Source organism: Acomys russatus, chromosome 5 (genome assembly GCF_903995435.1).
Source record: "Acomys russatus chromosome 5, mAcoRus1.1, whole genome shotgun sequence".
NCBI classification, from domain to species: domain Eukaryota; kingdom Metazoa; phylum Chordata; class Mammalia; order Rodentia; family Muridae; genus Acomys; species Acomys russatus.
In genome coordinates, this window is record NC_067141.1 from 19070613 (window position 1) to 19142701 (window position 72089).

Below are 72089 nucleotides of genomic sequence, written 5' to 3' on the forward strand. Positions count from 1 at the left end.
ATGTTCTGTAAAGTACAAGAGCACCCAACCGTGCAGAACACAGACAGAGGCACTCCCTGACACCCAGAGGAAAGCCGGTGACGCCAGGCTGCTCAGAGAAGGCCCATGCGTTGCTCTTATCTGGCCTATTTCCTCTCAGTCTTCCTCGGTCTCCTCCCTCATTTCTTGTGCTGAATTCCACCTTCCTCTCTTCCTTTCTGTGTGCACACCATTTTGCCACTGTTCTTTGCTGTTTTAATTAGGTTGTTCCTTCTTTGATTCAATCATTCACTTCTTAAACTTTTTGATCTTATAGTGTAATTACAACCTTCCTCCCTCCCTTTCTTTCCTTCAAACCCTCCCATATCTCCCTCCTTATAACCTCTTTAAAATTCATGGGCTCTTTTTTTCATTAGCTGTTGTTTAATACATATATGTATGTATCTGTATATAATATACAAATATATATATATATATATATATATATATATAATATATATATATATTATAGATATATTTCAAGTATAACCAGGTTGGTCTGTATAATGTTATTTGTATGTATGTTTTCAGAGCTGATTATTTGGCACTGGACAGCCAACTCCCAAGCCCTCCTGGGGAAGATTATTTCTCCTGCTCTCAGCACTCCTTAGTTGTCTGTAGTTTTGTTTTGTTTTGTTTTGCTTTTTTTCCCACTCATCAAAACACTCAACCTTCTCCTCATTAATTATTTCAGAGTCTGAACATATTCTCCCAGGAAGGCAGCCAGGCCCTGGCATCGTGTGTATCTAGCTATGTGCCTTCAAGCTGGGTTCCTGGGCTGGTTCAAAGTTCAGATGGACAGGCCCTCTCTGCTCATGTCCACTTGTGTAAACCTCCTAAATCTCTTTCGTTGTGACCCCCTTCCCTTGGAGAACTGCTGATGGCCATCTCTCTCAGCTGTGCTCTCCTCCCAATGCCAGGCATGAGGTCGGTTCCATTGCACTCCGTGCCCCGATGCCTTGCCTCAGCCCCTGGGCTCCAGCAGGCTGTACACTGTATTACACTTGCTTCCAGCTTCCAGAAGCTACTGTGGGGCTGGTATTCAGAATAGCAGTGGCCAGCTTGGTGGGAACAGGGTGATCTTAGCTTTCCAACTACAGATCCCTAGTGGGTACTCTTTCCTTCCCTCAGCCCCTGGTCACTGGGCAGAGGACAGAAGCTACAGCCCTGTGGGGGTCTGTGAGGATGAAACAAACCCTTATAAACAATTCCTCCAGTGTTGGCACTTAGAACTCATGTTTAATAGCAAGTACAGATGAAGGGCACTTCAATTATTTAATGCCTCTAAACATAGATTTTTTTATTAAGTATCTGTTAAAATGTTCCAACAAGGCCCCAGAGCCTGGGCCATTCTTAATTTTGGCTAATATGAAAATGTGCATGTCCTTGGTGATGGACACAGCTCTAGTAGATAAGACCAGGTGGAGATGGGACTGGTCCACATCCCAGTGACACAGGCTTCTTCTAGAAGGGAACAGGTATCTAGTCCCTGGGGCAGTTCCTGGAGCAGACCATGGCTTCAGGTCAGCATTTTGATCCCGTGTTCTGGCCGTTCAGTGTGTATGCACCCTACCTTCCTACACAATCTATCTATGTCTTACCTTAATAGTTGCCTAAGCAACTCAGCAGTAAAAGATTTTAAAAAACAATAAAGCTATAAAATGGAAAAGCATCTGAAAGAGATGAGCACTCCCTTTGTCACATTGGTATATTTCACTGTCACCAGAACGCTAGCTGTCACCAGAGAATCAATCTTAGCAGTCTCAGTGCCTCAGAACTCAGAACTCAACCTTGTCTCACCAGCAGGTCTTCATGGCTTATGCTGTTCTGAGAGGAAACAGCAAGCCCTCTTCCCGATGCAGCGCTCCTGGAATGTGGCTCCATGAGGTCAAGATGCCAGAGGGTGACATGGAAAGGCAGCCTGGGAGGCAATGCACTCAGGACAGAAAGTAGCGGCTCCCACACAATTACTTGAATCCACCGTAGACATGAGCCAAATGTGCCTCTTGTGTAATTTGACACCTTGCTGAGATTCTAGTTATCCACAGCAGTCTTCACAGACCTTTGCCACAGAGACAATGGTGACCTTGGAAAGGTTTTTGCTGGATATTTCTAGGAGCCAATGGTCAGTTCTCTGAACAGCAAGCTCCATGCCAGCCATGGAGAAGGGGACCCATTCTAGACTCAGGCTGAGGAGCTACCCTGCATGGCTCTGTGAGTCTACATGGGTACACTGAGGGGCACATGCCTCTCTAGAACACGACCATTCCTCACATGTAAGAGAAGGCTGAGCTAAGGAACCAAGCCATTGGAGCCCAGCACCAGGCCAGGCTGTGACCTTCCACTTATTCTGCCTACAGGGATGATGTCCTAGCTAGGTGACCTGGAGAGGAAGTGGGCCTATCACAAGCACCTGCCTGTCACAGCACCCTGCCTGTGTCATCGCCTGATTGACAAAGGGCTGGTCTCTGGCAACTCAGCTGGTCTTTTCTTGACTAAACACAACCAGAAGAGGGTTGCTTGCAGGTACCGAGGCCTTTGGGATAGAAACTGAGTCACCTATGCTGAACCAATGGAAGGAAGGAAAAGATAGAAAGAGGGAGTGAGGGAGTGAGGAAGAGACAGAGGGAGAAAGGGAGGACAAAAGAAACAGGCTGCAGGGAAAAGAAGAAAGGAAGAGACGAAGGAGGAAGGGATGAGAAGGAAGGAGAGAAGGAGAGTGGCTCTCTCCTTCCATTCTGTCTAGGTAAACTGATGACTGCTTTTGGCTAAAGTCCCAAACAATGGGAAGGTGGGATCTCATAGCTACAGCTACAGGCCTCACTCCCCTGGTGGTGGGAAACCCTGTGAATCCTACAGGAAAATGGGAGAAGAGCAAAGAAAGGAGACGCTAAAGGCCAGGTGATGGAGGGAGGGAATGGCAGGCCTGAAATGACATGAATTAAAAGCAGGCTTATGCTGACGTCCAGGCAGAGGCATTACCCAGCCAGACAGAAACGCTAGGAATGGAGGCAGGCTGCGAGTTTGTCTTGTGCAATTGTGCTAGGATACAAGAAGGGTGCTTAAATGTTAAGCTGGAGCTGTAAAGGACAGAATTCACCATATGGGAAATGTGTGGTGTGTACTGGTTCATTGATGGGCTAGCCTGTATTGGCTTCGAGCCAGCACTTAATGTGGGCTCAGGATATTTGTGCTAAGCTTCAAGTCCTGTGCTGAATAAGGAGAATGCGAAACCTAATGAGCCTGGGCCAGTGGGGCTCAAAGGGGTGAGAGCCCACCCCCCACAAAGAGCCAAAGCAGTGCAGCATGTGGCTGAGGAAGCTGAAACTGGCTGGATGGGGAGAAAGCAGATGGAAGATTCCGTTCTGGATTTGAGCACTGACATGTGAGCTGTCTGATGTGCACCATAGCCCCCCTGTCACTTGTGCGCGCTGAAAGCTGAAAAAATAGACTTAGGGTTCTCAGACCACACTTTAAACTTAGCTATATTCTGCGCATTTGAGATTTCTTCGTCGGTGTTTTGTGTGAGTGATTGGGACAGTTTCCCTCGGCACACGTGAGGATTGGGGGCTGCCGTGCCTCGGGGGTGGGTCAATAGTGGGCATTAGGATGGTGAGGTTTGTGCCCCACTATCTGCAGGTGAGCTGCTGCTGGCTGCTGGACCTCAAGCAGTGGGCATAAGACAGCAGAGCCCAGCCTCACAGAATCCCCTTCCCCGCAGCGAGCATTGGTGCTGTTTCATTATCAGCACAGATAGATTGAAAGCAAGTGTGTCTCCCTGGCAGCCTCGGGAATCCACGTACCTCCTTGCCGTGCATCTGTGGCATCCTCGCTCTCTGCCCGTGCAGCCTCTGGTTCCCATAACTCATTACCAGAGCCTGAGTCAGAGCCTTGACTTTGGGCCCTAATTCCTCATATTAAAAACAAATGCAGCTAATTGCATTACTTGAGATTCAGCTGGAAAATTGAAGAAAATGTAACGTCTGCAGTCACCAGTTCGGAAGGAAGAAGAAGAAGAAACAAAAAAAGAGGCCATTTCTAAGTTCCAGCTGCAGCCTCATGACATGTTACTGGGGCTCACCTGCAGCCCCACGTGAGCTAATTTAAAGGCTTAATTATACTACTCAATGCAAAGTGGAAGGTTTTAGGTATTCTGCCTTCACATTTTTATTGTTTGAGAATTCCGTGTGTGCCTATACTGCAAATCCACCCCCCATCCCTCCCCTCCAATTTCTCATCTACTCTCTACTTTGCCCTCCCTTTTCCCCAAAAAATAATGAGCTTTTTTTTTTTTTTTTTTTTTTTTTTTTTAGTCCCTTTAGTGTATGGATATAGAACCATCTACTGGACCACTTTTAGCTTCTCCAGGATCACATCCTTGAAGAAAACTGACTCCCACTTGTCCTGTAGCCATGAGCTGCCAATAGCCCCTCAGTCAGGCGTGAGTCTGCAGGAGCCCCTCCCCCATCTGCACATGGACTCTGTGCAAATGGTGCACAGACATGCTCGCAAACAAAACACCCAATACAGAAAATAAAATATTAAAAAATAATAATAATAAGAGCGTAGTTAATAACTATGTCTGCTTAACATATTAATACTATTAGTCTGTCCCCTGAGGCCTAAGATCTAGCCAGTCTTTTGTTTGGTTTTGGTTTTGGCTTGCTTGATTTGAATTGGAGTTTTTGCTCAGTTTACTATAGTGGCCATGAATTCTCCCTTGTAGAGAGGGCTCTAACGCCAATCAGAAAGTGGTTGATTACTCCTATAACATTTGTACCATTACTGCAGCCAATGATTACTGTAGCTCACAAGGTCCGCAGCTGCCTAAAACCAATGATAACCACCCCTAGCCAAATATACAACATCATCCAGCACTGTGAGAGCTAGCCAGTAGGGGTGAAGCTTCCAGGTCTGTACCATCTTGATTTCTCAGTGTCCTGTGACTCAAGGTTATGGTGTCTTCAACACTAGGGTCTTTACCATCAAGTTCACTAGGGTTGTTGTCTAGAATACATAAAGAACAGTAACAATAAAAGGAACCTAAACACCAAGAAAAGAAACAACCTCACTTACAAATGAGGCATAGAACTAAACAAAGAGTTCTAAGAAGAAGAAATACAAATGGCTGAGAAATATATTTTTCAATGCCCAAGACCCTTAGCCATCAGGGAAATGTAAATTAAAACTATTTTAAGGTTTCATCTTACTTCAGTCAGAATGGCTAAGATTTGAAAAAGAAGGGGGGGCAAGGGTGATAGCAAATGCTGGTGTGGGTGTGGGGAAAGGGGGTCACTTATTCACTGCCAGTGGTCATGTAAATTAGTGCAGCCAATATAGAAATAAGTGTGGAGGTTCCTCAAAGAGCTAGAGATTGATCTACTGTATGATCCAGCTATCCTTTGGGGCATAAACCCAAAGCACTGTGTATCCTAGTCTAGAGATATTTGTTCACCTATGTTCTTTGTTGTTCTTTTCACAACAGCCAGGAAATGGAAACAGCCTACATGTCCATTGACAGACAAATGGATAATGAAAATGTGACTCGTATGCACAGTGAATTATTATCCAGCTGAAATGAAATTATGAAACTTGCAAGGATATGTGTAGATCTGGAAATAATGCTTCTGAGTCAAGGTAACCCAGATGCAGGGAGACAAATATGCGGCATACTCTTCCTCACATATGTAGCTCTGAATCTTTAGAGATGGATGCTTAGATTGACATTACCCCAGAGAAGTCAGAAACTAGTAAGGGACCATGGAAGGAAATTGCAAGGGAAGTGGAAGAGAATGCAGCTAATATGAAGAGGAAACAGGAAATAATGAAACTGAAAGGTTTAAACGGGGAGCCATGGGAGGACAAATACAGGAATCGATACCTAACACTAATGACATTTAGAAATTATATATGGAATCCTACTACTATAGAAGCCAGAGTATTTGATTTAATGAGATTTACACACACACACACACACAGAAAGTGAGGGGGGGGATTTAAATAGAGTTTTCCTATAATAGGTTATGTCTTTTTGAGTTACTTGTCAGTGTGGTCCCACAGACAACCACCAAAACATTACAGGCTATTGTCAATGTATATTTTGAGATGACAATCCCTGCTGAGAGGCAGAGCCCTCTCTCCAGTGGGAGCTGACTACAGCCAACACTTCCTTTCCATTCTCCTGTGGCCAAGGAAGGATCATGTGTACTCTCTATGCTGTTGTTTGATTTCTCCTTGTGGCATGAAAGGATGGCAGTCCAGAGTAGTACCTGCAGGGCCAAAGGCCACAAACCCAGTGTCTTAGTCAGGGTTTCTTTTGTTGTGATAAAACATCATACCCAAAAGCAATTTGGGGAAGAAAGGGTTTATTTGGCTTATATATCCTGAATAATATTCCACTGAGGGAAGCCAAGGAGTAACTCAAATTGGGCAGGAACCTGAAGGCAGGAGCTGATGCAGAGGTCATGGAGGAGTACTGCCTACTGGTTTGCTCCTCAGGGATTTCACATCCTGCTTTTTTACAGAACCAAGAACTACTAGCCCAGAAGGGTCTCCACCCACAATGGACTAAACCCTTCTCTACTGATCACTAATTAAGAAAATGCCATACAATCTTGCCTGCCTACAGTCTGATCTTATGGAGGCAACTTTTACAATCGAAGTTCCCTCCTCTCAGATGACTTTTGCGTAAGTCAAGTTGACATAAAACTAGACAGAATACTCAAATCATGGGGCAGAATGGCACAGGCCTAAGGCAAGATGCACAGCCCCATGTCTTCTTTCCCCTTTTCTCTCACCTTCTAGCCTTCCTCTTCTCCTCTATCTGCACTCTCTATGCTGCTGGCTTTTGATTTCCCTTCTTGCTATGAAGGCAAGCTATTCTATTCAAATGAAGAAAATGTTATTTCAAAGACAGGAGAAATCAGAATCTACCTTTAGAGTGAGTAGTGGTGAATTTGGCCCGAGACCTGTGTGCTTTAGACGATGACTGCAAAAAGGACTAGAAAATGGGGCACACCTCTAGGAAAGGCGTTGAGGAGAACAGAGAGGACAAGAGCTCAGACTCGAATGCATGGCCACCAGAAGGTGCTAGCAGAGGAGGAACCATGAAAAAGAAGAGCCCAGAGGAGAAATACATGGTGAGAGAAATGGGGACTCTTAGGTGGCTAGGAACAATATCACAGGGTTGTCATCTACCTGGACTGCTGGAATAGCCATGTTCTTCAATCAAAAGACACAGAGCCAGGGCTGGCTCCAGGCTCATGTTACTCAAGTGCACACTCAAGGGTCGTGACAAGGTGTATCTGGGGCCATGGATTCTGGAAGCTGTGTCCAGAACTGTGGCTGAGCTCCAACATGTGCTGAGCAACAGTAGCTATGACAGGTTTCATCGGAGGTCTGTCAGAGCACTGCAGGCTGTGCGAGAAGTGAACTTGTGAGACCCCACTCTATCTAGAAAGGGAGATGGGGAGCAGATCACTAGAAGCAGCTCTGCCCTGAGAGTGAAGAAGCAGGACCCAGTTCCCTACACAGCAGGTAAACATGGGGTGAGCTTCACACCAGAACAGAACACAGGACACATGACCCTGGGAAACAAGAAGTCACATACCCAAGCCCCTATATCTATTGCACTGGATGGAGAACATGGGAGAGTGGTCAGAGGATAGGCATGTCTGTGCACAGGGAGTCATCAAATGTAGCTAACTGTATTCCCTTCCATGTGGCTCACATTCCCCACTGTCATAACTGCAAATGGAACATCCAGCTGACAGAAGGAGCATCAGGACAAATAGAGCTCACATGGTGAGAGCCAAGCAAGAGATGTGACCAAATGGGTACTGGAGGTCCAGTCCTCCAGATATCATGGAACATTTCACATCCATCAAGTGTGCATGCGTGTTGGAAGTGACTTCTTCTTCTTCTTCTTCTTCTTCTTCTTCTTCTTCTTCTTCTTCTTCTTCTTTTTCTTCTTCTTCTTCTTCTTCTTCTTCTTCTTTTCTTCTTCTCCCCTCCTTCTCTTCTTCTTTCTCCTTCTCCTCCTCTTCCCTCTCTTCCTTCTCTTCCCTCTCTTCTTCATCCTCCTCTTCCTTCTTCTCCTCCTCTTCCTATTCCCTCTCTTCCTTCTCTTCTTCCTCCTCCTCTTCCTCCTTCTCCTTCTCTTCCTCATCCTTCTCTTTCCTCTTTCTCCTCTTCCTTCTCCTCCTCTTCCTCCACCTCTTCCTCATCATCTTTCTCTTCCTCCTCATCCTTCTTCTCCCTTTATTCTTCCCTCTGTTTTATTTTCTTGAGACAAGGTTTTGATATGTAGCGCTGGTTGGTCCAGTACTTACCTACATAGCCCTCACTGCCTTTGAACTTGTGACAACCACGCCTCTTCCATGTACTAGGATTATGGGTACATATCACCATGATGCATGGATCCCTATTTTGTCTTGATGCTGGTTCATGTGGTGCAGTGTCCTAAGCAGGGACAAGTGCTCATGATCTGCCACCTTGGTGCCCCAACTATTGAGGCCCACTGTCATCTCAGGCCAGCACCACTGATAGAAGTTATACAGAATGCAGCAGAGCTGGTGGGCCTCTACAACTGGAGTTAACATGAAAATCAATGGCTGGAGAACAAGATGGATGGGTATAGTCCGAGCCACCAGGCTTCCTGGGAAGGACTGAGCACAATGGGAACCCCTTGATGGTCACTGCGGGCTGTCTCAACACTCCCTGAACCTTGACCCGCTCGCTCTTCAAAGCCCAGTGGGAACAGACCCCTGTGGCCACACCAGTGTGGTGGGAAACAGGACAACAGCACAATTCTCCCCTCTAAAATCCTGGCAGATAAGGCCAGCTACCATGCACTGGAAAATATGTTTAATAATTATCAGAGCAGGAACTTATTGGAGGTGATCTATGAAAATGTCAACCCCATTCATCTTTAATGAGAAAACAAAACCTTTCAGCATTATTACTCTTTGGAATTATAGAACACATTGGCTGGTGTTCTGTCATTTTCAAAACCAAATGAGAAAAGAACATTAAGAAACTGAGTGTGGTCTAATTGGCCTGGCCTGGGTCTCCAGGAAGGCGCTGCCACCATCTGTAACCAACACTCGCTAGTGAGGCCCGATGTCACAAGCATGATGTATGGCTCAATAATGCCCTGCCAGCTGGCAAAACACATTTTGTAGATTCAGACTGTGTAAGTTAGATCAAAAAATTATCAAGATAGATGGGGTGATCAGAAACTAGAAGAAAGATTAGACAGAGTGATAGGTACTCTGTGTGTGTGTGTGTGTGTGTGTGTGTGTGTGTGTGTGTGTGTGTGTGATCAGCAGATGGTGCTGGTACATGGAGGAGGGCAACACAACATGCAGGTGACATCGTGGCTGGAGTTAGAAGCCCTCAAACATGGACTACCATGGAGCTTTCCTGGTCTTTAGCTACTCTGAGCATTAAGCCCAAGCCTCAGTTTACCAATCTGTCATTAAAACAGCATAGCCCCTTACTCTTTCCAGGTTTTGCTGCGACCCCTAAAGAGCCAACAGGATCATGGGACGTTGTACACAAACTTCTATCGCATTCTGCTCACGCCCATGGCATGTGTCCTAACTGGTTTTATGTCAACTTGACACAAGCTAAAGTCATCAGAAGGAAGGTGCCTCAGTTGAAAATGCCTCCATAAGACCCAGCTGTAAGGCATTTTCTTAATATCAATGGGGGATCAATGCAGGAGGGCCCAGCCCATGCTGTGCAAGTCATGTGAAGCAGGCCAGTAAGCAGCACTCATCCACGGCCTCTGCATCAGCTCCTGCCTCCAGGTTCCTGCCCTGTGTGAGTTCCTGTCCTTACTTCTGCCTATAATGTACTATGTTCTAGAAATGTAAACCAAATAACACCCCCCCCCCATGTCTTGCTTTCAGTCAGGGTGTTTCATCACAGCAATAGAAACCCTAACAAAGATAGTATGGCAATTTAATAAGAGCTAAAGACATTCAAATAGAGTTTGACTAGTGTGTGGGGCTGTCCCCAGGCCTGTGGTGTCCCCACTCAGATGCTTATGGTTCATGGAGCACATGACATTTATAAGCCACCATTAGCAAAAAGGCACCTGCTTCAGGGTAGAGACTACTGTTCAGTATGAATAATTCCAAGCAACCTCCTTGGGTTAGGCACCATCACCATCTCAGTGCTAGGAATACGATTGTCACTTCAAGTATGGGCAGAAAAAAAAAAAAAAAAAAAAAAAAAAAACATCCGCCAGGAGCTATAAACTCTGAATATTTTGCAGAATTTGTGGCCACGTAGACATAAATACAAAAACATGTTTAGATATAAATTTGCATTGTTACAATTATTAAAACAATTATGATATTTATAACTGTATTGAATTTTGATAATATGTGAGGGAAAGAGGCAAAGGAAACACTGTAATGAATCTGCTCGGTCATTTATGTTCCCATGAGAGTAAATGATCTCAAAGTCTCTGATTCTCCGTCTCCCCCCACCTCTGCTATGGCTTATCTCTTAGCTCGGAAAGCACATTTCTTATCATATCCCTAAGTGACTGTGACCCGAGAGCTTTTCCCAGATATCCCCGAGACACAGGCTTGAGTCACATCAACTTTATTTGGCTTTTTTTTTTTTTTTCCAAAAATTTCACTCTGCCTCTTTATTGCTCCAGAAAGGCAGTGTTCTCCAGAAATAAATATGGTGGGACTGCAGTGGTAAAGCCCCCACACAGGCAAAGCCAGAATGCAGACCTCATTCTCACACATGCAAACTCCAATAAGTAATTGAACGATGCCTTATTTAAGCCTTGCATTGCCCTTAGAATGTGCCCTTGGAATGAGTGTGTCAGCTGCATGTAACACTAAGGAGTCAGGTGTTTTAAAAAAAATTTTTTTTTCTAACATGGAATGTAATTATAAGGGAGGCTGCACATTCTTCCTAAGTCTATACTTATAAATTCTCCTCAATAGGGCTCTCAATTGGAGGGCATAAGCCACCATGGTGGGAAAGTCATGACAGTAGGGACATGAGACATTTGGTCCCATTGCAGTGGCAGTCAGGAAGCAAGGTCTGAGGTATTAAAGTACTCAGCTCATGTCTCCTGAGATGCCAGGACCCACAGGGTCTTCCACCTCAATTAATCTAATCTACGTTACCCCTCACAGACGTGCTGGGCTGCTCAGTTTTTGTCAACTTGATGCAAACTAAAGTCACCTGGGAAAGAGGGGACCTCAGTTGAGGAATTGTCTCTGTTATATTGACCTGTAGGAAAGTCTGTGGGGGGCATTTTCTTGATTAACGATTGATATGGGAGGTCCCAGCTTGCCATGGATGATGCTACCACTGGGCAAGTGGTCCTAGGGTATATAAGAAAGCAAACTGAACAAGTCATGAGGGGTATGTTCGTAAGTGGTATTCCTCCCCGGCCTCTGCTTCAGTTCCTGCTTCTAAAGGTCTGCTTTGAATCCCTATTCTAATTTTCCTTGATGGTAGACTGTGACCAATAAGCTAAATATCCTTTCCTCCTCAAGTAGATTTTGATCATGGTGTTTATCACAGCAACAGAAAGCAAACTAGTACATATGCCCAGGAATTTGTCTCCCGGGGGATGCTGGGACCTATCAAGTTGACAGTCAATGTAACACCACACACACCTCCCCATGTGAGTGACAAAGTTGATGCAGGCAGCTGTTCTATCACTGTGCAGAGACACCATGACTACAACAGTTCTTATAAATGAAGACATTTTATTGGGGCTTGCTTATATTCAAAAGTTTAGACCATTATCATCATGGTGGGAAGCATGGAAGCACATGTAGACATGATGCTGAGGTAACTGAGAGTTTTTACATCTGGATCAGCAGGCAGCAGGAAGAGAGAACGACATCGGGCCTGGCTTGGCCTTCTAAAACCCCAAAAACCCAGTGACACATTTTCGCCAACAAGGCCACACCATCTCCTGTCAAGTAGCACCACTCCCTAATGACCAGTCAAATATGTGAGCCTATGGGGTCATTTCTACTCAAACCATCACGTTCCAGTCTCTGGCCCCCAGATAGGCTTCTAGTCATATCATTATGCAAAAAAATGCATTCAGTCCAACTTCAAAAGACCCCATAGTCTACCACAGTCTCAACACTGTTTAAAAGTCCAATGTTTGAAGTCTCTTTAGAGACTCACATAATATCTTAACTATATAATCCCCTGTAAAATCAAATGTAGATCACATACTTCCAACACACAATGGCACAGGATATACATTACCATTCCAAAAACAGAGAAAAGGGAGTATATTGAGGAGCTATTGGACCAAAGCAAGACCTAAAACTGTGGGAACTGGACAAGGACTAGCTTCCTTAAGCAGAAGCCCCTCCCTACCCTGTGCTTAATCACTTAAAGTCAACTTCCCTGGGAGCTAGATGAGGGGCTCACTTCCCTGAGATCCAAACAAAAGCTCACCTTATCAGATTAGGGCCAGCTTCCCCTTACCCAGTTGTGTGGGAGACCCACAGTGTAACAGCTACAGTAGGTGAAAAATTTAGATAAGACACCCCCCCCCCCCGGAAGCCAGGCGTGGTGGCGCATGCCTTTAATCCCAGCACTCAGGAAGTAGAGGCAGGCTGATTGCTGTGAGTTCGAAGCCAGCCTGGTCTACAAAGTGATTCTAGGACAGCCAAGGCTACACAGGGAAACCCTGTCTCGAAAAGCAAAACAAACAAAAGCAAAAAAAAAAAAAAAAAAAGAAAGAAAACAACAAAAAACAAAGAAGAACCAAAAGAATCCCCACCCCCACCCCCGAAGACTAGTTTCCTCTATGCCCCTTACCCAATTACATAATGCCAAGGCTGGGAAAGTTCCACTGGCAGTTTCTGCCTTTATAACCCTTGTTTCTCAAGGAGCCAAGGCTCCCCACCTTCCTCAGCCTCTGGGGAACAGACAGTCCTTGCTCCAGAGCAAGATCAATAAAAAAGACCCTGTGTGTATTACATCTAGCTGGTCTTTGGTACTCTGTGGAGGTTTCGTGACTTCGGCATTTCAAAACCAGCAGGGCAGACCCCAAACTCTGCAGCCTCATGAAGGATGTCGGAGTGCTCATCACATCTCCAACTTATTTCAGCTTTGTTGACTGCAGCACACATGCCTGGCCTCAGTGGCCAGTTGAGGAGAGAGATTCCACAAACCCTTTTTTGTACCCTTGACTCTAAAGCCAGAACCATGCGGTCAAAGCTGCCAAATTTTGTTGCTTACTGAGGCTGGAACATGGCCCCCTCATTCAAATGCATTTTCACCAGCTTTATGTTTTTGATGATTTCCTTTACTGTCTAAGCTTGGCTGTCCTGAAACTGAATTTGTAGAGTAGGCTGGCTTTGAACTCAGAGATCTGACTGCCTCTGCCTCCCAAATGCTGGGATTAAAGGTGTTTTTCACCAGGCCCCAAGCCCTAAATTTTTCGGTAATCCCCTTTAAGAAGTTAGAAGCTTAACTGGGAGGGGTCTTGTCCGAGGTAGACACTCCCTTTATTCCATTCAGCGCTTTCTTTAATCCATTTATCTCCTTGTTCAAGGGAATTCCAGGTGTTTTCTTTCTCCTCAAACTGTAGTTTGTTTGCTCAGCCTGCTTCTTTTCATTATAGCGTTGAGACCTGTTTTAACTACAGCCCCTCTGTTGAGACCTACATTAGGTTTTAACATAACTGTAGCTCCTCTGCTGACACTTCTGTCTTTAGCATAACTGAAGTCATTTTGTCTTTAATCTCCATTTTGATCATAAAGTGAAATTGAGTTCAAGTTCTCAAGCTCTGGTGGCATGACATAAGAATAACCTTTTATTTACAATTCAATACTTACTGAATCTTCTGCTTCAATTAATAATAAATGCATGTTCTACTTAAACAAAACCACAATACTCTGCTATGTTCCTTTCTCCCACAACAGTAAGGAGCTGGAAAGCCCCTAAGCTCCCCTACCCTATATCCCAGGCAATTAGTTTAAATTGCTTTGTCTAGCTACCTAGATACAGCATACCTGGTTCGTCTTGCCTGGTTATGGTCTTTTCCCCTTAAAAACCTTACTTGAAAAATGGCTTGACATAATAGTCCTGGTTCTCAAGTCCAGATCATGTCCCTGACCAGTCAGACTTTGCTAAGCATTCAATAAACTTCCATCCATCTGAGTTCAGTGTCCAGTGGATATACATGAGACTAGCCACTAATAACCTTGCAACACAGTCACCACTAGGTTGTCTGGGAATCTCTGACAGTGCCCTTAATCCAACACTCTTAAATTTAACCTCAGGTGGACTTTTTGGTGTAGACTTTATGGATTACCATTTTTAGAGGAGACCCTCTCTGTGCACTGCAGCCCCTAGGATTTCTCTCTCTCTCTCTCTCTCTCTCTCTCTCTCTCTCTCTCTCTCTCTCTCTCTCTCTCTCTCACACACACACACACACACACACACACACACACACACACAAGAAAAAAAGAAAAAGAAAAGAAAAACCAATTTTTTTCACAGAAACTTAGCTCATAGCACACGAGCCATTATTGGTTTGAAGCCAAATACTAATTCAAGAGATGGGTGTGATCCTGAGGGGGTGTGCCCCAAGGAGACACGAGGACTGAATGGGTAACTCTTGCCCTGGTTTCCAGCCATCTGTGTTTAAAATGAAAAGAAAATCAAAGGCACAACAAAGCACCACCAGCTCTTCCCCAAGGATAAACTCCCTGGGAATATCAGAGACCTGGCTCCGGCTCCGAGGCCAACAGGACACTTGACAGGATCTCAGCACTCAAAATGTCATTCAAAAGACTCCTTGCATCATTTACTGCTCCAGTCCTAAAGAGTACCCTAAGAATACTTTCTGTGCACAGTGATCTGGAACACACATTCAGCCCACACCCCAACCCTGCTGAGGTCATCATCTGTGAGCACAGGCTTGTGCTGGGCTCCAGGAACTGAGTATTTGAGAACTCAGGCATATGCGGCATCCTTCCTCCCTCATCTTGCCCTTTAGGTCCTGTGTGCACCTCTGGCCTTCTATAAGAATAGCCCTGGGGTTTGAGAGGCCAGTCCCTTCTCCCATACAGACTTGTGGCCTAGCTTCCTAGTGCAGTTCTTAGTCTCACACAGGGAACTGGGAACAAGGAAAAGGGTGACACTTGTCTTCATGTTAAAATCAGCTCATTCAGGATAAGATAAAAAAAAAAAACTCAAGTGACAGCACATGCTGGCAAGAATGTGGAGCAAGGAGAACACTCCTGCATTGCTAGTGGGAGTGCAAACTTGTACAGCCACTTTGGAAATCAATCTGGTACTTTCTCAGAAAATTGGGAATAGTGCTATCCCAAGACCCAGGTATACCACTCCTGAGCATATAACTGAAAGATGTTCCACCATACAAGGACATTTGCTCAAGTATGTTCATAGCGGCTTTATTCATAATAGCCAGAATCTGGAAACAACCTAGATGTCCTTCAACTGAAGAGTGGATAAAGAAACAATGGAATACTACTCAGCTATTAAAAACAAGGAAATCTTGAAATTTGCAGGCAAATGGATGGAACTAGAAATGACCATCCTGAGTGAGGTAACCCAGACCCAGAAAGACAAGCATGGTATATACTCACATATAAGTGGATATTAGGCCAACATAGATGTCCTGTGAGAGACTCCACCTAGTGGGGGGATCTGGCCAGATGCTGGGACTCACTGCTGGTCTCCAGGTGGAGCAATGAGTGTGGTATGGAAGAATGGGGGTAATCAAGATGTAATCTGATTAAACTACGATACATTTTTTTTTAAAAAACTCAGCTCATTTGAAGGCTGGTGTGTTCCAGCCTGTGTGTTCCCCCTACATGTGGCCTGTATCTCTGTGGTTTGTGGCAGTGAGAAGCTGCAGGCTTGAGCTTCTTAAACTATAGGTTACAGCCCCATGATTCATGTGATTAAATGCTGAAGGAGTACAATTGCTGACAGTAAAATGTCTCTGAATACACAATAACAAAAAATCAATTAAAAGTCTATCTGAGGAGCCTCTGTCCAGTGCTCATGCCTCATCTTGTCCTCTGACCTCGGCAGCTTTGTTTTTTGATACACAGCGTGTACACATCACACTGCAACTGCCTTTAGGCCAAGAGTCACTAACTGGCGCAAGCATAAAACTCAGGCCTGAGACCCAGGACTTCCCTTTTCTTTGCAGTGTTTTTATTGTACATACAAAGTTCTCTGCTCTCATGGAAGTAATGGTTTGATTATGGAAAACAAAGACAATATATTCCTACTGTCATTCCTCAATGTAGCTTTGAATCAGTACATCTTTGGATCTTTGGATCCAATTGCCTTGAGATTAGCATAGAATTTCTAACAGTTTCTGAAATGACCCTAAATGTACTTCTGCCATTTTATACTATTTATTCATGGGATCCTCTCTGGTCTTAGCAGTGACAATTATAAAGTCAAATATTCATCAACTTCACTAAGAGGAAGCAGAAAGGTTGTAAGATAGGCAAAGGTTGTGAAATGTCATCTTCTGGGCAAGACACAGACACGGCAGTCAGGAACTCATAGCAATAGTGAATTCTCACACTGGGGCTACACAAGAAATGGGCCAGTCAGCATGGACATAGAGGCCCGCAGGGGCTCTCTGAGCTGAATTGTTTCCTACTGATAGACTGGGAAGGAGGACAACCATGGCCTTCAGTTGTGTACACACAGGTGACCGCAGTGGTCACACAGAGGGCCCTGGTTAAACTAAATGAGTCACAAAACCAAACCAACAGTCATGATCTGGGGAAATAGATTGGTACCGAGCGGGGAAGGGGTGTGTAAGGAATAATAAAAATGTGTCGTATACACATATATGAAATTGTTAAAGAACTAACTTAATTAACAAAAAGAAAAAGGGGGAAATTTTTGAAGATGCTCTATGTCCCGAGGTATTAAATCTTTAGGCAAGATTTAATTCTCTATGTAAAAATAAGCAAACCATCTCATTAGTATGCAAATATATCCATCTCATTAGCATGCAAATTTCCTTTCATCCTTAATAAATGGTAAAATTGTATCTATACAAAAGAGCTGTTTTGAAATAAATTTCTTTATGATTTATTATCAGTAAATGTTTTATGTGTGTATCTATTTTGTGTTCCGTATATTTGAGATTGTGTTAAAGAGAAAAGAGGTCACAGGAAGAGAAATATTTTAAAAGCCCTGATAGGATACATGTTTCCTGGGAACAAGCACTGATGGCCCTACTTACCAAGTAACTCAGATTTTATTTCAGACTTAATTTGTCTGCGAGTAACCACAACCGTGTTCTATAAGGGTCCCGAGTAACCCTTACTCTGTGGGGTGAAGCCCTGTGGCCACCTCCAGCCTCTGGGAGGAAAATATCGTTACTTTGTTTTGAGATTGTTTTAGGGATTTAATCAAATTGGGCAAATCTTATCCAGATTTCTCCAAAATCAAATCCCAAGGAAGTCTAGGCTCCAGCTACAGAAACACCTCGGCAACCATTGTAGCTTAGTGTCCTCCACCCGCATCTGCAGCCACATGGAGCTACCTGCAGAGAATGGCAGGCAGTCGTTCTCAGTTAACTATTACACACACACACACACACACACACACACACACACACAGAGAGAGAGAGAGAGAGAGAGAGAGAGAGAGACAGAGACAGAGACAGAGACAGAGACAGAGACAGAGAGACAGAGAGAGAGAGAGATGGATAATCACAGGCATGCACACTGAACACACATGCACGTATGCAAGTGGTTCGTGCATTCGTATCCACGTATACACTCTGCACACTCATGTGTATGCACTTCATGACCACACCAATGTGAAACCTTAAAGGTGAGGAGATTATCTTGAAGGAAGTTCACTGAGACTAGGACCACCATTATAAAGGTAGTTTCTACCCTCTCCTCTTGAGAAACAAAAGTCATTGAATGTGTCTGAGGTCTGAAGAGCTAAAATGCTATTTTTAGCTAGAAATTTGGTCCTGGGCCATGCAGAACCAGGAGAGTCTCTGTGAAGGCATCTCCACATCTCTGGAGCCTATGGTCACCTGTCTGGTTTTACTCAGAAGCCAGCCAAGTGAAGCAGGGCATGTGTAGTGACAGGAGTTAGCTCCACCAGCAAATAGCATCTCCAGATTCCTTCCTGTCTGTAGCATTTGGTATCCTATAGGCATGGCTCTTCTCCACCTACACTTCTTTATCTGGGGCTTGGGTCTTCCCTAGCTATATAGCACTGAAGAAGGGAAGGGATCCTTGGCCCAGTGCCCAGCTCTTTGGACTGTCCCTGTGATGATGTGACACCTCTGGGCTGGGGTCTCCTCACCTTCTCCCTAGCAGCAGATCCCACTGTGACCAGATGACCCAGGGTTGAAGAAGTGTGGCTGAGGGGGCTGGATGTTGCCTGATGTCTTTTCACTGCTGCAGTATTGCACCACCCACCCTGTCCCCCCTGAGACTTGTGAGTTGAACAGGAAATGCAACCCTCCCTTCCCTCCTCCAAGAAGGCTGTACCTCTGCAGTCTGTACCCATGGACTTCTTTCACTCCCTAAACAATTAAAAATTACCAGACTCAAAATGGAGTCACTGATGTCAACCTTCCTAGAAAAAAAGTCAATAAAGCCATGGGATGTGATGGGAAGGGTCCTAAATGTGGCTACATGATAGGAGCTTCTGGAAGGGCTCTGCCAAAAACTCAAGGTTCCACAACTTAGACCAGATATCTAGAAAGACAATGGCCCACACCCACATGCTCCACCTCAGACTGGCACCATCCTTTTGAGCATTATTGATCAGATGTGAGTGAGGCACTTTTTCTCCTCTCACCTCTGAACCCATGCCTCTGCCTTCATCATGTGGTCTCACTGCAAGGATCCACTATTCCCAAGAAGTCTGCAGCCTCCTTTGGGGAACATCTCCCATTTGGTCCACTTAGGCCAGCCCTGTTAAGTACATGACACTAGAGAATCAGGTTTCTTCCTGCCCTAAGAGCAACCCAGGAGAGACAGAAGGCCTGCCCCAGAGATGGGGACCCAGAAAGAACTCCCAGCTATCACCGGGCAGGCCTTTCTCTGACAGTCCCTGCCTTTGAAATCGTGTGTCCAATTGTGAGATTGCATTTGAATACCCAAGGTTGTGTGTTAATTCTGTTTTTATTTTCCTTCTATTCTCTGGAAAAATCCTCACTCTCCGTCCTTCACCCCAACTCAAACAGAAGCTCTTTCTTTTGAACAGAGAGCCACTCATGTATTTAGAAAGGCAAGCAAGGAAAGCACTCTCCAGCACGTCAAATTGTTTATATTTATATCTCCTTCTCTTCATCTTCTTTTTGACACTGCTTCTTGGATATCCTAGGCTGACCTGGAACTTCCTATGACTTTGAACTAAAGATGACCTTGAACTTCTTCTCTTACCTCTACCTCCAGAGTGCAAGAGCTAGAATTACAGTGCTGGGATTAGACACAGGGTTTCTTGCTTGCTAAGCAGGCACTCTACCAACTAATCTAAACTCCAGCTTCCCTCCTTCCCTCCCTCCCTCCCTTCCTCCATACCTTCCTCTCTCTCTCTCTCTCTCTCTCTCTCTCTCTCTGTCTCTCTCTGTCTCTCTCTCTCTGTCTCTCTCTCTCTCTGTCCTCTCTCTCCTCTCTCTCTCTCTCTCTCTCTCTCTCTCTCCTCTCTCTTTGTCTCTCCTTCTCTTTGTCTCTCTCTGTCTGTGTGTGTGTGTGTGTGTGTTTTAACGATATAAATCCTTTATACATTAGGGATACAATACTCTTTTTTCTTTCTTATCGCTCCCTCCCATCTCTCCCTATCTTCTTTCTTTTCTTTCTATTAGCATTCAAGGTACTAGATATCATGAATCGGAATCATGTGGGTGTCTCTTCTCTTGAACATTTGTATAAACTATATGATGATACTTTTCCAAATTTGGGATGGACTCCACCCTGAGACTCCTGGGAAGGATCCAATGCCTTCCCTCAGAGCCACTACAGGGTGCCCAGGTTCCTGCTAGTATGCTCTCTCACAGTGCTCTGATTCCCCATTCCACCCACTCATCACCCTGAGGCTTCATCTAATGCCCCTTTATCATTTATGTTTCTAACCCTAGAGGAGCCAGAAGGCCCAGCATCAGCAAGCCTAGGAGTATCTACATGACACTGTGTCCTAGAATAAAGGAAAGAACATCCCTAGTGGCACTGGGTTGAGTTATTGCCAACAGAACAGAGTCAGCAAAAAGATCCCAGAGGGAGAAATCTCATGACTGGGGTGGGAGATGTGTCCAGTGGCTGCTCCTGGGCCCATATGAATCAGGAAGTATGGAGACAATGAGGAAGCAGAGGGAGGTTGCAAGAGGACATGAAACAAGCTAGGATCCTCACAGATACAAAACTGTCCTGCTGGTAGTTTTTTGGGCACGCCCCATTTACTCTTCAGGTACCTCATATTACTTTCTTCTGGACGACCAACTCCCAGGGAGGTCCTACTGCCCTAACAAAGCCCTAGAATCCAGGCACAGGCCTGATGTTTCCAGGCCCTTGCCTGAGCCATGATTTTCTGGCTTCTTGGTTGGAGGCACCTGTCAATGGATGTTCTGAAGCACAACTGAATCCTCAACTTCCACTCCAGGATCTAGTCACCTCTTCCTGCTGTGCTCCCATGGCTGCCCACATAAAAGCAGGCTCCTTGAACCTGTGTTTCCTGTGGCTCTGAAGTGTCCACGTAGGCCTTGCTCTAAGCCAAGGCCTTTGCAGCCCAGCTCCTTCCTACCTGCAAGGAAACCCCTTTTAGTCACTTTCCTGTATCTGACTCTTCTTCTAAAACTACTGACCGCTCACCCAACCATGCTTCCTCTGCCAGAATTCTTGCTGCCCATCATCTGGACCTGTCCTAGGATCACTGGCTTCCCAGTCCCTCCCTGGAAGGCCTGTATCCTTTCCTAGGGTCACTAAGATGGGGAAACTCCACCCTCTGGTTCATCATGACTAGAAACTCATGGCAGCCAGCTAGGAACTCATGACTGAGGGCTCCCTGGACTTCTAACATCTCTGCCGCTAGCCTGTTATTGAATAGTAATGTAAGCTTGACCTTGGCCATACCTCTCAGTCCTATTGAGACCTTCATTCCACTTCTGTAGGCTAGGCTGTGTTACCAATATCCAGAGAGAGCTATGGATACAACAAAGTGCCTGTGGTAGTTTGAAGGTAATTGGCCCCTATGGGCCTTTAGGGAGTGGCACTATTAGGAGGTGTGGCCTTGTTGGAGTAGGTGTGACCTTGTTGGAGGAAGTGCATCACTGTGGAGGAGGGCTTTGAGCACTTATATATGATCAAGCCACTCCCAATGAGACAGTCCCCTTCTGCTGCCTGCTGATCAAGATGTAGAACCCTCATCTCCTTCTCTAGCACCATGTCTGCCTGGATGGTCCCATGCATCTCACCATGATGATACTAGACTAAGCTTCTGAATGGTAAGAGAGTCCCAGTTATATGTTTTCCTTTATAAGAGATGCCATGGTCTGCTGGGAAGATGGCTCAGCAGTTATGAACATGGCTTGTTCTAGCAGAGAACCAGACAACCCGAGTTCGATTCCCAGTGTTCCCATGGCTCCTCACAAGGATCTCTAAGCCCGGATTCAGTGCATGCAATCTCTCAGAAATCCAGGGGAAAAATACCAATGGACAGAAAAGAAACAACAACAACAAAAAAGAGATGCCATGGTCATGGTGTCTCTTCACAGCAATAAATCCCTAAGACAGTGCCTATATGTTGCCTGGCTACAACAGAACCTTTCTTCAGATTACCTGAGCACCGGAAGCAACAGGTCTTCAGCCTCACAGTTTCCTGCCAATGAGACTTCCAAACTAAAAGTGTACACAAGGTGGGTATAGCCAAGAACTTCCTGCAGAGAGCCCCTCAATCTTGCAGGTCCCTGTGCCCATACACCAAGGTAACTTGTACTTGATTTAAATACCTGAATTTGTTCTCCACTTAAAAAAAAAAATCATTCCTTTCACTCCTGGAATGTTCTGGAATGTGAGCATGCATCCCATTATCAATGATTGTCTGGCTTTTAAACATGCTTTTGCCAGCGTGAAAGCTACTTGCTCTAAATGCCTTAACTGATTGTCAAAAAGCCTGTGGTTGGCCATGCTGCCTAGCCATAAAGGCCACTGTTACAAGCAGCAGCATGAAGTGCAGACTTCGGCTCAGCCTGCCATTTTGGATTATAATTGAGCTCATTAACTTCAGTGAAACACATTCTAGGCATTGGAGGAAGCCTGCTTCATGACAAGATGCCTATGAGTGGCCAGGTGAGGACAGAAACAAGGAGTGTGCTGAAACAGCACCATGGCAGCATCTCTTTTTGTGTGCATCTGTGTGTGCATGTTCATGAATGCCACAGCAAATGCATAAAACTTAGAGGACAGCTTGCAGGAATTGATTCTCTCCCTCCAGCATGTGGGTTCTGGTCATGGAAGTCAGGTTGTTAGGCTTAGTAGCAAGCACCTTAACCCATCATCCATTTTGCTCATGGTGACAGTGGTTTTGCATTTTAATCACCTATCAAGAGCTCTGGGGTGGCTAAGAATCTGGAGACAGACTAGGCAGGATCTTGTAGGCCAACTCAGGGACAAAGAGTTAATAAGTGGTCAGCATTTCTCTGATGACTAAGGACGTTGAACATTTATTTAAGTGTTTCTTAGCCATTCAATATTCCTCTGTTGAGTATTCTCCATTTAATTAATTCTAAGCTCCAGTTCTTAATTGGGTTATTTGGTTTGGCAGTGTTTAATGTCTTGAGTTCTTTATATATTTTGGATATTAGACCTTTGTCTGATGTAGGGTTGGTGAAGATCTTTTCCCAGGCTGTAGGCTGTCGCTTTGTTCTGTTGACAAAGTCTTCTGCCTTACAGAAGCTTCTCAGCCTCATGAGGTCCTATTTATTAATTGTTGACCTTAAGGCCTAGGTTGTTGGTGTTCTGCTTAGGAAGTTGTCTCCTGTGCCAAAGCATTCCAGGCTCTTCTCCACTTTTTCTTATAATAGAGTTAGTGTCTCTGGTTTTATGTTGAGGTCTTTAATCCACTTGGACTTGAGTTTTGTGCATGATGATAAATATGAGTCTACTTGCATTTTTCTACATGTAGGATATTCCATCTTACATCAGAATGGCTAAGATCAAAAACTCAAGTGTCTGCACATGCTGGCGAGGATGTGGAAAAAGAGGAACACTCCTTCATTGCTGGTGGGAGTGCAAACTTGTACAACCACTTTGGAAATCAATCTGGTGCTTTCTCAGAAAACTGGGAATAGGAATTCCTCAAGACCCAGCTATTCTCCTCCTTGGAATATACCCAGAAGATGCTCCACCATACAACAAGGACATATGCTCAACCATGTTCATAGCAGCCTTATTCATAATAGTCAGAACCTGGAAACAGCCTAAATGTCCCTCAGTCGAAGAATCAATAAAGAAACTATAGTACATTTACACTATGGAATACTACTCAGCTATTAAAAACAAGGAAATCCTGAAATTTGCAGGCAAATGGATGGAACTAGAAATCATCCTGAGTGAGTTCACCCAGACCCAGAAAGACTCACATGGTATATACTCACTCATAATTGGACACTAGCCCCAAAAGAATGTCCCATGAAAGTCTTCATACCAGGATATTGGGATAGATATGAGGACATCCTATTGGGAGATGGGGAATATGGGAGAATGGGGAAATAGAAAGATCCAGAGGGCCCTAGAAACCTACAAGAAGAACATCATACTCATCCTCAGAGTGTCGGCACTACAGTTTCTAAGCACACTTTGTCCCATGGAAGCTGCTCTTCTGGACCCAAAAGGGAACTGTTTCATTGTAGATTTGAGTGTTCGGGTAGCAAGCATTCCTACATCAAAGCATATATTTTTATATATTTAGATGTATAATGTTAAAAGTTCTAACAAAATGTTACATCAAATCTGCTTTCTCGCTCTACTATGAATAAATAGAAGCCTGCTAGCCTCAGCTGAGTTATTGCTTTGAAAATTAAGATGATTGGTTCACGTCAATGCCTGAACTGCGATATGTGGAATGTGACTTCTCCTTAGAGGGAGCAGCTAATATTTCAAGCTTCCGTGGGTGTGGGAGGGGGAAATTCTATAGTAGCATCTTTAGGCCTGTCTAACATCCCATTTCAGGAAGAACATTCCAGAAGGCACCACCAGTCATTAGACCGATACATGTGTTAGGATGTCAGTACTCTCAAAAGGAACACCAGGAAAGTGTGTCGGTATAAGGTCCCCTCGCTGGTGTGCGCCAACTTCAGGTCAGTTGGCATAAAGTCAAGGGTGAGTGCCTGATTCTTCGATGTATGGTAGGTGTGTCCAGTAGGGACACTAGTGTAGGCTCAGCCAGCCATGTTGGTCACTAGACAGTTACCTGTTCATTATATACATTGCTCTTGATAAGCCCGAGTCCAAAGCTCTCCAGGCTAGGTGACTTCCTCTAAAATGTGCTTAAGAATGAAAAATAAGTGAACTCTCAGCATGCTCACTTCATATTAATGCTTTCCTCTCAAAACAGCCCACTGTCTAGACTGAGCTGTGTCTCTGGTTTCAAAAGCCCCGTCTCTGAATCTGTATTCCACAAATGCAGCTTCTGCAGGATATGCTACAGCCAAAGAAGGAAACCGATAATTGCAAGGTTTGAAAAGTTGATTTTAAGTACGCCGAGTGGTCAAGAACAGTCCCTAGAGGGTCAGCTGCCATGAAGTTTATCTTAAATGAGTCTGTAATGGTTAAAGACAGAAGAAAAATGTCATCCTGTCCTTCCAGTGTCTCAGAATGAAGGCACAGAATGAGCTTCCGTGTTTTATAGGGACATCTGTACTGAGCTGTGTGACACCTGCTCCAGAGCAGGCAGCTCCAGGGCGCTGTGGGAACACTCTGTGGGACCACTCCACACCAGATGAGGCTGGACTCACTCAGCATGGGAACCACGAAAGTCTCCAGAGTCTGCTGGATACACTTACACCTCCCTTGCAGCTGCCTGTGTGTGAGCTTCTTTTAGGCTTCCCACCAGGATGGAACCCACTGCCCCCTCATCTATGACACATGGAGCTTACAAACGCTGAGGAACCCTTGTCTCTGAAGGAGTCACCAAGAACCCAAGGACAGGAGATGATGTGTCACAACCACTAGCAGTCCTGATCACCTCAGGTTGGGCAGGACCAGAATAATGTCCAAAGAATCTCTGCCTTGAGGCTCCACCCAGCAACAAATCAAAACAGATGTTGAGACTCACAGCCAAACATTGAGTGGAGTGCAGGGAGTCTTGTGGCAGAGTTGGGGGAAGGATAGAAGGACTTGGAGGTGACAGGAGCTCCACAAGAAAACCAACAGAGGCAACTAATCTGGGCCCAGGGAGGCTTATGGAGACTGAAGTAGCGACCGAGCACCATGCATGGACTAGACCCAGGTCCCCTCTGCACATGTACCCAAAGGGCAGCTTAGTCTTCATGTGAGTCCTCTAAGGGGAGCGGGGGCTGTCTTTGACAAGGACTCTGTTGCATGCTTTTTGATCACTTCCCTTTGGAAAAGCTGCCTTGCCAGGCCACCAAAGAAGATGTGCTCAGTTCTGATACAACTTGATTTGCTGGGATGGGGTGGGGGACTCCCCTCTTCTGAGAAGTAAGGAGGAGAATAAGAGGAAGAGGAAGGGAGGGTGGTACTGGGAGGAGAGGAGAGGAGAAAGGCAGCTATGATCTGGATGTAACATGAATAAATTAATTAATCAATTAATTAATTTTTAAAAATCTCTGCCCCTGCTGATGACCTTCAGTCACAGGGAGCCACATTGGTTTGTCCAGTCAGTATTGTTGAATGCTGTTGTATATATCACAACATGATACTTGCAAGGCACCTCCTACGACAACAATCAAGATGAAAGAGAAAAATGAAGATAAGCACATGAGTGGGCCATCAGCAAAGCTGGCCTGGTTCCTCAGGTCATGCTAGGAGGGTGTAGTGACTCCAGCCTTGGTGGGAAGAGCCTGGAGGCTGGTGGCTATCACAGGGCCTCCTAGAAGGTCATGAGAAAAGTCTGTCTGTGTAAGAACAAAAAGGGCATGAACTCTGGTGCCCCATATTTGACCACTTCTCTGTGGCGGGGCGGCCTGGTGGCACTCAGAGAAAGGATAAGCAGGCTACCAAGATGAGACTTCATAGATAGCCTATGGCCATGTAGTGGGGAAGGAGGTCCCCCTCAGTCATGGACCTAGGGAAGGTCTATGGGTGAAAGTGGGAGGGAGGGAGGAAAGGTGGATACAAGTGAGGGAGAAACAATTTAGATATAATCTGAATAAATTAATTAAATAATTAAAAACTTAAATTAAAAAAAAAGGAACAAAGAGAAAACACTCTTGCCGACAGGGATTACAGAACTCTTAGGAGCGTCTGACGCTGCTTGAGTGCTAGAATGCTGCCCAAAAGGAGGGTCACAGCAGAGGACTTGAAGCCAGAGGGCTCCTTAATCTGCCTCATGGAGAAGTCACTGTGCTGCCTAAACAGCTTTCCCGGCACACCATCGGGACACTGGAATTCGCCGTTGTATGGGTTCAGTGCAGCTTCCTTTAGTGAATGGATAGCTTCCGACCACCTTCACCACAAAACATGTCGAGAACAATCCCACCAGCCCCAAAGCTCCCTCATACCCAGCCACAGTCCATCTCAGGGACCACTCTCAGCCCCAGGAAACCACTGACCATTTTCTCTTTTGGTCAATGGGCTTTTTCTGGGTGGGGCATAGAATGGAATCCCACAAGGCCATCTTTGGCACCAGGCTTCTTTCTGCCCTCTTTCCACCATCACTTACAGCAAGTAAGAAGTTGGACATGATCCAATCTTCTCTGTTGTTAAGCTGTACTCTGTTGTATAGCTTCCCAAATTTTACTCATTTCAATTGATGGACAGACACTTGGATTGTCTGTTTTGTAGAGAATTTAGTGATAATGCTGCTATAAAAATTCCTATATACATTTTTGTCTGTGTAGACACGTGTTCATTTTCTCTTGGTGGAGTCCTTGGAGTGGTATCACTGGGATATTGTCACAAGGATGTGTTTTACTTTCTCTGAAGTTGCTAATCACTTTCCAAAGTGACTATGTCATTTTGAATTCCCAACAGCAGCATGTATGAAATTCAGTTTCCTCTTCATCTTTTTTTAGTTTGGTGGTCAAGGAATTTTTACCTTTCTTTTTCTGACAAATTACTCAGAAGTTGACTGTGGGAGAGGTGATCCTCTCTGGAGAAGGCTTCATGGTGTGTGGCTTCTGAAACAAACTCTATAAATAGTCTTACTTACGTTTCAAATGATAATCTTCCAATAGTCATTAGCACAACACCCACCCCCCAAGGCCATCCTAATTGTTGCAAACAAAGCAATCCTATCAAAATGCAATGGCAGTTACCATCCCTGTCTGTATGCTGTTCTCTTAGATCCATCTGGAGAAGAAGCAAACCAAGAAGGGGACTTCTCAGTCGGTAATTTCAGGGAAATTGGCTCCTACCTTTTTCAGTAATACACTTATCTCTGAGGGGCCTCCAGCCTCACCCTTCTCACTAAAGCAAAAGGTCCTGTCAGTTCATCTACACAGGGTATGCAGGTGCCTTGAGTTCCCAGCCCAAGCCCTGTGCACCTTCCTCTGTGTGTAACCCCATACTCAATATGGTGATTTTCATACTTAAATGATATGTCGGAGCAAAAGCACATTACTCCTCTCAGAGTTGAAATCCTCCCCCTTGTTCACAGCTCCTGTTCATCTCTCAGCCTCTAGACCTCAATTCTCCTCAAATTCTTTCTGGTCCCTCATAGGGAATCCTAGTATGTTCTCCAAGGGCTGAGCTGGATCTACCCCATATTTTATACCTGTGCATCAGCAGATACCTTGGTCCCAGCTTAGAGACGATGGCTTATCCTCATGTTAGAGGCCCACCATTCCAGGCTTCCGCCCTAAGAGCCCCCAGGAATTCATTTCACAAGCTAGAATTTCTGAGCCAGCACTTGTCCCAGTAGTAATTTCCATTCTGGGGCACAGTGACACCCTACACCCATCAACCTACCTGTCTCTGATCTTGGGTTATGGTCTGCCATGTATCCTCTCTGCCATGGATCAAAACAAAATTGCTGCTTCCCGTCTTCTTACTTCTTATTTGTCATTAGGGTTCTTCAGTGGAGTTCCAGTCGCTATGGGATGCAATGGGAGTCTGTATTCTCCGTTACCAGAAAGCTAACTTATTTCCACGGCCCTCACCATGTTCTTGCATTTATCTGTGTGATTCATGGTGCTCCCTGTTATTTTGATTAGGATTTTTCACTCTGTCATCTGGCTTTTAACCACAGCTTACTTGTTCACCGTTCTTCCACAGAAGGACAGTCCCATCATTTCGACTTTCAGAGTTAGAAACTGCTCCGCTGAGGAGCCAGCAGGGGTACCTCAGTGGGCTGGTCTGAACTTGGATCATTAACCTTTAGTGCTGGAACAACCATTCTAGGTCTCAGAGCACAAAAGAAGCATGGGGACCGTACTTGCTCCCCAACGTTTGACGTCATCTGCTACAAACATCTGCCTCTCTGTGGATCACGATGCTTTCTCCTGGAGGACGGACATATTCTAAGAAAGACCTTAGTCTGTCTCTGGAATAATTACAGTTATTCTGTATCTGTCAGAGTACTGTGTCTCCCTTGGTTGACAGTCTCCAAAGTGCCCAATGCACCCTGGACATGCCTCTCCTGCCCACAGTGGTCAAGACTTACAGCCCAGGTGCCTCACTTTCCCTGGGCCTCTGATTTCCTAGCTGTGAAAAGGGAAGGCTGCTCTCTGCCCACAGTGGCAGTTACTCATTGTTCACCAAACTGCAGCTCTGTGCCATCAGTCATACTCCCATCATCCCCTGGGAGAGCATTTCTCAGAGTCTCCAATGAGGAGATGTGGCCACAAGAGGGTATTGGCAAAGCGAATGACCAGATGGTTATGAAGCAAGCATTTCCTCCCCTTTCCTCACTCATTTATTGTTGAAGGCACAAAGGCCATGAGGAGATGAGAGATCTGAGTCCCGGGACCTCAATGAGGAGAAACAACCCAGTCTGGATTGCTACGCGAGCACTGAGCATATCTCTGAGCTAAACAGCCCAACTGGGCACAGAAGCTCTGGTCACTTGGACCAATGCTGCTCTGGGAATTTATAAGAAAACATAGGGAGATGAAGCCTGGCTTATCAAAGCAGAGAGGTGGCAGTGATGGTAGCACCGGGACGGCTGCTCCCAGCAACGGGGCTTTTAATTGCTAAAAGCTAGGAGTGCAGGTGGAAACCTCGCTCCACCAGAATTGTTAAGTCCCAACCCAGCTAATGACTGAGTGGCTCTGAGAAGTCATACACACTCTGACTTCGGAGGGTGAGGCAGCAGGGATAGATGGTTTCAAGAGACCTGCATGACTCCAGAATATAGGAGAAGGGAGCGGGAGAGGGCCCACGCCTGTGGAATGTTCTCTCTCTTGACTTCCACCCATTGCTGTGGTGTTTTAGACAGCAAGGCTTTCAGAAGTGTGTTTAGCCACCTCTAAATGATGTCCAAAAATAAATAAACATAACAATAGCACCTTATTGCATCCTACCCCTTACAAAGGATTGTGGTCTGAAGGGCAGTAATAATAAGCATTTATTGAGGTCAGGGTGTAAATGTAATTTTCATATATTGTCTCCTATTTCCTAGGGCTTTTGTTAGGGTTTGATGTATTTAGCACCATTTCATATGCAAACAAAATTTTAAAAAAATACATCTGAGAGTTTTCATGCCTCGCTGAGGGTACAGCAGAAAGCAACAGGACCTGGCTAAGGGTGGGTGGCTTCACTCCCTCTGCACCCCCAGCCTTCACTCTCATTAAGTCCTGACTTTGCAGATTGGGCCATGAGGCTGCCTTAGGACAGAAAAACCCTAATCTTAAGGAAGGAAAGTGAGTCACCTGGGGCATCTTCAGCACCTGCCAGAGATTGCAGTCCTCTGTCCAACCCCTTGTCATCCACAGTGCAATACAATACTGGAGCTTCATGAGATGGAGGAAAGAGGAAAGAGTGCTCCACCAGCTGCCTTCCTCACAAAAACACCAGTCTCGTCTGCTCTGGGGAATGAGTTAGAAGCAAAGATTTAGATTTGCCTCAGTAAAATAAGCAGAGTTGTACTTTCATCTTACTTCATTGCCATGCAGTCATCTTGGTCCCTTTGTGCTGAGTATACACTACGGGCTAGGTAGCTGTCCCAGGCTCAGGCTTGAGGCAAGGCACTATAGCTTCGCATCAGCAATAGGGTGATGGTGGTAGTGTCAGGCACTCTGAGCTATCTCTGCCAAGGCAGCGGTGGTCTTGATCAGCCATGGTTGTAGCCTCAGTGGCAGCTGGCAATGGCAGCTGCAGCAGCAGCTGAGAAATCCCTATGAGAAAGAGAGAGAGAGAGAGAGAGAGAGAGAGAGAGAGAGAGAGAGAGAGAGAAGGAGGGAGGGAGGGAGGGAGGGGTGCGTGTGCATGTATGTGTGCATGTGAAAATGCTGTGTGTGAGTATGTGTGTGCATCTGTGCATCTGTCTCCACGGTGTAGGTGCCTTTGATCCGACCACGGCCATGGCGAAAACCCTACACATATGACTGTGCTAATGTGTTGTCTGACACCCAAGATGATGCTGAAGACTTATTGGCGACTTCATGGGGTGAGCTTTTCCATCAGAATTTTCCGCCCTCATCTTTATCATTTATCATAAGCATTTTTCTTGATCCTCAGCAGCTGGAGCTGGTTTAGTTACTAGTTTCCTACTCTGTAGCACTGTGGCCTTGTGGTCCAGCCCCTTGTCCTATGTCAAAGCTGCTGAAAGCATGCTTGCAATGGGTACCAGGTAAGGGTCACAGGGTTTGTTTGCCGTTTGTCCCTTGATGGTGTTCCTTATTTGTCTCAAGATTACCTAGGCAGATGGCAGTGTCCACAGTGACATACGGGGAAATGTCCTACTAAGGTCCACATTTTAAAGGTCCATAAAAAACTGCCACATTGCTACGACATATCCAAGCCACAGCTAGTGACGTTTAAAGCTCCCAATCCCCAGTCAATCTCAGGCATACCCTACCTAGCACACAGGCTATGTACTGCTCCAAAGGGACTCCAGATGGAAAGACTAGAACCTGCGTACTCGGTTTCCTCCTGAAGGAAAGAAAAAGGAGCATCTTGCAAATTTTAGGATTGCAAACACACCCAACAGGGACCACGGGAGTACCTGGCTCCTGGGCCTGGTGACTAAAAGACCACTACAGTGGGAAGGCTAGTGTCCTAGGAGACTTTAATTCCAAAGTGATGCAGCTTGTGTCAAGCTGAGCTACCTACCCAGAGTTTCACTCAACATTAGAGGCCAGCAAAACGCAGATGGGCCTCCTGGGAACTTGGATAGCTTATAGGAAGGGGAAAAGTGAAACCTATAAGTTGTATGAGAAGCAAAAGGTGCTGAGAGTCCCCAGGATTTCACTAAGTTAATTCTGTTCTCTTCAGCTATGAGGTGGCCAGGCAGGGAGGCCCTCAATATAGCCGTCGGTGCTGCAGGACACCCCAGCCTTACCAATGCCTGGTGCACATGGAAGGAGACCCAAGTCCTCGCCCAGGTCCTCTTGTTGCTGCTCTGGTCCCCACCCTCGGTAAAGCCTGTCTGTGCAGAGACTCTGGCGGTGGCATCTGCAGTGACCAGCTGGAGAACTTAAACAGATAATTACCTCTGCATGCGGCCTGGTGAGCAGCGATTAGTTGTTGATTAATTGCTTCTAAGTATATGCTGAGTGACATTGAAGCCACATGAAAGCACGCTGGCCAAGCATCTGACACCAGAGAGTCCCTCCAACATGCCAATTACCCTCCTGATTGCTGTCCCCTCACTTGGAATTACGGAGCACTTTGAGAAGATGAAATGGTATCTGTGTCACTTAGATTTCACTACATGGCACGCAGCGTGTGATCCAGAGGCCCAGGTGCAGGGCCAGTTCTGTATCATGGCACTCAGGAGGCCTCACATGAGCCACGGGGTTGATCCCACTCAGGAGACCTGCATAGTCTTAGCTTTCAGGCCCTGCTCTATACCTTTTCCACTGCCACAGGGCATATTTTTTTTCTTTTTCCTGTGAACACAACTCCTTTCCTTGTGCTAATGACTTGTAACACTTTGTTTCTGTCCCACAAACTGCCTTTGTGTCCATGAGTGACAGAAGTCAGTCTGAAGATTCCACAGAGGAGTCTCGCTGAGGATGTTACACCAATTCCCACACACCTCCAAATAGGTCCAAAAGGCAGGGCCCCTGATTTATCTCTCATGGACTGTTCTAAAGTTGATCAAAGACTAAGGAGATTGTATCATTTCCAGTGGCTGATGGAAAGACAAAGACACTAAGGATATAATTAGTCCCTGTCCCCACCCCCAAGGTCATTGTAGCCCATAAGCACAGGGTCAGTACATTTGTCTGTCCTACAGCACAGGGTGAAAGGGAGCTGAAATTTGACCCTCAGTCCAGTAACTATCATCTTCAAAGACATGGTGGGCTTGCCAGCCAGCCATCCTCCCTAGTGTCTACCACCTGCTTTCACAGAATGTCATCAACCTCTGTCATTTCATCAGTTATCTCAGGATGGAATGACTACTGCATCTGAGGGATGATGACGGCAGAGAAGGCCACCCCGCCCTGGAAACATGCACCTCATGGTCCCTCCAGTAGCCAGGATACAGCTGTCCTCCCTTTTGGACCTGTGCCTTCTCCTGAGACCATCAGGCTCTGCGACCCCCAAAATGCACCTTTGGTGTTCCCTCAGTGCCTAATGCACATGTGTAGAAGTTCCCATTAATAACAAAAACCACTGAAACTACATGGTAAGTGGCCTGCTCATGGCTTCAGACTGAGGCTATGATACTGTTGAGACAATAGTCCAACAGCAAGCACCGTCAGCAGTGCTCAGAGCTGTGGCCTTTACTGCTGCATCTCTGATGTGAATCTGAAGAGCAGGTCCTCACTGGCCACGGCGCAGAGGCAGCTGGCTCCGCCCACATGCCCTTTGCCCTTGGTCTGAAAAAGAGTTTAGAGTAAGCAATGAGGTCACATGACCTCACACCAGCCACATAACCTCTACACCTCCTCTGTAAAAGGGAGGATAGTATCTATCATTCGAATGGTTAGCCTGCTTGGCACAAGGTCACACTGACACCATAACCTGCCCATGCTTGTTTGAGGGGCAGACTGTGGCAGCCGATTGTATTTGAGTCAAGGTTTTGAGCTAGGGTTATGTAATAGGATTATAGTCCTCCTAAGTGATGATAGCCACGAAGATCATTTCTCAGTGAGCTCAGACAAGAAGGTTGAGGAGGAAGACACAATTCAGAAAGAGTCCTTACCAGGCAACCTTGAACTTAAATCCTAAACCCTGGCATGGTGAGAAGCAAGTGTCTTGGGGAAGCCACGTAGTCCATGGTGTATACTCAGCACAAAGGGGCTGAGATGGCTGTGTAGCAGTGAGGTAAATGAAAGATCAGAGCTTTGCCTGGACATCACAGATCATTTGCTTTGAGGGTCTCTTGAGATGTAAGGCTTCTATCCTACTGTGTACTCAGTTCACTTGTTTAACTTGCTTTAAAATAACAGTGTCACAGCCAGCCTTACTTGCTGTGGCTCTCCTACATTACCTCCACTTTACAACCCAAGCTGATGCATAGCTGTAGTGTTAACTTGTGTTCTCTCCCATGCCTCTGACCCAAGAGTAATGCATATATATCTATCTGTATGTGCATTATGATACTCATTTGCTGAGGGCAAAAAAAAAAAAAAAAATATGTTGAAAGCAATCTTATAAAAGGAATATCTGTAAATGTTGAGCACAGCATACAATGATGCTGGATAAATAGTAACATTTATAATATTGTTTGTTATCTGGGGCAGTTGGGGCAGTTGGAGTCAGTGACTTAGTGATTTGTAAAACTCCATTAAAGATGCCTGTCAAGTGACCCTCTTTCCTGCCACACACAACGCTTTCTATGATGTTCAATACATGAGAGAGCTAAACCCTTTGCTAGGGACGGGCACTCAGATACGCACAGACAAAGGGTCAGATTCGCAAGGCAGCATTCCATGGGCATAGATCCAGACCCATAAATGGATAGACGGGGGACAATGGAAGCCACAGGGAGAGCAAAGGGGAAGGTTCAAATATGGGCTCATTATTTGTCAAATGATACCAAGGAGAAGGTGTTTTCTCATGTCTGTCCTTAATGTGACATTGGGACATTACTGATCACTTTGGGTTCATTATTAATGCCTTCAAAACAACACACAGACACTGGTCCTGTTAGGCGTGGTAAGCCCAGAGTGAGTGAGTACCTTGTGAAAAAGAAAAATGCGTGTGCTGCATTTTTTTGTTGTTGTTGTTGTTCTTATTGTTTGTTTGTTTAACCTTCTGAAACAATATGCTTCTTAGTTTTCGTCAACTTGATACAAACTAGAGTTATCTGGGAGGGAGAACTGTCAGTTGAAGATTACTTCCATCACACTGGCCGGTAGACAAGTCTGTGTAAACATTCTCTTCACTGCTGCCTGATATGAGAAGGCCCAGCCCACTGTGTGCCCTGTCACCGCTGGGCAGATGGCCCTGGGTTGTGTAAGAAGCAGGCTGAGCAAGCCATGAGGCACAAGGCAGTAAACAGCCTTCCTTCAGGGCACCTGCCTCAGCACCTGCTTGAGTTTCTGCCATTACTTCCCTCAGTAAACAGGACGTGTAAGCCAAATAAACCCTTCCTCCCCACATTGCTTTTGGTCATGCTGTTTATCACAGCAATAGAAAGCAAGCTTGGACAAGGCAGGGTTTCATGTAGCCCAGGCTGGCCTGCAACTCCTGATCTTCCTGCCTCTGCCTCCTAAATGCCAAGCTGATAAGACAGGTGTGCTCTATTGGCTCCTGTGTACACTGCACCGATCCGTACTTTACTCTCTGCCCAAGGTCATGTGCCTCCGGTGGCAGGGAGGGATTTGCTTATGCCACGTTCTGTATCTTTCTACCGAATGTCAGCTTCCTTTCAGTATTGTGGTAAATACACTGTTAGCCAGTTAGCAGAACATTATCAGTGACAAGCCCTTCCCCTGACTTCCCCAATCAAGATAGTGTGTTAACAGGCATGTTTACACCGAGAACACGTGGAGTTCTTAGTATGTGTGCACGTGGGTTTTTGTTTTTAATATGGTCTTCTTCATCCCTGCTGCCTTTTTCAAGCCAATGTGATTAACGCCTTGCAAAGCGGAGCTCATTAGCAATTCGGAATCCCGAAGACAGCCTGGAATATCAAGTGTCTGGAGCAAAGTGAAGGAGCCCTTCAGAACTTTTCAGATCAGCAGCCCAGCTGCATTAATTATTAACCATCCTGTGACCTAAATAAATCTGAGCCTTGTGCTGCACTTAGACACTGGCTGTCACGCGTCGTGTTCACGCAGGCCTCCAAATGGCTTCAGCGCACAGGGATAAAAGATTCTGTCTTTCAAGTACAATTACAACCCAATAACGACACAAATTAGCGCAGCCCACCCTTTGCCACGGAAAAAATGCCCTGCGCTCCGGTGCCTGCCCGCTCCAGTGTGATCCCAGCTTCATCAGAAAGACAAACCACAGCACGCTTTCAGCATGGGGAGTAGGGGTGGGGTTAGAGCCACTCCTCTTTGATACCTGAGATTTCTGTCAAAGTGTCCATCTGTGACTGTTAAAAATTGCCATGAAGACTATTCCTAAACATTTAGTAGAGAGATCTGCTTTGCCAATAATGAAATGATGGTTAATGACACCAATTAGGATAAATTGCACTTCTATCAGAAGAAATGCTGCTGCCTTGCAGATAAGTTGAAAACCCTTCAGGCTACAGGTTGCGTTGGTTCAGCAAACCACAAGCCACACCTTTTGTGTCTGCTCGTCAATCATAGAGCCACTGACTGGACATAGAGCCTGCTAATTTGGGAATCGATAGCAGTGATTGCACCTCACCATCTGGGTTTTTTGATGTATCCGCTGCCAACCTCACAACAGGGCCCCAAAAGGCTGGAAGAAAGCTCTCGGAATTCCACTTCCTCATTAACTAGGTAGTTCCTGGCCCCTTTCCCAGCTTGCCTTCTGTCACAGACTTCCCCGTGAAGTGAGTGACCTTGTGACCTACAAGCATGGTCAGCTGGCTCTCCTGACTCCTAGCCCAGAGGAGCCACAGGCTGGGTGAGATGCGGAAGGGCGCTCCACTGTGGCACCATAGAAGATCCTGCATGCTCAGGGAGTCGCTGCTGAGTCCTCAGCCCTGGGCAGGAGAGCCAAGGGGGCCTCAGGTATCTCTAGGGGCAACTTTAATCAACTCAAGACCACTCATTTCTGCCACCAAAGACCACTTCCTACCAAACGTGACATCACAAAGCAGGTGCCTTCTTAAAGTCTGTGGTACAGGGTTCATTCCAGGTGAGCAGTGGTTGTTTTGTGTTTTGTTTTGCACCCCAGATCAGGGCCAGAAGGAACCACTGCCTTCTATGAGTGAACCCAGCTACTGAACTGGGTGCAAAGTTCTGATAGGGGAGACCATTGCACTTCAAACACAAGAGAAAAGTCCCAGGGGACAGTCATCTCAGACGACACAGCAAAGAGAAAGAAGACATATTTCAGCCTCCTGACTTCTCTACTTTCTAATGTTTCTATAAGCCATCTCACCCCCCAGTGAGCCTTCCTTCCCTGAACTACAAAGAACGTTCTGTTGCTTCTACATAGCTTCCAGGCCATAAAGCAGAGCTCGTGCTGTGAATGGCCCACAGAGAGGAACCGGTGGCCCTGCTCAAATGCCACCATAGAAATGTCACAGCTTATGGGAGGGTGTTATTTCCTTTAAATTGGGATGATGAGAAAGATTCCATCAATTTCCTTGTTTGGGAGTGTTCATTTGCATATTTCTCAAATTTCCCATAGTAATGAGCTGGGCTTTGTATTTGATTTGCATCATTTAAAGGGAACAAGGACAGCCTCAAGTGTCTGAGGGCCAGCCACTGCCTGATTGATGCGGGCCCTTGTGTAGCAATGAGCTACTTCCTTCCACTAATGGCCCGATAGATGGGCCTAAAGATTAATCACCAGGCACTCTCCAGGCAGTGACGGCTCTGAGACAGTTTTCTGAACCAAGCGGCAGAAACCTACTTACTAATGCTCTGTGTTCTCTCACACAACTGCCCTGACCCACCTCTCATCTATAGACTCAAGACGCCATCCAGCCAAGAGACAACATGAGAGACAGCCAAGAGCATGCTCATCTCATTGTCTAGTCCTGTGACCCTGAGTGGACAGCATGCCACTTTCCCAGATGTTAAGCCATCATGCAAGGAGCTGCAGGGACTCTGGGCTGCCACACCCGATCCTCCTCCTTTACTGTCACTGTTGCTTATGCGTGCCACCACCACTGTGGGTCCAGCAGAGTTTTCCAGCTGACTTAGTTTGTTAACTGGATGGAGCTGAGCCAGAGTGATAGGAGTAATGGGAACATAATGAGGTATTTTCAGTGTTTTAAAAGGGTGAGGAATGCTGCTGTTGTTTGAAGTCTGTCTTTCTGTAAATCTCAGGCTGAGCCAGCCTTAAGTTGAGCTGGTCCATTGAAAACCCATGACACTGACCTCAGCTTATAGCTGTGAAGCCATTGGTGAGGGGTTTATTCTGTTGTGATTTGATTGCCTGTATCTATTATGATGAAAAGGTACCCAGAAATGACGTTTGACTTGAATGTACATGGTCATTGGTACGGCCCCTTTATTTATATATACCATCTGATCTTCATGACATATTTGATCATATAAAGGAGAGCACACTGCTTAACTCTTCTGAAATTTGGCTTTTGAAGATCCATTCAGTTTCAACGATATAGGTAAACTGGTCTAAACACATCCTAGCTCAGCTGAGTAGCATAAGCCTGACATCCCAGCTGCTCAGGCAGCTGAGGCAGTAGAATCATTATGTTCAACGCCAACCTTGGCAACAGAAAGAGATCCTATGTCAAATACATAATTTATTTTATTTGAGGCTGGAGAAAAGGCTTAGAAGGTACACACGTGTGATGCAGAGGAGACTAGGATGAGTTGTCAGCACCTACACCAGGCGGTTCACAACCATAGCTCATAACTCCAGCTCTAAGAGATCCAGTGCCTTCTTCTGGCCTCCTCCGATACCTGAACACACATGGTAAACAATCATACAGACACTCACATAAATAAAAATAAAAAGTAAATATAAAAATATTGCTTTAAATAATAAAAATAAAGGATTTCTTTACAAAAAAATATTTTTTAAAGTTACATTTATGTCCGTGTGTGTGTGTGTGTGTGTGTGTGTGTGTGTGTGTGTGTGTGTGTGTGTGTGTGTGTGCAGGCATCCTTAGAGAACAAAAGAGGACATTAGGTGCACTGGATCTGTTGTTATAGGAGGTGGTAAGCTGCCTGGTGGGTGATAGAAACCAAATTCTGTCCCTCTGCAAGAGCAGCAAGTGTTCTTAATGCTGAACCAGACGCTAAAATTTGTTTTTAAAATGAATTTGTCCTAGCCTCATCCCATTGCTGGGGGGGGGGGGGGGAGAGAACCAAAAGCAGATATGGGAAGAAGTGGTTTAGTTGGCTTTCACTTCCAGGTCATAGTCTGTCATTGAGGGAAGTCAGGACAGAATTCAAGCAGAAACTATAGAGCAATGCTGTTTCCTGTCTCACCCATAGGCTCATGCTTATTTCACTTTTTACACAGCCCAGGACCATGTTTGTAAGGAATGGTTCCCACCATGATGGCCTGGGCTCTCCTATATCAACTGTCAATCAAATCAATCCCCCATAGACATCCTCACAGCCCTATCTGATCTGGGAAATTTCCTCTAACACTCCTTTCTCAAGTGACTCTAGGCTGTATCAAGCTGATAACTTATTTTTTTTTTTTAATCCTAGCTGAGACAGAGGTCATGTATGATTACTTGCCTAGTCTGTGCAAGACCCCGGATTGTTTCCCCAGTTTTACAAGAATAAACAAATAAGCGAATTATAACCACCCCATGTTTCACAGAGAAGCTAATGAACTTTTGGGCAGTGACCAAGGTTCAGTCTCAAAGAAACTGTTTGATTTTTTTTTTCAAGGCTTTTGATTCTGATGAGATGTAGGCAGCCAACTGAATGGATACTGGTTCAGTGGTAGAGTGTTCACCTGGTATGTTCCAGGCCCTGGGTTTGATCCTCATCTAAAATGTGTGCAGCTCTAGGGCTCAGGACTTAGCTCAGTGATGAAGAGTCTGCTTGACATGAGCCCAGCTCCATGCTCAATGCCCAGCGCATCCCAAACATGCATGAGTTTCTACAGAAAATGAAGAAACACAACAGAAAAGGAAATATAATCAAAGGAAGGTGATGACTAGATAACATTACCACTGTGACTCTTCTACCGCTTTGGAAATACCCATAAGGGTCAGGTGTTGTAGGCAGTGCTTGGGAAATGCCATCACACTTGCACTTTCTCTTCTGCACACTCACAGTAGTGGAGAGTGGGAACGGCCTTCCCTTGATCAGACAGGCAGGCTGCTGGTAGGACAGATGGACACACGCCTACATGGCAGCTAGTCACAACAAATGGGGCCTTCATGGATCTCCCTCTGTCCAAAAGATGGTCTCTGTGTGTGGATGCTGCCGGCACCTGTCTGCTTGCTGGGGGAACGGCAGCACTCCGCATTATCCCACCCGGATCCTGCTGCTGAGCACTCACTACTGTCCGGATGTCACGCGCCCTTTGCCAGGGTGGCACCACACTATGCGTTAGGATAGGCTCTTCTCAGCGTTGAAGATATGGGCACGTGTTTCAGTTTCTATTCAGTAAATTGGATTGCACTGTTTCATAATTCCGTCTTTGAAATACTGTAATTTCTTCCTTGAAGTAACAATGTGCTGGATGCTTTCTCTGTAGAGAGAGAACTTGGTCCCGACAACACACCTCAGACCAGTTCAATTGAATTGCTGTGGTAGTTCTGAATATTAAATTGATTTTTCTTAAGCTGTATTGCCAAATTTATGACTGCAGGGAACAATCAATTAAAGTCAGTAAGCTATGAAACAGTAACACTGAGATGGAATTAAGAGAGCAGCATAAAATTATAATAATTTGACAAATTTGCCTAACAATAATTTTTACCATGTTCATAAATTACAGTCATGCCGTTAAAAAAAAAAAAAACGTATAACACATTGCAATGTGCCCATCCTTAGAAAATGCTAAAAAAGAGTTTACTAAATAAATATGATTTATCAACTTGGCTCTTTATTTGTATACAAATATTAGTCAATTCAAATGATTGCTGCAGGTGGAGACCCTGGAAAGTGGAAAGCCAGTGTCTTCCCTCTGGAAAGCTGGCGCCTTTTCTCTGGTGATGTCATAACAGAGACAGGTTTTTCATTGGACACTGAAGTACCATAAGCATCTGAATGAGGAGCAGCTAAGTCTGTTTTCATGTTACTTGGTTTATGTCAGTTTCTGCTGTCAGCATCTCCACCCCTTCTCTGCAGACCCTGAGTCAACCAACCATAGGTCAAAAAGATTTTTTAAAAAAAAAATCACATCTACACCAAACATACACAGATGATTCTATTCAGATTATTATCTAATGAATGCAGTATAGGAGCTAGTCATCTAACAGTAGCAGCACACTAGGTGTTAGAAGTGCTCTAGGGATTATTTATAGGACATACAAGGATGTAAAAAAAAATCCTATGTTAATTCTAGTTCATTTTATACAGGAGATTTGAACGTCCACAGACTTTTTATCTGTGGGAAACAGTGGGAAAGATGGTCAAAGGCTGGTCCTACACCAAGAGGTGAGTACATGCGTGTGAGTGTGTCTGTGTCCATGTCGGGGTGTGTGTGTGTGTATGTGTGTGTGTGTGTGCACGTGTGTGTGTGTGTCCATGTCTGTGTTCGTGTGTGTGCGTGTGTGCGCGCGTGTGTGTACGTGAAGGTGTGCATTCACATCTATGAACACTGAGTATAAAAAGGCATCACAGAGGACTCAAAATGGCCCTAGTGCTCATATAAAACTAAAGGCATTGGGCTAGAGAGATGGCTCAGTAATTAGGAGTACTTGTAGCTTTTGTAAAAGGCCCATGTTGGGTGGCTCACAATTGTCTATAAATCCAGTTTAAGATGATATTTCACGATATTCTGGCCTTTGTGGACACCTGTCATACTGTGTCAGACACACATAGGTATACAAGTATACACACACAAACAATAGATGTAAGTTTCTGAGCATGATGGGACGTTCTTGTGATCCCAGCATAGGAAAGGAACAGACAGAAAACCCTGAATCTCCCTGGCAAGCTAGTCTAGCCTAATTGGTGAGCTCCAGGACAATGAAAGAACATGCCTCAAAGGAGGTGGGTGGTACCGCTGAGGCTGGCACTCAAGGTTGTTTTCTGGTGTGCATATGCATGCTTATGCACACACACTTACATGAACGTACACATATGCACACAGATTCATAAAAATGCAATACACAGCACTAATGATTTTAATATAGCCAGCACCATGCAGCATTGTATATAATGTGTGTATCTTGTTATAGAAGCAAACAAATGTTTCATGCCAAAGTTATTAACCAATAATCCTGCTTCTTTTCCTCCAAGATTAATTTAAAGAAATTGAGCATAAATAAAAAGTGCCATATAAGAGTCTAAATGCTTACTTTATCAAATAAAGGTTAATAAAGATGATGCTGAAGTATTTAGTCATTTTTTTAAGCATAGAGCAGATATAAAACTCGAGACTACGTTCAGAAAGGGAGGTAGAGAGAGATTACTTGTAGCTATTAATCCTGTCAGCTAGTACTGGGCAGCACATGCTTTCATGGGTCTAGCTATGAAGGGCTGCCGAAGTGGCAAGTGTCCACAGACACGTCCCCTGGTCTGCTGCACAGATGCTCTACATCTTCTGGCCTTTTCCATTCTGACAGGAGACGCTCTCATAAATATCACTCTCCCAGGCTGACCTCCATCTTGACAAAATCTGTTCTGAAGTAAAATAAATTATCTACCAGTTTTCCAAATGATGATTTGGGAGAGAAAACAGCTGGGCAGGCTAAAGAGCTGATAAGTCAGGGGGACACCATAATTGTCTGCCTGTCACAGCCAAGCACAGAACCTCAAAGATCACACAGACTTCATCTGTATTCAAAAACTGAAGTCGAGAGACAAACTTTGACTTCCCTTTCAAATCCTCTTCCGTAGATAATGGGAGCAGGTACACACTGTTAACGAATTAGCATAAAGTATAGAATGCAATACACAGAGTGTGTGGTTTTTGACATAACCAATACCATCTAGTGCTGTTTCAAATTTGCCTTGTAGCTTCCTCCCACCATCAGCATCATGGCTTCCCTCGGTGCTATTTTGCAAGATCTCATACTGTCATCTTCATCACTCTGGCCACTGGCGTTGCCCCTCCCCCTCCCTCCTAAGAAGCTGCAGAAACATGAAACTGTCACCGTGCTAACAATGAACTGCTCATTCCAGCTCAGTCATTACACACAGCAGTTGTTGTGCTTTTACTAAATTGCTTGTACCATGGTGAGAGCCTGCGGGGTCCATGGTGGTAAAATGTTTTACATTTGTATATGCATGTTTATTTTTTTTTAACATGCATTGATGTCTGCAAATGTGTTTCTACATGTATGCTCTTGTATGTTAAGAGTTGTCCAGCCATGTGTACCTTTCTGTGAAGGACTCATGTCCATATGCATGTGGATACATGTTTTACATATGTATGTGCATGTGTTCTTGTGTGTTATGTGTACTTCTGTGTACTTGAACGTCTGCCTCTGCATGTTTTCATGCAAATATGTGTGCCTGTGTATGTTTGTGAGCATACCTGCTTATGCTTGCATATGTATGCATGAGTTGCAAAGTGTGTGTGTGTGTGTGTGTGTGTGTGTGTGTGTGTGTGTGTTCATGCTTGGGCATGCTCACACCGTCAACTCTTCACAGCTGAACAGAGCTTCAATGAGCTTCGCAGATCTTCCTCTTACATGGAGAAGCCAAAGGGCTGCTGCTCTGGGAGCCAGTGTGAGGGGCCAGCTCCCTGCACCACTCTATTCTAGCAAAAATTATAAACTAGCTAGAGCAAGGGAGGCTCACAGGTGTTCACAGACATGAGCTCGTCTGTGTTCTGGTGCACGGAGGCAGCCCAGCCTGAAGAAAGGCGGGCAGGCTTCCAAGCCTCCCTTGGCCTTGTTTGTCCTCTGGCCTCCTGGCCTGCTACTGGGGTGTAGACAGAATGGAAGCCGATCTAGCTTCCTCACCAGCAACTCACACCACTTGCCACCCAGAGGTCCACAGTGGGCCTTGACAGTGCATCTCTTCCCATACAGTGCCCAGTGTGTTCTGAACAGACTTAGTTTGGAACTGGAGCCTACAAGTATTTCTATGTCCAAATCCCATACTGTGCTCAGAATCCAAAGGACCTTCTTGGCTGGATTGTGTGAGTCCTTTTCTCTGGTTTATAAATTTTTTTTTTAACCAGGTGTCTCTCCTTCATCAGGAAAAGGACTGTACAAGTGAATGTAGGCAATTAGAATGGAAAGAAATCTACAATCAGCAAGCTCATCAAGACCTAACCCCCTCACTGCCTCCCAGCAAAGGAGCCGGACTCATCACAGCAAAGGAACCAAGGAAGTAGGATTCTATAGAAAGGAGACACAGCCATCTATTTGCTCTGAGATTCATGCCTTTTTGGTGAGGGAACTCACTCCATTTCCATAACCCAAACCTCTGAGTTTAGGGAAATTTGCAGCCCTGCCTAATGTTCTATTGGTTACTGTTCTAAACATGTCAATGCAGCTCAGTCTTAGTGTTAATTCATAACTTGCACCAGCCTCCCGCCAAAGGAAGCTTCCAGTAACTGCTGAAGTACTCATCTCAGTCTGATGAAGGGCCCCTGTAAGGCCCACAGCTGCCCTGTCCCTAACAACAGAAGCCTAAAACCTTCCCGGGATTAGGAACAAAGGCAGCTTATTCACTCTGTTCTGGCCACTTCTTCGTACCACAGTACTGGCAGTTCCAGTCAGGGCAATTAGGAAAGAAAAAGAAATAATAGCCATCCACATCTGAAAGGGAAAAGGCACATTTGCAGATCACATGGCCCTGTACAGAGGCAAGTCTACAGATCCGCGGAGAAACTACTCGAAAAAATAGACGGGTCTAGCCGAACTGTGGGGCACAAGATTTTAAAAATTCAAAAGTCAGCCTTGCCTCTGTCTAGTGTCAGTGAACAAACAAACTGGCCGTACAGCTTAGGAAGCAGCCCTTACAGTAACACCCAGAAGAACAGGACACAGATGCAAAGATAAGAAAGGGGGAGGCAATGCATGCCCAGAAAACTACAAGACGTCGCTGCAAGAAATTAAAGACTTAGGTCAGTGGTTCTCAGCCTGTGAGTGAGATCCCTTTAGAAGTCACATATCCCATATCCTGCATATCAGATATGTCCATTATGATTCAAACAAGCAGCAAAATTACAGTTATGAAGTAGCAATGAAATAATTTTATGGTTGGGAGTCACCACACCTTGAAGGATCATAGCATTAGGGAAGTTGAGAACCACTGATGTGGATGAACGGGAAAAACTCCCAAATGTCCTTGGATCATTGTTAAGATTTGCATATGCTCTATCCTCCCAGGGGCTTGTGTGCAAAAGGTCCGATTCCTGTTGCAGCTGTATTCAGAGCTGATGTTTTACTATAGTGACTGGATCCTGAGGGCTCTAAGCTCATCACTGGGTTAACCCTCCCAATAACATATTGGGAGATGGTAGAAATTAGAAAATGGGGGGAACTAGGAGGTGGGGCCTAGTTGGATGAAGTAGCTTATGGGGACAGATATCAGAGAGCTATTGTCTTATTTCTGGTAACTTCTCTGCTTCTAGGTGGATAGTCACTGAGTGTACACATACTGGGTTCTAACAAGGATGGTGGGAGGTCCTGCGGTCTTAGGGTGTTGTCACCCTCAGGCAAGAAACAGGTCCCCCTGTCTGTAAACAGAACCTCTCATGTGGCCGAGACACAGCACCCTTGCTGCGATCTGTGGCTCTGGCTCAAGAGGAGTCCAAGAGCTGTACAAATACAAGGCCGGAGCATGTGCGGGCTCTCACAGGAGCAGTCACACTCACCTCAGGACACAGCAAAGGGTTCAGTCTCCTCCCAGCCTGGAACACTTCCTGTGGGTGAATTCCCCTTGGTTCCCACCCACAGTAAAATCCAGTGCCAATTATCAAAGGAAGTGTGTCCGTGGGTGAGGGAGAATTCCTCCCCACAAAACCCACCAGAGATCTTGGATTCCTTCAGCAGGAAGGAAGGGAAGGAGGGCAGCACAGATGCGGGGAGGAAGGGAGGGAGGGCAGCACCGGAGGAGGAAGGTGGTTATTTTCATCTGTGGAAGCTGAATAACAGCTCAAATTCATGGAATGAGCAAGGCACTGGGCCAGGAGCCTTGATCAAAAGCCCTTCTGTTCACCAGGAGCTCCTTCAGGTGGCTTTTCTATTGACCTGAGGACATCAGATCAGTCTTTCTATCTGGGTGGAACCAGTTCAAACACCCAGTGACAGACCCTACAGCTTCTCTGAGCTGGTGTGCCTTTCTCAGGCATCTTTGAGAACCTCATCTTTGCTGTAGAATTCTGAGTACCCTGAGGAGTGGGTAAGGTCCTTCTGCCTGCAATCAGGTTATGGGAAACAAAAGCTTTCCATAGACTAGTTAGCTCATTAACAAGCTGACTCCCTGGCAGCCCACTACAGAAGTCCAGACTATTGCTGTTGTACTGTTTGGTGACCCAGCTGAGACTAACTTCCAGATACACCCCTTCTCCCCCCGCCCACCTTTCCAGGACGACACATGGCTTGCCACAGAAACATAGCCATCTAATCATGCAGGTGATAGCTGTGCAGAAGCAGCAGTATTGCTTAAGCAAGCGAGAAACTAAAGTGATAAGGCAGTTGGTAAGATACGAGAGGGGCCCATGCTGTCCCTCGTATGTTTGGGGCATGATTAATGGAAATGACTGGTTAACGTGCCTCTCGATGAATAGCTTCCATGCAACCTCAGCTTTATTATGCTCTCCTGCAGTGGGCTATTAATAGTGGTTGCGCCTCAACTTGTTCTTTCAAACATTTCAGACACAAATAATAGAAGATTTCCAATTAAAAGGGATAATCTCCCTTCAGGAGCAAAGTAGTAAGCACGGTGAATAATTTAAAGAGCTTTGGAGGGATAGAAAGATTTATTTCATCTCTATAAGCAATAAGTCGGGCAGTTTTGATTAACAATTTAAAAATAGAAGGCGGGGCACAGGAGACCTGGGGCAGGAGAGCTTCTGCCCGTAGCTTCCCAGCATTACAGTGTTTCCAAAACCTTGTCACCGTGTTAAACATCATTTCAATTAGTTTCCAGAAAATTCCCAAGTCACATCCAATAGGTTTTTACTGATTTAGAAAATAGGAACTGAGTGACAGGAAAAAGTGTGATTACTGAGAAAAGCAGCAAATACCCTCAGGCTTTGAGCATCTCAAAGCTGAATTTGAAGGCTGTGTTGATCCATCTGCCACTTAGGAGGACAATATTTTCTAATTAATCATGAGGTCGGGACAACTCTTAGCACTGTTAACAAATACAAGCTTCTTCTCATTATAGTTTTGTGTGTGTGTGTTTGTGTGTGCGTGTGTGATTTGCTTGACAATTTTGCACAAATGTCCAACGCATACTGATCGCTCTCAGCCTCCGCCTTCCTACTGCCTCTGTTTCCCCATTGTGTTCCCTGAAAGTCTTTGTGATGTTCATGTCAGTTCAATCTGTTTTGTCACCCACTGACTTTAACTTGGGCTGTCTGAGTGACAATGGGGCTGGAGCGATCGCACTACAGTCTGGCGGACTCAGCAGTGGGTGGACAACTAAAGACAGTGACTCCCCTCCTCCCTGAATCTATCATTCTGCAGAATGAGAGAGGGCCCATGAGCCCCTCCCCCTCCCACAACTGACCATTGACAGGCCACTCTGGTGCAGGCCCGGTGCAGGTAACCACAGTTGTGATGACTCATTTAATAATATGTGTACGAGAGCAATTTGGTATTCACTCCTAGGATGGATTCAAAAGTAATATATTGGAAATTTCAGCCCCATTATCTAAATGGCTCCTCCTTTCTGCCTATCATAAAGAGTGTGACAGTACCAGACTCAGGGTGAGTATATGTTATGGAAAATTCTGGAAGGCTGAGAAGTGGTGAATAGAGTTCAGGGCACTTTCCCTAGCCTTCTGGTAATTTCTGGGATAATATCAGTTAACAGAAGAAAGATAGGGGCCAAAAAATGGAGCCTGGGAAAAGGGCCTCATTTTCTCTGCAAAACTCATTATCTGTACCCAAAGGACTGCAGGGCTCAGCGTGTCTCCGTGAAATACTCCCTGTGCTTGCTTATTTCAGGTGCTCTCAAGCCTGTCCCTAAGCAGGCAGCGGTCTCCCATGCTAATAGAGCACGCTCCTGTCCAGCCATGCCCAGCTTGAGTAATTTCCAAGATTGTATCGGGGCTGTAAATAGGACCGCAAGGATGGATTCAGTTGGTTCTCCAGCAGTAAGCTTTGTCGAGCTCTGTGAACCATTGAGATAAAAAGGACACACAGAGGGTTCATTTGAGGATCAGGGGGGAGCTGATAACAAGAGCTGCGGGTCACCCTGAGCTGCTCCGCGCATGCTACAGAATTTCTATCGTGATTCCCTTTGATTTCAAATATCAGTTTCCCCCCAGAGCTCCTGGAAACTTCTGGAGTTCAAAGAACTTGCCAGGCACACAGTAAGCAAGGCCATGCTGGCTTTCAACTCAAATGCTGCTGTTTTATCTACCACAAGTTCAGGTGCCCCTGAGCATGAGTATCCCCAATCTAGCCTGTGAGTGGCAGCTTCCTTAAGTTCCACTGCCCCCACCTCCCAGACACTGGGCATCCTGTGCACTGATTTGGCCCCTCATATTGGTAAGGAGATAGAGACTCAACTTCAACTGTGCTCTACAAGAAATGGTGGTTTCCCAAGTACACACCCAGGTTTATCAGCTCTCAAGCCACCCGTCTTATGAATCAGCCCAAACCTGGCTGCCTTGGGAAAAGGGTCATAGGTTATAGAATTAGTCCATGTGTTCCAGGAAAGGACCAATGTGTACTACCTGGGGTTGTGGAGACAAGGTAGGTACAGCAACCATGGAAGGGACATTCCAAGGCTAGAAGATGAGCTTCTCTGTCCTGTGCTCCACCCACCAGCAGCTTGCCCCATGCCTTTTTCCTCTGCAGGTAACCTTTCTGTTAATATTGGAGTGTGGGATGCTGCAAGACATGCCTGGTACTCATGAATTCATGCATTCTCATTCATGAATGACACAGATGTGTGAGGTCCTCAGGACACCACGGGCACAGGCCATGCCAGAAGGTTCCCTAATCTCCCTGTCCTACAGCGGACTCCTGGAGGCAGTTGCCATGGCACCTTGGGATAAGGCAAAAGAATCAGCAATAGTCCTATTGCAGGAGCAGAGATTATAAACCACAGTTCTGCTCTTTCTCACCTCACTTCCTCAGACAGCTGCCAAAGTAGCAAAGAGGCATCAGGCTGGGGTTTCTGAGAACGCAGGTTGAGCTAGAGGTATGAATAGGAAAGTGACAGGACCAGGATCATGTTCACGCCAGTGTGAAGACTTGGCAATGACAGTAGAGCCCTGACCCTCTGTGGACCCCACCCTTGTCTCTCACCCACCCAGCTCTGCTGTTGAATACTTCCTTCTACTTTCCTCTGTCCTCCATGCTCCCCACCCACTGACCTTCACTATCTGTGGTAACTGTTTGGTTTTGGGCTTGTGTCCCTTTCCAAGAGGGGGTTTCCCTGGCCCTCCAGCTCTCTGTAGTCCCTCCCTACTGTCTCCTCTAATACCACACTAGCTTTGTCTTCTCAGGCAAGGTCAGTGTTGTTGACACTAGGTGTGTGTCCACGTTTATGGCTTGACTCCCAGCTAGCACCTCGGAAGGCCATACATACATGGTTGTAGGAACTCTACCCTGTACACAGTATAATAGGCTAGCTAGGAGGGCCTCAACAGAGTCTGGAAGGTCCAAAAAGAGAGCCTGACCCTGAGCCAGATATCCCTGCTGTTGACCTGTAGACTTAGCCTGAGATGGGAGCACCATTTATAGATCAACCGAAAGGGTTGGCCTTGGTACACTTTTGGACCATTTCCTACTGTGTATTAATATGCTAACGACTGCCATTTGTTTTCACATACAACCATAAATCTGGTTCCAGAGCAGTGCTGACCCTTCTCCCGGAAATTCAGAGCTGTGAGGCTCTCCTTCCCCCCAGAAACATTGCATGCTTCCTGGCTCCTAGACAGAAGTTCACAGTGGCGAAAAGACAGAGCGCACTTGTGAGACAACAAGTACAAGGACTACTTCTCAGCTTCCCTGGTTTTTTTTTTTAGCATTTTGGGGAGCCAAAGGGGAGCATATGAAGTGCTCTTGTCTGAAGACAAACCTACTGCAAGGAGGAGTGTGTCTGCCTTCAGCAATTGGCCTTCGAAGGGTAGGTGGGCTTCCTAAGTGCCTCCTTCATCTCCAGCTGGTCAGACCATTTCTTGCCCCCCCCCCCTTCCTTCTGCACGCTCTCTTCAAGCATCCTCAGCATCCTTCTTGTTCCTTGTACAAGTCAGTCCACATTAAGCATGAGGCTCCGGCCTGCAGGTGTATATTTGTTCTAGTGCACAAGCAGGCAGCACGGCCCTGGGCGTTCACTTCCAAAATGCAGTGTCCCCAGTCTTTCTTCGGCCCTCAGACAGCAGCTACACTCACATGCGAATTCATGATGCCCAAGTCACTTTTTGTCCTCTCCTCCTGTTTCCTTGCCTGGCTATCTCTCTTTAAATCTTATATGCATGGCCAGCTCTTTGGCAGCAGGTATACTGTGGCAGATTAGAAAGTAGCTGGGTTTGGACAAAAGCTGTGCGCCTAACTTTCCAATGAAACTGCAAATTGAAAGCCTTCAACTTTTGATTACTAATGTGTTACTAAAAGGAAATAGATTACCAACAAGGACCGAAGTAATTGCCTGCAATAGAAGTTCAACAAAGAATGCAAGGAAAGGCTCGTCCCCTGTCGAGTCTGCCTTCCTCTTGAACTAAAAACGATTGAGTTCAAATTCAGGTGAAGATTTTAAAGCAGTTCAATTATCTCTTTAATTATTTTTCATTTAAGGTACATGTGCACTCATCAGTCCTAGTCAGAGCTTGAAATATAAAAACACCACCCTATAAACTACTGCACTGGGTTCCGGATTCTGGGAGGAGTCAAAGTCTATGCTGTGAGGCTGTGAGCACAAATCTTAGGGAAGCATCCATATTTTAATTCTTTACCTGGTCAAGACTGACAACACGAGTGTGTTTCTTGGAACTCCAGACAGTTTTAGCATGCATGTGTGCGCATTTGTATGTGTGACGTGTTTGTGCGTGCGTGTGTGTGTGTGTGTGTGTGTGTGTGTGTGTGTGTGTGTGTGTGAGTGTGTCATACATATACAGGAAAGTATTTGTGGGCAGCTGTTACTCAAGCCGCACAAGGGACATGGTGCTTGGAGAATCAGTGGTGACCTTGCTGCTGGGACCCTGAAAGCTGGAGCACAGGCCAGAAGAGGCCCAAATGGAGGAGAGGTTAAAGGGGCCTCTAGGACTTGGAGAGACAATAGGAATAATAAGGAAGAGAAACCTAGAGCTGGGTGACAGATGGCTAAGGGAGGCATTCACAGGACTTGGTTGGCTGCAAAGGAGGGCAAAGTCGGGGCTAGTTCAGCAATAATCCGCTGCATGGGTAGCTGCAGGTGAAGCTTCTGCTTGCAATGTGGGTGAGAAGATCATGCCCCTGCTAGTACTATAGGGTAATTCAAAGACTGTTGATTTAGTGTTGCCATCCTAAAGGTCTTGTATTTTTATGGTCCATGAATATAGCTATGAGCTGAAGTCCCTTAGATATAGCTTAAGGACCTGTTCAATGGGGGAGCTCCAGTCCTCTCCTCACTGCCCAGCATCTGCATGGGTACATTCAACTCCCGTATGGAGATCCTTTCTCAGCACCTGAGCACCTGCCACCTTCTGGCCTCTGCCTCCTCAATACATAGTGTGATGAGCGCCCAGAGGAGTCAAGGTGACCAAGGAAAAGTGACAGCTCTCCACTATGCGTGTTCACAGCTCCTTTGTTGGGGTGCACTGTGTGAAGGTGTGTCTCTGTATATTCAGCTATTAATTCTGTACTGGCAGAGAGCTGAACACTCACCGGATCTTAGAATTGTTATTTCTATGACCCATCACCAGCTTCTATTTTATAAATATGTATCCTTCATTTGCCTATTGGCTGTAATAAAGATCTGATGCCTAGCCTGTAATCCCAGCACTCAGGGTTGCAGAGGCAGACAGATCTCTGTGAGTTCGAGGCCAGCCTGGTCTACAAAGCAAGTCCAGGACAGCCAAGGCTGCACAAAGAAATCCTGTCTCAAAAAAAAAAAAAAAAAAAAAATCTAATGACCAATATTTGAACAGGAAGTGTGGAAGGTAGATTTTTCCAGGCAGAGATGTGAGGGAGGGCTCTGGGAGAAGAAATCAGCCATGGGAGATTCTCCAGCAGACACGGGCAGGCACCAAAGGAGAAAAAAAAAAGTGGTAGACTTGGTCAAGTGGTGGGACATAGTGGCAGGATTAGCCAGGATAAGGTTAAAGTAGTCAGGACACTACCCAGCAAAAGGCCTAAGCTTTAAGATATCAATAACCCTCTGTGTTGTTATTTAGATCACTGGTGGGTCTGACAGTCCCGTTATACTCCTCTGTCATGCAAACATGACCCACTCCTCTACTCAACACTTTCCTAAAGCGCTCGGACAGTAGCGCCTTACCTGTGCCTCCCACATGGTCATCACCAACACAGCATATCCTAAGTGGACTTTGCAGTGAACAGAGCTCTACGGAATGGATAGCACTGAGCACATTAGTGCAGTGGCTTTAGAGGTCTATCTACATAAGTGCCAAGTGCCACAGAGGCTCTTTGAGGCCACAGGTGGCAATACCATTACTTGCCGTAGGCACTCACTCTGGAGTTAAGAGCACTGAATCAGTTACTTTTCTGTCACTATAATGAAATGCCTAGAGCAAGATAAGTTACAGAAGAAAGAGTTAACTTGGCCTTGCAGAGGGATAGGAGTCCACCATGGCAAGAAGGCATGGCAGCAGGCAGGTATGGCAGCCAGGGAAGGAGTCTGAATGCTCACATGCGCAACTGCAAACATGAAGCAGAGACAAAAAAAAAAAAAACCTGGAAGCTGGGCAAGGCTGGGAATTCTCAAAGCCCACGCCCAGTGATGTACTTCCTCTTGCAAGACTGGACCTCCTCCCCAAACAGCAGCACAAACCGAGGAAAAAGTGCTCATAGCACATAAGCCTATGGCGCTATTCTCATTCAAACCATCACAGACAACAAGACCAGGTCAGAGTGCCCAGTGGGTGGAGACTCTAGTGAGATGCTGTTAGTTCCTGTACATGCTCTGGGCCTCACCTACTAGACCCCTCTGGGCACATTACTAGTTCCTTAGCCTGACTCACATAACAAATTCAAATATCTATGCTCTCAGTTGGCTGAGCCAATGACGTGGGCAGCTTTGAGGAATGTCGAAACGTCATGATGGGTTTGCAGCTGTTTCCTCAGCTGTCCAGTATACTGAAGCCCTTCACACAACCTGGTCATCTTTCTTTCCTGAGCAATGGGCTTCTGTGATGGTCGGTGTCCACACCACTAAGCACCCTAATGCCTCTTGCAGAATGTGACTCCTATGGTGGCCTCCCCATACAGTGCCACATGGGCAAGGCCCCAACTGGAACCCAGACCACCCAGAAGGAGCCTCAGAATATAGCCCTTTCCTTGTTGACGGCGTTAGATCAACCATGGCAACACGAGATGTCCAGTCAGTCAATGACGCTGTCATTATCTGTAAGTGAAAAGGAAATACCCTGGGAGGAAAGAAGTCCCTAGAGTTTTGCCTGACTGAAAGAACCCTGAGAGCCATTGTAATACAGCTGCTCATGGCCCACAAGCCTCAGGCTTCTTCAGAGAAGAGAGTAGGCAGGGGTGTTTCTCTGAGTGGGTGGAAATAGGCAGGGTGTTTCTCTGAGTGGGTGAGAGTAGGCAAGGGTGTTTCTCTGAGTGGGTGAGAGTAGGCAGGGGTGTTTCTCTGAGTGGGTGGGAGTAGGCAGGGGTGTTTCTCTGAGTGGGTGGGAGTAGGCAGGGGTGTTTCTCTGAGTGAGTGGGAGTAGGCAGGGGTGTTTCTCTCAATGGGTGGGAGTAGGCAGGATGTTTCTCTGAGTGGGTGGGAGTAGACAGGGGTGTTTCTCTGAGTGGGTGGGAGTAGGCAAAGTTTCTCTCAATGGGTGGTCTTCACAGCATCAGCATCTGCCCCTGCACTGCAGATGGACAAGGCCTCCAGTGATCATGCTCAGCACTGAATGTGCTCCAAAGAACTTGGGCTGCTTGGCTAGATAAAGAAAAGGCTTCGCAGACGGCATCTGCTTCCAGAGCCTTTATGCCAGCCTCTGACCCTGGCTGTTCATGTGTCTTGTCTAAGGGCCCCTGACAATTACCCTCATTTCCTGAGATTTGGGTGCACTCCCATCAGCATGGGGGTCTCCCCTTCCAACCACAAACTGTGTCCTCCGGTGAAGATCAGGAAGTAGTGTGAATCAAGGCAACTCTTCCTATACAGGACATTTCATCAATGGCTCAAGGAGGGACTTAGAGGGTCCTAGACCTCCTTCCACAGAACTATCCAGAATAAGGTCTTTATTCTTAATATTTTTCCCTAGGCTTTACCTATAAAGAACCCTATTCCCTCAACATTTACCCAGAATGCTCAAAGCTCAATGAATGAAAAGATTAAATAAAAGGGAGGCCATGACTGCTCATGTTTTGTGTAGATATGAGGAAGAGCATAGCCAGAAGCAGATACATCTGGGAGAACCCATAGTGAACATGACCCTGAGCCAGGCCATGTGAGGAGAGAAGGGAGAGAAAAGGGGAGGAGATCAAGAGGCCAAAAGGGTAAAGGGGTAGAAAGGACCAGTGTAGCCAAAACTGCTGAGTTATATAGAGAAGAGCATCTGAGGAAAGGGCAGGACCAGCCCCTGGGTTGGAGAGTTCAGCGTGAGGGGCAGGGTATGCCAGCCAGGAGAGTCCTGTAACAGGGGACTGAGGGATGCTGGGAGGAAGGCTGCCAGGTCCGCTTTGATATGCTAACAGGCACCTCAGTTAGCCTTTGGCCCAGCTTTGAGGCCTAACACTCTGTCTTTAGTGGTCTAGATCTCCTATACTGTCTGCTTCCACTTCAAAGTTGACCTCAGCAGAAAGAGCTAGGCTCCCTGGTTCTTCCCTTCTCCACTTTACAGTGATACAATAAAACTGCATTTTACTGTGATTTCCAGCACCACCACCTCCTCCTCCTCCTCCTCCATCTCCAGCGTCCCTCTTTCATCATTCTCAATATAGGCATGGGCCTGCCCGCTTCTCCCCAGGAGCAGTTTTGACATCTCCTTTATCAGTACAGTATTCGGTAGGCTCTAACAACCACACACTCGGAACAGGATGGCTTCTCCCGGTCCTCTAGGCACAGCCATTTTATATCAATTCTGTCTTGCCCAGTGGGCTATTCTCTTCAACTGTCCCACTTCTTGGGAGATCAAGTTATCAGAGAGGAAATTTAAGGCCACGGCTGGATAGGACCATTCAGAAATGCATCAGAGTCCCTGTCTGGTGGTGTCTGGGAACGAGGAAGAATCTGTAATTCACCGGCTGAACACTCCTCCTCTCCCCATGCAAGTGAACCAGGCAGGCAGGCACGGGGATGATTACTGTAAACAGTACAGCTCTCGTGGGTGCCTTTCCAGATGACTACAGAAACAGAGCTTAAGTCCTGAAGGGTCTCGGGGGTCTGTAAACAAACAGTAACTGTGTCCTGTGTGCTCCAAAGCAGAGCTTGCAGCAGTCTCCCCAAAGCGCTGTGGTCTGTTCATCTCAGCGTCAAACACAGGAAAGTTAGTTTCGAACGACTTAGCCTTGTTCTCACATCACGACAAAGATTAATTCTCTCTAGACAGAGGAATCACTCGGTCCACTTAGCAGCTCGGATCACGTGACCTTAATTTTGGTCGAGTAGGCGTAGGAAGCTCATGCATTGCTGAACCCCTCTGCTCCCCAAACGGCAATATACATGAGATATGAAAAGGAGAGGGAAGGAGAGCTAGTAAGGACTCAGGGGCAGGACAAATCTTCCTTTGCAAATCAAAACTAGCTGACTGACATGCTGAGCAGCAGTGGGGGGCTAAGGCCAGGGACAGGCACGCGGTGGGGGAGGGGAGCAGCAGTTAGGATTTGGGTTCACACATGGGCGCACTGTTCTCTGTGCTGTTGAAGCTCTTACCTCCGCTGCCTCTACGACTGTGAATAGTGGGCATACTGATCTGTGTCTTCCTACCCCCAGAACAGCGACAGGTGAAGGCTTGTTGTCAGCAGTCAGCCCTGATGGGAAATTTAACATCACAGATGTGTGTAAGTGCACCAACCAGGGCTTGCAGGGTTCCTTGCTTTATCGAAGGCCCAGACAAGAGGGTGGTGAAACAAATATCAGGAGTGTAGAGGAAGCACAGACTATTTTGTCCCTCTCATCTCATGCGCACAGAACACATAATGGATTCCAGTTTGAAACGCCAACCTAACCCAGCAGAGCTGGGCATTTTGGCACTAAAGATGTGCCTCCCTCACAGACACAGTGGACATTGTGCATGCTGCCTTGTCAGCCTATGGTAGTGTGAGTGCCACAGCCAGGAGCAACTGACAAAAATCTGCACCAACAGTCTCAGCTGTCCTTTCTGTCTATTGAGTTTTCAGACTCACCATGCTGGGACCCCAGTGACCAAGGTCGTTGTCCCCTTATGGGTAAGGATAGCCAGGATTCCATGATCAGAGCTCCGAAGGCCAACTAGATCCCAACATCTAAGTACATAAAGTCCAAATCTTCATAGACTCTGAACACCATGTGGACCTAAAGGCATCATGGTGGCATCCCTGGAGGCATCATGGTCACTGGATACCACATTGATCTATAGTTCTGATGTTTCCTGAGCATATATCTAGAGCCATCATGGTTTTGGGGCTGTATGTGGTCTATAGCCACCAAGATCTCTGGGCATCAGATGGGTTCGAGCCGCGTGGTCTCTGGGTGCCATACAATTTGCAGCCGTGGTGCTGCAGCTGTTAGAGCCCCATAGTGTTGGCCACTAAGTCTGTGAGGCTGTGGGAGATCTTTTCTCAAAGAGTTCATGGCTGCCATAAGAGTCTCGTGATGCAAAACTCTGCTCTAGATAATTTGGGGGAGCAGGCTGGGGCCCTGAGGACAGAGAACAGAGTCCCAGAAAGCTGAACACTTTGGCATGTAGGGCATGCCTCTCTGACAAGGTCAGGTTTGCTCTGCACTGTTGTAAAAGGCATCAGTTTCTGCTGGTCTTCAGCCCAAGACTCAGCTCAGTCTCACTGAGGTCTGCAAGGAGCACACTGCTGTAGAGACTCCCACATTTCTCTCTTCCTAGCAGAGTTCTGGACTTCAGGGAGACCTTCCTCTGCTTGGAAGTCCTGCAGCCTGCCAGACCACATGGTGTGTGGGCTCAAGCCCTGGGGGATCCCCCAGACTGATGCTTCCCCCATAGTCTGTATAAGAATGCAGTGATCAGCCCTCACTTCATTACCAGAACAGGATGGAGCAAACTTAGCAAGCAAAGGCTCCAGAACTGGCTTAGTCCATCCTCCTTATTTCCTTTTGAGGACCAGAACTTTCTACTGAAAAGAAATTTACACAGAAAACCTACTAATAGAAATACCAGCTAAGGAACATTACCCAGAACAGCAGGCTCTGACACATGGGACAGGGCAGCTGCCTACAAATGACACTCCTAGAGGAGGAGATTTAGGAGACAGCTTTGATGTGCACATGGAAATTTCCTCCTGTGTAGAGAGCTAACCCCATTGTGCTCAGAATGTAAAACCAATTTCAGTTGACTGCGTGACTAATAATTCCCGGATTAAGCACTCACGGGACTCGTGTCCATATCTTCACTGAGATGTGTCGAGCTTTGTTCTCTGCAGATCTGGGAATCAGATGTTGTTGGTTCTACACTCTCTGGCTCTCTGCTGCTGGGGGCCTTCCTTCCCTTCTCATCGTGGCCAAGCTGCCATCTGTCTGTCCATCCATCGCAGTGGTAGGAGCTGATCCCAGGGCCTCACACAGGCTTGGCAAGTGCTCTGCCTACTTAGTCACATCCCCTGTCTGCCTTTAACTTCTTCTGTTTTATGACAGCGTCTCACTAAATCAGGAACGGCTCTCCTTAAACTCACTCTCCAGCCTGACTGACCTTGAATTGGCAGTCTTCTTGCCTCAGTCTACTGGGTAGCTGAGATGGTAGGTCTACATTTCCAGTCCTGACTCTCACAAATTATCTCTTACTGACCATTTCCTGTGAAGAGGGCTAAAGACTGTGAGTCAGAGATGGGTTTTAACTCAAGCTGCCATTCCTAGCCTGCCATGGAGGCTTAGACATCACTTGAATCTAAGAGACGGGTGTTCATTGCAAAAGCTACATCCTAAGGAGCCTGGTGCATCCTCCTGCCTCCCTCTCCTGCCTCTACAGAAGCTGCAGCACTTCTTCAAAAATAGCAGACATGAAAGATGATAGATATTGATTCTCATTCAGAATGGTGTACTCACCAAGATAGGAAAAATATTTTCTAGAAGGTTGCCAAATGCAATTAACCAAAACACCTTGACTGTAACATTCATGTGATCTGTGATTGTTTCCTGGTTTTTCTTGCTGTATGCAATTTTTCTATTTACCTGTAATAATATAAATGTATATGCCAAAAAATAATAAAATAAAATCTAAAAAAAAAACCAACCTAATTCAACAGTGACTTCCGGGCACACTGTGGAGGCAGGAAGCTGGGAAACTGTCTTGTTTACTTCCTTATCTTCCCATCTTGTCTGTCTGGCCCCATCAGACAGACAGCAAGAAAGGCAACTCAAGTCAGCCAAAAATGTGGATTTCAGGCACTCAAACCTCAGCTACAAGTTTCACAAAAGTAGGAGGAATGAGAGAAACCAAGTGAGCGCTCTGTGGTTCTTTCTTAGGTTCAGCGGCACAAAACTCAAGCTATGCAAATGTTAGAAGGAAGCAGCAATTTATGTGTCCAGCTGCTCATTTTACGAATGGAAAAACACCCAGAAGCATCCATTGACCAATGAGCACAAGGGGCCAGCAGAAAGCTTACTGCACTAGGACTGGGCCCACATGCAAAGCCTCTCTGGCTGAGCACAACCTCACCCAGTGTCTGCCTTGGCAGTGGGCTTGGGTGCTGAGTTTCCCATCTGTCTTGGTCACCCTCTAGTGAAGGGCCCAGCCACAGTACCAGGAGCAGTACTGACCTCACCCTCTGCCTTCGAGGTCATGGCAACTCCTGTAATGCTGACGGCTAATGTCTCTCTTCGCATCCTCAGTGATTCCCTCCACATTTAGTTTGCCACTTTACTCTTTTCTGCTAAGAGCACACCTCACAACCGTTCTTTCTTCCTGGACCCCGAAGGTGAGGTTCTGGAGGGAGCGGCCCCAGCTCCTTTCTTCTCATGCTTCCGTCTCCCAGGGTGACTCCATCTTCTTGTGCCCTGGACTCTTTCCACCTGTGCAGGAGCCTCGGCCCCATTTTCACATCTATTCTGAGCTCTGCACAGCTTGTCACAAATCTACTTTGAAATGCCCTGGAGATATGCAGCTGAGGTGTCTAGGGGAACCTTTCAAACCGTCTTCCTTCATAATTTGCTGTTGGGCTCACATCATCAGACACTGTGGTGATTCAGTTGCTCAGAGTAGCAGGGACGATGAACGGCCACAGAGAACATCCCCACCCTGTGAAGTAGGGTCTCAAGAATGTGTCACCACTTTACCCATAATTTCTCCTTCTTCCTCACCCACCCTGCTAGCTCTGACCATTCTTCCTGGATGCCCTGTACATCTGGTTCCCTGACTCATGACTGTACCACCTGGATAGTATGATTTCATTTTCTCCCACTGGAGCACCCTTCCTCCCAGTCTTCAACCTCTATAGACACCGAGACAGCAAGTTCCACTTTGTGCATGAAACTCCACGTGGATTCCTGCTTCCCCAAGGGTAAAATATGCACACATCATTAGGCACTAAGGTCTTCAGTGGGCAGCCCTTGTCTGCCTTTCCACTTATCTTTATAGCCTTCCTGCTTGCTTTGTGACCATATGACCATGGCTAGATGCAGATCCATCCACCTCCTCAAAGGAGATTTGGGTCTCAGGGCTTTTCACAGTCCACTTCTACCATGGCACATCTGCCTCTCTTTTACCTATCTACTCCCTGAGAATCTCAAGGCAAAGGTATGGCTACCTTGTGCATTTCTGTTGTATACTTGTATATGATCCTTATGCAAGGGGTCTGTGTGTGTGTGTGTATGTGTGCGTGTGTGTGTGTGTGTGTGTGTGTGTGTGTGTGTGTGTGTGAAAGAGTGGTGTCATGTTTTCCAAAAGCTGCAAGCTCTATACAAGTATTAGCCATTCTTATCCCCACCCCCACCCTCCGTCATCCCACACTCACACAGAGCTTGGCATGTGTTCCATGTCTGAAATTATCACTATCTGTTATCCAATGCCCCAGCCAGGGGATTGTCATCCCTGGGTCCCTCTTCCAGTGCTCCTTGGCTGGAGACTGCCCTCCTGCCCTCCATGGGAGGTTTTGTTCAATTCTGAACTTTTCCTGGGAGCATGCCTCTTCCTTTGCTGCATTTCCTTGTGTGTGAGCCCCTTAAACCATCCCACTAAATGATAGGAAGAGATGCTCACTGGCCAGATCAAGAAGAATGCTAGGTAAATGAACAATGAAGGGACAGGTGAGGGCTAGCCTAGGGACAATCAACTACCAGAGAGTATTCTCCACAGCGTGCTGGAGATCAGAGATGAATCCTGAAACAGGTCAAATGTGTTAAACCATGGCAGTGTGTGATCCTAGGAGCCATGATGAGCTGTACTTTAGCAGCAAGCCATGGCTATTTTCATCTTGGATGTCATGGCTTCTTCCCCTCAGAGTCATCACTTACTCCCACTAGCACTAAGACAGTATCCCCAAGCATCCTCCTTGTCTGCCCGGCAGCTCTGGGATCTATTTAGCCAAAGTGGGTGGGCAAATATGCTGAACTTTTACATGGGAAGGAGGAGTGCACTAAATAGAAGGTCTCAGACCCTCAAATCCAGCTGTGGCCTATGTCACAGTCCCTGCTAGGGCATTATCTGACAAGTTTATCAGAAAACTGGGCTTCTTTCTGAATTTTTTCATTTCCACCAAGGAAATGATCCATAAACCATGGCCTTGAACTTGAGTCACCATGGCACATTAGACATCGTCCCAAGTTTTGATTTGCAATCATTTGGCATCCTTTTTCTCTATCCAAGGCTGAGCAGGGGCCAGTAAAAATGAGAATGAAGGATAAGCTACCACTCTACTAGCTGGGTATCACAGTGGATCCTCTGCTTGGTTGTGTAAACAAAGGTGGCTAGGGGAATAGAAAGCACAGGCATATGACAGGGGCCAACCATGTGTACTTGTAATGGAAATGTGTTGGAAAAGTGGAGCCACCTTATAGGAGAATGTGCCAGTCAGCTGTGAGCCAATAGAGGCTTGATGTGCACACATAGGTCACCAGGAAAAACAGTACATGCCTCTGAAAAAGAATGGAGCAGTTCTGTAGACTATCTTATGTGGACTGGATATGATGAAGCTCTTTATGTGGCTCTCCTACTCAAATCTGTAGACAAGTCCATGATGTAGATGCCGTCCCAGAGACCCCATGATGATAGCCTTTATAGATAGGATCACCTCACTCATGAGTGGGCAAAGGTTCTCTGAACACATTACTTTCCCAAACTAGCACCTCTAATGACCATCACTCTGCCTTGTTGCAACGTTGCATCAGAAAAGGGTGAGTGGGGAGCCTGTCACACCAGTTGGAGGACCTGTATTCAGATCCCCAGTGCCTGCATAGAAACTAGATGTAGGGGCACACGTCTGTAACCCCAGTGCTGACAGGTGGGAGAACTAGGCTGATCTCAGGGGTTGGTTCAATGACACCCTAGGTCAGTGAGATATTTTGTCTCAAGAAAACAGGTTGAGAGCAACTGAGGAAGATATTGGTTTTTGACCTCTGACCTCCACAGTCACACATACATGCACCCATAAGAACATTTACATGCAAAAAGAGGGATAGAGAAAGGAAGAAACAAAGAGAGAAAGAGAGAAAAGTAAGTGATTAACCTGTGTTCTGGGTTAGTATTTTTTCCCCTCCTAACATCTACCTGTTGGCCCTAAAAGTTTATAGTGCAGTAAATGTCCACCAGAATCTTCAACTTTGTATATAACAATAAATTCACAGATGAGTGATGGCTATAAAATAAACCACAGAGGTCCCAGGATAACCGTTATTTATTTATATTTCTGAATGTTCCAGTGAATGCCTGCATTTTAAGAAGCATCTACAATGATGACAGCACATTGTTTCTTAAAAGATTCATGAAAGAAGAGAACCTGCCGTGGAAGGGAGCCGTGCCTTGTGTGATGACTTCAAGGAGACTCAGAGGAGGAACTAGAGGGTGGAATGAGTTGAGGAACTTCCACAGTTCCTCTTAGAGCAGAACACCATTTATAACTGGGGCGGGGCTAGCACCCACGCGTGGGCCCACTGCAGTTAGGCAGCAAGTGTACTGTGCTGGTTGCTGTGATAAGCCACCCCGATGGAAGCAATGTAGAGGAGAACAGGTATGTTTTGTCTGCAGTTCCAGAAGCGATACGGTCATCACAGAAGGGAAGGCACAATGACAGGAGCACAGAACCACTCATCACATTGTATCTGAGGCTCAGAGCAGAGAGTAAAAGTGGTGTGGAGCAGGCATGTGAAACCTAAAAGCCTACCCCAGTGACATATTTTCTCCTTTAAGGTAACATCTCCTAAAGGCTCCATAACCTTTACCAGCTAGGGACCAAGTGCTCAAAACACAAACTCATGAGCTTACGGGGGTATTGCACACTCAGACCTTGTATATGAAGACGTAGCTGCTGAAGAAGTTAACATAGCCAGAGCTCAGGCTTGCCTTCCAAGCATCATTAGGAAGCATGTGGAGAAGTCGATAGATGGCAAATGTGCCACAAAGCTAGGTGAAGAAAGAATAGCCAGATCTCCTGGGGCATGTGATATTGATGGTAGGTAGTTTAGCCATGCCTTGCTTCACTCAGTAGTGCCAAAGCTTTTTTAGGTAGATGTGCGTGGTAGCAGCCACTTGGGGCTCAAGTCATGCTTCTCCAGAAAGAGCCAGCTGTCCCCTGGACTTCCAGATCCAAGCTCCCCAAGACTCCAACCTTCCTCCCCGACCCCCAGCAACAGCCTAATCGAGACATCACCCTTAATGCAATCAGACTGTCGCTGTATAAGTGTCTCTCTTGTGAGTGGTCCACATCCTGAGGACATAGCTCAACTTTGTTCACCTCAGAGAGGACAAAGAATGACTACAAGGGAAGGGAAGGTAGAGATTCTGTTGCGCCAGGAGCCAAGGGCTTGTTTCCTGGCTGGAAATTGCTCTTTTATAACAAAGTGTGTCTGTGATTACGGACTTGCTGTGAAGGGTAATGCAATTCAAATGTTTTAAACAGACTTGGGGGAAAACGTTTTAATAAAGATCTTGGCTCCCTGGGTGACTTACCCAGAAAATGACAGCTCGCTTTAGTTTGCCAATTGAGTAAATAAGAAAATAAGTCTCATTGCTTCCATGGTCATATCTGGGGTTTGTAGGTCATATTTTAACCTATGACGTCAGTAAACATGGCTTCTATGGTAATAAGCATGACAGTGTAGCTGGGTTCCAGACAGTACAGTGATGTACTCAGTATAAAGATCATAAATTGCAAACATTTTTGAGAGAGGAACATGAGATATTTTAAAATCCTACTATATAATAAATTAAAATATTGGTGTATTCTCTGTACAGTGCTACTTATTTTATTATGCAAAGGATTTAAAATGGGCTTCATGGAAGACTGGATTTAATGAAGCAGGTTTAGTTAATCAAGAACAAGACTGTTTATAAACATAACAAAGTTTTATCCTTAGTTATGTTGTCATTTAATGAAGGCCTAAGATAGTCAAATATTTACCTTTTTTCAGTGCTGAGGACTGTATCCATTGGCTCCTGGATGCTAAGCAAGTGCCCACTAAGCTATATACCCGGATCTATATGCATTTTTCATTCTCGAGGCAAGGTTTCACTAAGTTGCTTAAGCTGGCTTTGTGTGGCAACAGCGGGTCTTGAACTTGAAATCCCCCTGCCTAAGCCTGATTAGTAACATCATGGGATCGATGTCTGGTGCTGCCAGGCCTGGCTTTAGTCTCTAAGTAAAACCCCACTGTCAGGAGCAGAGCTGGTGCATGAAGACGCTATTGATACAATTCTAATTGCAGTCATTGGAATCTACTTGCAACACAGATGCTTTCCATGGCTATTGGCTATAAGAGCCACTGCCACATCTAGCAAAGAATTTGCATCCTTAGACTAGGGTTTCTCAAAGTCGTAGCCTCAATGTGCTACATAGTGCCCATACTGTCTGCTGGCTCCTCCCCACCTCACACTGTAGCACATTTAAACCTTTAAACATGTAGCTTTATGAACATATTCACAACTCTCAGAAAAACATCCCATCCATGACATTGATGTTCAAAACACTTCCTCTTTGACTTTTCTTTGAAAATGCTAGAACTTCAGGTGTGTCTGCAGGTGCTTGGGGTAGGCTTAGGCCATGACTCACACCTTACTTAAAATCTCACTGGAAGTCAGACTGATAGGCCAGGCCTTCACCCTTTCACACCTCATGCTTTTCCCATGACACTTAGACATCAAGGGCCACATGACCATATTATGGAAAACGCCTCAATAGTATTAACCAATGGTTCTAATTCCCTTAATAGCAGTCTCACAAGCCTGGTACTTGAAAATTTTAGAAGCAAAATTAATAAGGTAGTGATATTTAGGTGGTATACATCTAAATCAAATTATATATTATAAGAGCTCACCCTGTCCTGAATCAAATTCATACAAGATCAGAAAACTTCATGTCTACTGGACTAAACCACAGAGAGAGCTAAAGATAGTTCAAGCCATGGCCCCACGACCCCACATCATCTGTACTCAAGGCAAAGATTCATTGCACTCTCTACTCTTCTCTCATGAATGATATCCAGAACCAAGTGAAAAACAAATCCCAAGATGTCCAAAGATACAATAAAAATCTCTGGGATCCACTGAGATATAAGATATAACAAATCCTCACTTGACTCCCTAGAAGCTGCAGACAGAGCTTTAAACCAACCAGGACACGTACACTAGAGAATTATGCTGGCTGGCTGTGTCAACCTGACACAAGCTATGGTTATCTGTGAAGGGGAAACCTCAACTGAGAAAATGTCTCCGTCAGATTGGCCTGTAAGCACATCTATAGAGTGTTTTCTTAGTTAATAATGACGTGAGAGGCCCCAGCCCACTGTGGGTACTGCTACCTCTTAGGAGGTATTAAAAAGGCAGCCGAGAGAGCCACTGGGAGCAAACTAATAAGTATCATTCTCCCATGGTTTCGGCTTCAGTTTTTTCCTCCGGGTTCCTGACTTAAGTTCCTGCCTTGACTTCCCTAGATGAATGGATCTTAACCTGTAAGATGAAATTAACCATTAACTCACCATGTTGTCTGTGATTGTGGTGTTTATCACAGCAACAGAGGGAAACTAGGACAAGAATCTTCATGGAAATGTGGGTAGCATAGGTGAACAGAGAGACTGAATCTAAAAGCACTTCACTACACACTAAGAACTGGAAAACACTGGTTCACAGTACTCACAAAAGCTGAGCTTAACTGAATGAAGTCAGCAGAACACGGCAGAGTAGAGAAGCAATAATTAACAAACAACCTAGGGTCAGCAGAAATAGCCAAAGCTTAATTAGAGGGAAAATGTTGCACAAAAAATCAAACACACATGGTAACATCGGTGGGATCAAGTGCTCGGCTAGATACAGACACAGCTGGTCACAAATGAAAACATCTGCACAGCAGACAGGACGAGGACCAGCACACACAAATATCCAACTGTTCCACCACTGGCAGGGCCAGAAGCAGTGAGAGCATCTACAGCCCAGATCTCAGGCTGTGATGACATTTCCAACAGAAGGCATCCATGCTCTGTGGAGAGACTGTTCTAGAACTGGAACTCATACTCATGCAAGAAGCTGGGAGTTCTTCATCTTGGCAAGAAGCAAAGGAGTCTTCAATTATAAAATCCACAATGTGTCAAAAAAAAGACGTAGGGATCTATTGAGATAACTCCCAAGAGCCAAAGCTGGAGAAAAATAAGTGGCAGAATCTATAAAATGGCATCATATTTTATCTCAGGTATACAATGGATGCATATGGATATGAGCGATGGAGTCAATGAACAGATGACTCGAGAAAATATAGTGCCTCTGTGGACACCCAAGAGTAGCATCATTCCTCATCACACAAAAGTGGGTGAGCCAGAAGCTCTTCCAAGTGCACTTTCAAATGGGAAAAGGGTGCCCATGATGCAGGCACCTGACAAGAGTGTACTATATCCATCCCACTATGAAGGCTACCAGTGGTCCAGACCAACGCTATATAGTGAAGCTAGAAGGGGCAGATAGAGATGTGTGCTTAGCTCGCAATAACTCTACAAATCTGAAAACATTGTTTGAATTATTAGATTTTAATTATAGGTGTGCCTCTGTGTTGGGGGCGGGGAGAGAGAACCCACAGAGGAAGGATTGGATTCCCTGGAGGTGTAGTAAGAGGCTGTTGTGAAGCACCTGATGTGTGTCCAGGAACCAACTTGAATCCTCTGGAAGAGCAGCAAGTTCCTTAACCACTGAGACATCTATTCAGTTCCTTAAATTGTAGGTTTGTTTTTTAAACTCCAAAATATTGTTGGGTGGAGCAAACACAGAATCGGCAACATATTTAGATCACCTATAGTCCATTCTGCACAACTAAATTTCCAGAGGGAAGTGGCATCTAAGCGCATTACTGTTAAACTCAAGAATACCACAGATAAAGAAGAGACAAGGGTTTTTTTTTTTAAGATATCAAGTGGAAATTTGTCAAAATTGATGAAAAAAAGCAATTCACAAAATCAAGGGGCTTACTAAATGCCAACGATGATAAGTTCAAATAAAACGACATGGAAGTACATCACAGTTAAACTCATGAAAACTATAGGTAAGAAAAATCTAAAGAGCCGCAAGGGAAAAACAGACTTCATGGGCGGAAGAGCAAGAAGGAGAGTCAGGGCTGACTTCTCAGGCAAAACAGAACAGGCAAGAGGACGATGCAGCAAAACATGCGCATGTTAGTATAAATCCTGCCACACTAGAATTCTGGGTACACACACACACACACACACACACACACACACACACACACACACACACACACACACACACACACACACAAGGTGGGGTGGGAGGGAGCGAGACTAATGTTTTTTAAATTATCTGTATTATCAGTAGGCCCGGCTAGCGATGAATCAAGATATAGACACTTGTTATATTTTAAAATAGCCTTATTTAACCTGGGGCAGGGCAGATATCAATCCTCTAAACCACCTCCCATAGTGGGGCAGGCATGGGATCTCTGCCCCAATCCCACGCCACCTGCTTCTAATAACTTCTATCAAGTTACCTCCCATCCATAATCCCAAATACCTGTTAATGTTTTTTATCTGGGCTGGATTCTCCATCCACGCCACAGGCCATGTGCTTCTCCTCCAGCTAACCCATGGCGGCCTTTTTCTCTTCCCTTCAGGTCTCTCTCCTGTCTTCTCTCTTCTGGCCGTCTTTTTTCTTCCCAGAATTCCTCTCTCTCCTAGCCCCACCTATCTCCTGCCCTGCCCAGGTGGTATGGCTTTTTATTAAGCAAAAGGTGGGTCACACACACAGCAAGCCGTAATTAGCACCAAAATACATCAGACCATCCCCCAACATGAGGCGGAGACAGAAAAAGTAAATAAAATAAAATTTTTAAATGAAAATATTTTCTAAAAAATTAGAGTGAAGAGAGTTTGTAGCCAGTAGATTCATTCTGTAGGAAAAGCAGAGGGCACCCCACATGGGAGTCGTAATTGCCAGAGGCACACTCCCCGAGGACCAGTGAAGAAAGGCTCAGGCCTTTTCCTTCCTCCTTAACAACTTTGAAGAGAAGTTACTGCAAACTGATAGCCATGAAGAGCAGCTGCGCAATTCCTTGAAGGAAAGCACTTGGTAAGGCTACCAAAGTGGTGCTGCACCAAAGGAGCCTTAACTGTGATGCTGTGTGGCCATGAGATGACACATAACTGAGGCACGCACAGAACTTGCAGTGACCAGCAAACACACAGAGAGAGGATTTAATAAACACCCAGGGAAGGCATAAGGTGCGTAACTACAAAAATTATTGAATAATACCAAAGAAAGCCAGAGAGGATCAGTCATGGAACCCTGAAAATGAGAGACACTGCAATATGGCAGACACAAAACCAACCACATCAGCACATACACATCCTGAATGCCAATGACCCTGAAGCCCCAATTAAACCACCAAAACTGTCAAGCTGGATTTAAGGGGGGAAAAAAATCAAAGCTTTCAAATATCTACTGCTAACAAGGCAATCAACTTAAACATAAGGGGCAGAGAGGTTAGGAGGCTTTGGGGCTGTAGTATGGGAAGGGAACATTCAGGCTGAGTGTTCAAGAAGCCATAGAATCTTACAGTACGTAATCTTAGGAACTGCACCTGAGATACAGAAGCAGGACTGTAGGGGAGAAGCAGATCCTTAAATGACAGTGCACATGGGAAACCCTTTCAGAAGACGTTAAGATTTCATCAGCCCCGAGATGGCCATGTGGGTCTGAAGAGTCATGATTAAGAGCAGGGTTCCTAGTTTGCATATAGCTGCTGTGATCAAACATCAACAAGACCAACTGGCTGGGGGCCATGTTTCAACTTCCCTAGGCTATTGCCCATCACCACTGGAAGCCAAGGCAGAAACCTGGAGGCAGCAACTGGAACAGAGACCATGGAAGACCAGGGCTTGCTGGCTTGTTCTCTGCTTCCTTATACAAACCAGTGATGACCTCACCCATAGTGGACCAGCTCTTCCTATTCAGTTAGCACTCAAGAAAATTCCCCATAGACATGCTCACAGGCCAAGCCAATGGCAATTTCTGGGTTAGGCCAGGAAGCTGAGAGGGGGGGACTGTTACCGCCCAAAGCTCCACCCCCCCCCCCCAGAATCCTGCCTGGAGCTCCTTTGTCCTCAGATCTTGTCTGGCTTCAAAGAAGTGTGTCTCATGTCATCCCTGGAGACCAGTAAGGGCATGGAGAAAGCAAAGGACTCTGGGACGTAGAGATGACTGGAATCAGCGCCAGCCATTGGATAACAGCAGAGGATGGGTGGGGCCTGGACATGCAACTCACTGAGGGATCAGACTCTAGAGTTTAACCATGGCAAGAAGGACTGGTCCATGGCCCCACTACATCATCTCCTGGGCGGCAATGAACACAGAGACGGTAGAAAGAGGCCTCCCTGACACGGTCTTGTTGGTGCTTATAAATGGAAGTAGTTTTGTTTTCCTCTCACACAAATATCCCTAAAGAACGTGCTTCCATGCTGCTAGCTTCTGTCTCACTGTCTCTCAGTCTTCCCTGGTCCCCGAAGCAGATCTCCAGGAAGAAAACCTGTCAGCTTGGCACCTGTATCCCAGAGACCCTTCTTCAGAAGTTGCCCCAAACCAGAGACATGCAGGATACCCCTCCCCCCCCCACTCCAGCAAGAGAGCTGGATCCTTGCAAGGCCCTACTAAAAGAAAGGGGGAAAGAAAAGACTGTTGCTCACTGTAGCCCTGTCCAAGAGCTACACTGAGCTCTCAAGTCACCATCAGGTTCTGAGGGAGCACTTGTGGCTGTCACCCTGGTCTTTCCCCGACCCCCAGCATTTTTCCTATTGTCTCTTGTTATCCATACTGGAGCTTGGGACTCAGGATAGACAGAACACACCCACCACCCTGACCCGTGGCAGAAGGCGTTTCTTTCTGGCCTGAGTGCTCACTTGGAGTGACTTAGGCCATGATACCAACTGAACAAGGTACCTGCCCCATACTGATGCCTCCATGACAGTGGTGCTGTAGCCATGTCCCTGCCCAGCTGTCTGACATACTTCAGGGAAAACAACAAGAAAATGAGTGGGTCCTTTGCTGAGATCAGTGTGTAAAAAACCTCCTAAAGATCCCAGTTTCAGCACGAAGAAGCAATCCTCTGTGGAACCATACACCAAACTTAAAACAGTCCAGTTCACTGACCCACAGGCCAGAGACAGCACACAAGACTCTCCATAGTGGAACCACATACATAAAGGGATACACGTTGTGAACGGAGGTGTCCAAGTGACATGAGGACATCTCCAATAGAGACCAACCATTGGTCCTGCCTGACCCACTGATAGCCACACTTTCTTGAGCACCAGGATCCCAGGCTTTTCATCTACAATGACCAGGTTTCAGGGTTCTTTCCAGTTCTGTCCTTCTCACCAGGAGCAGCAGGACAGAATAGCATCCCTGACTCCAAGCTGGCCCTTCTCCCCACCAGGGGCCATTCTTTCCACTTTCTCAGAGCTGGCCCAGGCATGTGCCTTCCACAGCCACTGCCCTCTAAAACACAGAACGTCACTGACCATCCACCTCAGGACTGCTCAGTGGAGCCTGAAGCTGGCTCTGTTCCCTCACACGTGGGTCACAGAAGTCATGGTGAGTACCTCTAGAGGCCTATGTTGGACCACCTCCTCCTGACCCTCCGCTGTCTCCCTACCTGTCTCTGACTGGATGGTGAACTGATTCCTATGGTCATTGCTACCTTCAAACTTGAACTGGACTCTCTCCACTTGCAACTCCCATTGTCAGCTCAGATAGAAGCCTCTAAGTGCCTTGCTATCTCTTAAGTAAGAGCAACCTGCATCTCAGACTCAAAATATCTCCAACTGATTTGTCTGTTTCATGCTGGGCCTCTGGGGCCTCTGGCCTCTGGCCTCCTTTTGTGGCCATATCATTTTCCCAATGACTCATCTGGAGCCCTTCCACATGTTGGGGCCATGACAGTGACCTCCCTACTGGTATCCCTAACCATGTTTGTCCTACTTCTCTTCCCACCTAGGTTCATAGGGTGACGTTCAGAGTAAATGTCCCTCACCCCTGGCCTTCCAAATCAGCTTTGTCCAGGTGTTACCTGTCATCTGGGCTCTTAACCAAAGCTCCCTTGTCATTTTGTCATATCTCCCATAGCCTGTGCACAATATTTTCTCTAAGGTCTTCAGGGATTGTGATCCAATGTGTCCTGAAAGATAAACTAGCCAGGCCCTCACAAAGGCTCCAGTTCATGTGGGGTGGGCCTGTCTTCCCATGCAGGCGGCTCACACAGTGACTGCCTCTGAGAAAGTGAATAATCAGTTAAGTGGGTGGGGACCCCACAGCCCATGATGGCAGGAACACACATGTGGTCATGCAAGTAGAGTTTGCAGTTCCTTGCTGTGGTGGGGGTAGTCTTGGGTAGCTCTGATGAGGACATTAGCACCAAGCACAGGATTGAGTTTGGGGAAAGTCTGAGGAGTAAAGGTTTGTCCTACCATGATATGCCAGGAGCCATCGTGTGCTCCTTGCAGAAGCACAGTGAACTCGGGCAGTGTCAGGAAGAGCTCTTGTTCCATTTGTAGTTATGATAGCTTCAGAGTAGCTTCAGGTTCCTGTCTAGGAGACAGTTTGGGTCCTGGCTGCGAGCATCAGCCCACCTGTGACCTCAAGCCTGGTTGTGGACATCTTATTACTTCTGGAAGAAGGGCCTGCCTTCTTCTTCCTTACACTGTGATCCATTTCAGTGGGACAGAGTAGCATGAGAATGTCAGCAAAGCCCAGGCCTTCTGCTTCAGGGACACATGTGCCACGAAGGGTGTGTCACTCAGGAATGAGTGGCACCTGCGACAGCACAGCAACTGGATTGTCCTGTGAGGCTATACGCACATGCGATAGGTTGTCAGGACAGTCTGAACTGTCCTGGGTGGCTTCCACTCAGCATGTCACTCCACATTTGAGCTCCCTTGTCTGTAAGCAAGAATGATCACAGATCACAGAACTTAACAGATCCAAGTGAATATGACTGTTTAGAAAAAAAAAAAAATCTCTGCAGATGTGGTTTAGCTAAGAATCTCTAGGTAAAAGAAAAATGCTGAATCCGTTAAAGGGCCCTATATCTGAATGTTGGCATCCACATGAAAGCCAAGAAATAAAATTCAGCATCAGGGAGAAATCAAGTAAGTTCTAGGCCAAGAGCAGAAGGCCACAGCCCATCGAAGGCCACAGTCCTAGAAGCCAGAAAGGCTGGAAAAAGTCTCCCCTATGGTCTCCCCAGGGATGATGCCACACTGATCCCTGTCCAAGTGCTTGATCGCCAAAACTACGGCTAAATACATTTCTGTTGTCTAAGCCAGTGTCAAAGCACTCCCAGGACTTGAGACTTCATATCACAATGTGATGGCCAAGTGTCACACAGACCTGCCAGTCTTGAAAAGAGGCCTCTACCCTCTACCCTCTGTCCTCTGAGCTCATGTGTTCAAGAATCCCAATCAATATTAGAGCCCTATCTGT